Below are 72,089 nucleotides of genomic sequence, written 5' to 3'. Positions count from 1 at the left end.
TGAACACTGGAGCCCCCAAGGGCTGCGTGCTCAGTCCACTGCTGTTCACATTGCTGACCCATGACTGTGCAGCGATGCACAGCTCAAATCATATCATCAAGTTCGCTGATGATACGACTGTGGTGGGTCTCATCAGTAAGAACGACGAGTCAGCATACAGAGAGGAGGTGCAGCGGCTAACTGACTGGTGTGAAGTCAACAACCTGTCTCTGAACGTGGACAAAACCAAAGAGATGGTTGTAGACTTCAGAAAAACAAGGGGTGAGCACTCGCCGCTGAACATCGACAACTCTGCTGTGGAGATTGTCAGGAATACCAAATTCCTTGGTGTTCACCTAGCGGATGATCTCACCTGGTCCACTAACACCAGTAACATCAAAAAGAAAGCACAGCAACGCCTCTACTTCCTGCGAAGGCTGAAGAAGGCTCATCTCCCCCCTCCAATTCTCACCACTTTCTACAGAGGAGTCATCGAGAGCATCATGACCAGCTGCATCACTGTCTGGTTTGGAAACTGCACTGGGGCAGATCGCAAGTCCCTCCAGCGGATCGTGAGGACAGCTGAGAAGATTATCGGTGTCTCTTCCCTCCATCACAGACATCTACACCACTCGCTGCACCCGCAAAGCACTCAGCATTGTGGGAGATCACACACACCCTTCAACCTACTGCCGCCTGGAAAAAGGTATCGAAGCATTCGAGCCCTCACATCCAGACTCCGTAACAGCTTCTTCCCACATGCTATCAGACTCCTAAACACCTAGAGACTGAGAGTGGACTGAAAGAAGCACACACACACACAGGTCTGTTGGACTGTAAATGAGCGTACTGTTTTCACATATCCGGTTTACATCATGTTTACATCCAGTTACCGTTTACAGCACAAATACACTTTAAATTGCAGTGTCTCTCTCCCTCACCCCCTCCGTACTTATGGTTTTTGCCTTGTCTTGTATTACATTGTATTGTATTGTACTGTAGGGAAATTGTTTTGTATTTTTCTTAGCCATATCTTTTGCACTTTAATGTGTATGCACTGTTTTATGTTGCACTAGATTTGTACTAGTTGCACTTTAATGTTGTGTATTGTTTTGTGTTCTATGTCCTTTGCACTTTAATGCGTGTGCACTGTTTCATGTTGCACTAGCTTTACACTAGTCGCACTTTAATGTTGTGTATTGTCTTATGTAGCACCTTGGTCCTGGAGGAACGCTATTTCGTTTCACTGTGTACTGTAAACACTGTATACTGCTGAAATGACAATAAACTTCTTGAACTTGAAGAATTCATCTTTAAGAATGTGTTTTGTGATTCAGAACTAACCACCCAACTGATCTAAAGAATGTTGTATTAGCTAAATGCAATCTCAATTTACTGCAGTGGAAAAGGCACAGATTCACTGCTAATCTTCTTGATTTCAGAAGCAACCTTCCCCAGAACACCTTATACAAGATTTTGATTGCTTGCATTCAGCCACAAGAACATCATTGAGGTCAGGTACTGATGCTGGATGAGTTGCTCTGGATCACAAATACATCTGCAATTCATTCCAAATTTATTGCATGATGCTCCAACATCTGTGTTCTAAAATTGTGCTTCACACTAATGGACTTGGTCAACTATTGGCTAGAAGTTGTGTGTGTCCCACAATTGTGTAAAAACCTTCCCAGAAGAGGGGCACAACCTCCCTATTAATTTTCTTAATTTCAGGAGAAACATTGGGCAAGGTCTAGCCTCTCCTCAATTTTGCCTTGTATAAAATGCTTCTGAGAAGACTGTGTGGCTTAACACCCACCCCTAACAGTTCACTGGAGGCACATTTGGCTCACACATGTTTCCCCCCCAGGGTTGAGAACAGCAGCAGAATCAACAGGACCACAAATCCACAACAACACACCACTGAAGAACAGCCTTACTCTGCAGATTATAGGCCTGTGCCTCTAAGCTTATGCTAACCTTCAGGAAGACTTCCCTGGTACCACACTGTTCCTATGTCTCATTGACGTTCACATTTATAAGATTTGACAGATGGCTCTTTTCCAGAGAGCTGTTTTTTTTTTTGTTTTTTTTTTTTGTTTTTTAAAAACAGAGGTAGGCTGATATAGCATTAGGTGTTTTGCCCAAAAACTGTCATAGCATGTTGTTCCTGACTTAGCTGGAAGTCAAACCCAGGTTGTGCTGTTATCCATTATGCTACGCCAAACCGTGTCTCCACTGAGACAGGCAAGCATCAGAGGTGAGAAAATTGCAATAAACTTATAGAATAAAAACATTGGTAATTACTGGTTAAATGAAGTTAAAATAATGGCCAGTAAAATAAAGGTATTTAATATAAATAAGTACTGGGTAACTTCATTTTTAATGGCCCTATGACTGTGCAATATTCCGTGACACTTGGATGGCCAGAGACTAGAATTCCTAGTAGTTGAATTGCAAAAGGGTGGTATGATGGTAATACTGTACATTGCATACAATAATCTGACAATTTACTGTCATGGGAGCTCAAGCAGGGTGCTTACTCCTTTCTCTGTGAGCTCCTGGAGCTACAGCCAAGCACAAACACGTTCAGTTTTACCATATACCTTTTTTTTTCCAAGTATTGCTTGAAAACCGATGAAATTTAACTTCGTCTATCCCTGTTATAATACAGTCCCCAGGTAGATTGTCTTCTAATAAAGAATTACAGTTTATATGACCGTTATGCATCACTGTTCCAAAATAATGGGACCAAGGCAGTGTTATAAATGGAACAAACTACATGTACTTAAGTAAATGTAATGTCCTACCTCATGAGCATCAAGTTACAGGAACTTAGCCTCAACCCGTTCATCCGAATACAAAATGCCAAATGGTGCCTCTGCTGCTAATCACAGAGACCTTCCTACTGACTTCCTCTGTAAACACAGGCTACTCAGCCACAAATTACAAACTTATAAAGACGCTTTTCTTAGCGGCAATTACAAGTCAACCAACCAATAGCTACATTTTGTACAATACGAAGATCATTATCCAGGAGTTTTATAGATGCATATGTCCTCTTTGAATATAATGCATAACTGGGCCTTGCATGACTCAGTTGGAAAAGGAATTTTTGTAGAACATGTGAGTTTTGACCCGTCTTTGCTAACCACAGCCTTGCTAAGTGAAATTTCCAACAGGTGATTAAAGTGTGTTATTGTTACAAAATACCATCTCAGCTTTCTCTAATTTCCTGCAAACTGGTGAGTCAGCCTGGTATTTCAGTGGTATATAATGACTTACAATTTTGATCTAGCACACAACCTGTAATGTATAGCTTAATTAGTGGTGAATTCAGGGGGAAATGGATCTCATTGAATACACTTTATGGCCAAATATTGGACACCTGCTTCTTCTTAGGGTGCTTGTCCAACTTTGCTGTAGTAACAGATTCCAGTCTTCAAGAAAGTCCTAAGACAAAATTTTGGAACATTGGTGGATGTGATTGAATTCAGTTAAGAACATTAAACAAGGTCAGGTTGGATGAAATGTGCTGGATCACAATTAAAGCTTCAATTTATTCTACATTTAATCATATATTGATCCATCAACATCTGTCCTCCAAAATAATTCCACTGTTTTCCAACATTTATGTGGTGTGGGGATATTTAGCCAATATTTGATACTGAGCATGGTAAGCTTAGGACATGCAGCTGCAGAAAGTTAGTCAGAATTTTTTCTAGAAAATTAAGTATTTCTGCCAGAAAACATTTTACATTATATAAAATATAATGTAATATAATATAATATAAAATATAATATAAAACATTATACACGTTTATTTCCTTTGTGTGTACTGGAACAACACAAAAAAAAGACGAATTTCTGACAAAACTTACAAAATTGCCACCCTCAACTTAATACATATTCCAAAGTATGTGCAAACAAATAAGTGAAATCAATCACTTCCTATAACCATCAACATGCTTACACCCCTCAACTGGAACTTTGGATCACTCTTCTTGCAAACTGCTCATATTTGAAGGGTGCCTTCTCCCAGCAACAATTTTAAGATCTCTCCACAGGTGTTCAATAGGATTTAGATCCAGACTGCTGGCTACTTCAGAACTCTCCAACACTTGTTTCCATCCATGTCCCGGTGTTTGTTGAAGTATGTTTGGGGTCATTGTCCTGCTGGAAGAGCCATGACCTAAGATATAGCTTTCTGACACTGGGCCCCACATTGCGACTGACAGTCCTTTGGTAATATTCAGATTTCATGATGCCTTGCACACAGTAAGCCTTATTCATTCATTTGTAAATCACATTTTTTTTTTGTAAATATCTGGATTCATCAAAATGTTTGTAGTCTCACTGTTCATAGGTACGAATGAAATTTCCACCTGTTCCTGAAAACGCGTAGTGTGCGCATAATGTCTGAAAGACGCTGAAAATATCATTTGCCCTGGCTGAACTTTAAATAAAGGTTAATAAAATGCACAAATATATAAACAATAAGTTAATTCATCAAACGTCATTTCACAACACAGTCCTCTTCCTAATGCAGCATGTTATTCAGAGCAACTTCCAGTGGATAAAAGGGCAAATATGTGTAGTCAGACAGTCACTTAATGTGGATCATTGTAATATAAAAGAGTTCAGGCTCTGTAACCTGTGTAATTGGTGGGTGTTGCGCTGCTGCTGGATTTAACAGACAGCTCTGCACAAAGAACTTTAACGTCTTTGGAGATGATACAGGTTTATGGTTTTTGTGTGCACCTGAGTGTGCACCTCTGATGTTATATAACCTCATAAAAATTAACACATTAAAAAGAACTCTTGCAAATTAGGGACAAATCCACAGGCATTTATCCATCTATGAGAGACTACAGAGAGAGGCAGATGGGGTATAACTCAAGGAGCTTGTGTCAAGAATAAAGCGCCTTTACCTTCCGTGCAGCCCCCCACCACCTTCAGCAGAACCGAGCAGGGCAAACTTAAGTAAATGTGCAGTAGTGTTCAAATGTCTTAGGCCCTTAAAATGATATTCATTTAAAATAATGTATCTTCTAAATAAGAGTGGTGCTTGTATAAAATAATATATAATGAAATACATAAGATATTCTTTTCTAAAATAATGTTGTTAGAGACTGTGAAGAAAAAAAGTTTCCAGATGATTTTCTAGGTTGTATGAATTAGTGAAATAAACAACACACTTTATTTTGCATAATGATAATCTCAAATAAAACTGCACTGCCACAAGGAGGGAAGTTAAATGTTAAACCAATACACTGACACACACAATATTACTATTCACTTGCATATATTTATATCTGTTGTAGCACTACCAGTATTACTACCTCTGCCTTTTTCCCAACAATGTGAATAATCATGTGCAATAACTTAATCCCCTGATCTCTGTATGTTTTTGTGTATGTATGTTTTTAAGTCTTTTCTCTATTGGTTTATTGTTTTACTGTTTTTCCCCATTACTTGTCCAATGCTCAAGATTGTGTGCTGCTGTAACAAGTGAATTTCCCCGATGTGGGATCAATAAAGTCAAGTAAACTAAATGCCTTGCTATACTTTCCCAAAAATAAGCGAACAAAAATATACATAGAACCAAACTAAAAAGTACAGAACATTTGTTTTCCTGTGGAGATTAAGATTCAGTCTGAGCGCTTCCTTATAAGGCCGTCATTTGAAATTCATGAGCGGAGATAATGGTAATAAGTTAATTGCAAAGAAATGTGCACGTCCTCCCAACTTGCTAACATTTGGTATTTACTAACATACACATGTTCTAATAAAAAAATCTGGGGTTTATGCAGCATTCATGAGTCTGGCGGAAAGTTTTCAGGAATGTCCATTACTTTATGCAATACGAACTCATGTTTTTTCAAAGGTTTCATGTATGTGGCCCAGTCAGTGCACCCAGTGCCAGAGGCAGCAAAACAACTCCACCATATTTGACTGTAAACAGTAGAATGATGCGCTTTGCTTAAAATCTCTATCTTGGTCTCCACAAGACGTTTCCCTGAAGGACTTTGGCAGTCTAGCTTTTAATTGTGTCTCTGTGACAGTGGAGTCTTCCTGTGTCTCATGCCATAGTGTTTCATTTCATTCAAATGTTGCCGGATAGTTTGCACTGACACTGATGTACCCAGAGCACTATCCTGTGCTGCAACCTTTCATAATGATTTTTATATTGCCCACACCTGTTACTTGCCACAGGTGAGTTTAAAGGAGCATCACATGCTTGGAACAATGTTATTTTTTCCCCTTATTTTTTACCCCTTTCCTTTCTGCCCCTTTCCTTTATAAAGCTACCGTTATAACCTTTATAAAAATCAATGACTGAAGTTTAACTTGTCTGTTGTCACGCCCTCATCTCGTTTAGTCTGTTTTCCTTTCTTAGCACATGGCTTTGTTTTGTTTACTTTCATGCCCCGCCTTTGTTCCGCCTCCTCGTCTCTTCCCTTGTTATCCGTTTCAGGTGTTTCTTGTTTGTTATTGTATTTAAGTCCCCTTCCCTCACTTCCTGGTGTCGTTCATTGTACCTTGTTACTTGTTTCGTTCGCGTTGTTCGTCTCTCTTGCTCGTCTCTCGTGTTCGTTTCTCTGGCTCGTCTCACGCCCGTTTCATGCTCGCTTCCTGTTCTAGTTCGTTTGTGTTTGTTTTGTTCAATAAAGTCTGTGTTCTTAGCGTTTGCGTCCGCCCTCCGTCAGTCTCATCCCCGCGCCCCTTACAGAATGAACGACCCTTATCAGGGCGCAGCTAACACGGACAAAACACCGGATAAAGCCATGAAGGTGGCAGAAGATTTACTAGCCGCAAGGGTGGGTGATCAACCTGCTATCTTGCAGTCATATCTGGGCGTCCCAGCAGAATTTGAAGGAGGTGCCAGCTACAAAGGTTTTATATTCCAATGTAAAAACTATTTTGAATATTTAACCTGTCCTCCTCCTCCTGACTTTATAAAGATAATGTTCATGAAATCTCTTCTTAGAGGAGAGGCGTTACGGTGGGCTGAAGCCGTAATTAAGGAGAGAACCCAGGACATCAATGTAGAGAAATTTTTTGAACTGTTTACTAAGAGATTCTCCAGTTCTGTTCCCGAGGATTACCCCCTCAGGTCCGGGGAAACTTTTGGGGGGGGTTGGGGGTTGGGGCTGTTAGCCTCAAATCACTGGACATGGGAGATGAGGCTAACAGGGGCGCATCTCCGGGGAAACTACGGTCAAAGAAGTCCCTCGAGAGTGCGCCCATCAGTACCACGAAACCCGCTAAATCTACAACTCGTGCTCGGCGAGCAGGACGAGCCCCTGCCTCGGTGGAAGTCTCAGCTCCTGTATTCATAAGTGCAACGCCCGCCTCTTCTGCCTCTGTGGACGACGTCGCAGATTCCTCTGCCTCCGTGAATGTCGTCGCACATCCTTCTGCCTCCGTGGACGACGTTGCAACTTCTTCTGCCTCCGTGGACGTCGTCGCAGTTCCGCCTGCCTCCGTGGACGGCGTCGCTGCAGGGCCCCCTGCCTCCGTGGACGGCGTCGCTGCAGGGCCCCCTGCCTCCGTGGACGGCGTCGCTGCAGGGCCCCCTGCCTCCGTGGACGTCGTCGCTGCAAAGGTTCCAGCTCCCAAGCATCTCTCTGCACTCCCTCCTGACCTCCAAGAGAGGCTTACAAGCCTCATGGCGCGTCTGGAGGTCTCCGTGAGCACGGCTCCCTCGGCCGCCCCTCTGCTCGTGAAACGGCGCAGCCAGCCGCCCCTCTGCTCGTGAAAGCGGCGCAGCCAGCCGCCCCTCTGCTCGTGAAAGCGGCGCAGCCAGCCGCCCCTCTGCTCGTGAAAGTGGTGCAGCCAGCCGCCCCTCTGCTCGTGAAAGCGGTGCAGCCAGCCGCCCCTCTGCTCGTGAAAGCGGCGCAGCCAGCCGCTCCAGCCCCAGAGAAGGCGGCTTCTACGGCCGTTTCTGCCCCGAGACTGTGGCTACGGCCATTTCTGCCCCCGAGACTGTGGGTAGGGCTGCTCCCGGTCATACCCGTAGGACAGCCCCAAGGACTTCGGGGCCGATCCCCAGAACTGTGCCCAGGCTGGTTCCTCGGACTGCCCCACAGACATTCGCCAGTCCTGGGCACCCCCCATGTTATTTTGGTTCCCCTGTCTGTCCCTGTCCTAGTTCCTGTCTCTGTGCTTGTCCCTGTACCCTTGTCTGCATCGGTTTTGATTCCTGTCCCTGTCACGGTGTTCGTCTCTGTCCCTGTAAACGTTCTGGTCCCTCTTCCCCTGCCAAGTCCTGTCCAATCTCCTGTCTCTGGTTCTGTCCTGTCCCCAGTTATGTCCCCTGTTTCGTCACCAGTCTTTGCTCCTGTCCGTTCCCAGCACCCAACCCCAGTCCAATCTTCTGTCTCGGGTTCTGTCCAGTCCCCAGCTATGTCCCCTGTTTCGTCACCAGTCTTTGATCCTGTCCATTCCCAGCACTCAGTCCAGTCTATGTTTCAGTCCCATGTCTCTGCTCCTGTTCTGTCTCTGTCCCCGTTTCAACCCTCTGTCCTGCCTCATGTCCTGTCTCATATCCCGTCCTTGTTCCCTTCCAGTGTTAAGCACCCCGTCCAGTCTCATGTAAACACTCCCCTTCAGTGTAGTCCTTTCCAGTCCCAGGTCCCATCCCCTGTTAATTCAGTCTTCTGTCCCCAGTCTGTTCTCTTCGTTTCAGTGCTTTGCCACCCGTCTTTAGTTCTTTCGTGTCTCTGTTTCTAGGTTCTTCACGGGTTTCTCCCCTTTGTCAGTCTTCTGTTTTGTCCATAGTCTAGTTTCTTGTCTCCTGCCCCATGGTTCCTTGTCTTAGTCTCTTGTTCTCCGTGCTCCCTCCTGCGCCAGCTTCTGGGGGGTCTAGTTTACGCGCCCCGGGAGTTGCGCGTTCAGGAGGGGGCATCTGTCACGCCCTCATCTCGTTTAGTCTGTTTTCCTTTCTTAGCACATGGCTTTGTTTTGTTTACTTTCATGCCCCGCCTTTGTTCCGCCTCCTCGTCTCTTCCCTTGTTATCCGTTTCAGGTGTTTCTTGTTTGTTATTGTATTTAAGTCCCCTTCCCTCACTTCCTGGTGTCGTTCATTGTACCTTGTTACTTGTTTCGTTCGCGTTGTTCGTCTCTCTTGCTCGTCTCTCGTGTTCGTTTCTCTGGCTCGTCTCACGCCTGTTTCATGCTCGCTTCCTGTTCTAGTTCGTTTGTGTTTGTTTTTTTCAATAAAGTCTGTGTTCTTAGCGTTTGCGTCCGCCCTCCGTCAGTCTCATCCCCGCGCCCCTTACATCTGTAAGCTTTTATTTATGGTTTGAATTATCACAACCTGTAAATTTGTAAATGGACTTGTTAAATCTTGCAGAACTTTGGGTAACGTAGATAGCCGAATTTCTAACCGCCTTAAATTTTAAAAGCTGTTTAATCCAAAACAGCAAAAAAGTCAATTACCCACCTTTGGATCAAAAATAAATAAATTTCTCACCTCAGTTCATGCTTTTCAAAATTGAGGCCTCTTCAAAAAATTTAAACATAGTATTCCTTTAATGTGTGGGTGTTTTGAAGTTATCAGATAGTTTGTTGCCATTTTCAAGAGCATTATTCAGCAGCATTCACGAATAAAGGCACTGGAACATATACGGATAGAACACCTAACATGTCGTGGCCATCAGAAGCATACCCTGTTTATAATTAATCATGACTTGCATAAGCAACTGATAACATATATTTTAAAGCAAGGGTTAAGTCACTATGAAGTTAGCCTTTAAGTGCAATGCTGCTGTATTAATGAATAAAAAGCATAACAGGTAATAATAACTCTTCTGCATGTTGCAATATGGTAGATAACGATAACTACAGAAGCAACTGAATATAGAAAAATGTATGCTCTAGTTATAAATATTATTGAAAGGAGATGACTCTGACAAACAGCTCTAAGCATTCTTCGGAAATCAAAAACATGTTGAGCACAAGTTTTCAGATGCAGCTGTGGTGAAACAAGAATGTTTTAGTACAGTCACAGAATGTGTTTAATATCAGCTCTACAAAATGAAACAGGTTGGGCCTAACATTGCTGCCAAAATTGAATGAACAACAGTGTTACCATTTCTGTTCACAAGCCCAATAGCTGGCTCAACTAAACTGATCTCAACAGACTCATTGCATGGTAATAGGAGCAATAACGTTCAATCACAATTGTCTTTTAAATTGAACTGTTCCCAGTCCTATTCACAAACAATTACTGTATCTCACTGCTGGCAGACTGAGTGATTTGAGTCCAGTGATTTGGAACCAGAGAAGGACTGACACTGAAATGAGGTCAAGAAATATTAAAAAAAAAATGCTTTGTTTACAAACTTGGATCATTAGTTCATTTTCTAGCAGGCCTCCCTTGTAAAACAAATCAATTTCATTCTGAATTTAAAGTTATTAGCATTTGGGGATGAATCATTTCTAAAAAGCTTATGCTTAAAACAAAATGCAGTTTAGACATGCGACTTGGCTGTTTTTTTTAATAACAAGTTATCACTTGAGAATTGAGAACTGAAGTGGCAAACAATTTTGTGTGCCCTTTTTTTTTCAGATTTGCATACAGATTTCTGGCAACATGCACATACATTCACTAGCCATTAACCAGTTCCTCAATCATGAGGCATTAGCACAATGACTCAGATATTTATTTCCAAAACAGGTCCAGTAAATAAGTTTAGTAAGATATCCATCAACTAAATGGTAAAAGTCAACCCTGACTAATCCTAGTACTGTGTTTCCATCCACTGCACTTAAAAAAAAATTAATAAAATAAAACGTCACATTATGATATAGGCTCCCATGATCAGGGATAGCATCAAAATGAGGGAGACAGATTTAAGTGGATTATATTAATATATATAAGAGAGAGAGAGAGACTGTAAAAATGACAAACAATCAAAAATTGGTTGAATTGATTGTGATGTGTGGAGTAATAGACAAATGGAATAGAAGACAAAGAGAATAGACAAAGACTCTGTAGTACATCAAAAGTGCCATATGCACAGTAGGTATTCATTCATTATCTGTAACCGCTTATCCAAGTCAGGGTCGCGGTGGGTCCAGAGCCTACCTGGAATCATTGGGCGCAAGGCGGGAATACACCCTGGAGGGGGCGCCAGTCCTTCACAGGGCAACACAGACACACACACACATTCACACCTACGGACACTTTGGAGTCGCCAATCCACCTACCAACATGTGTTTTTGGACTGTGGAGCACCCGGAGGAAACCCACACGGACACGGGGAGAACACATCAACTCCTCACAGACAGTCACCCGGAGCGGGAATCGAACCCACAACCTCCAGGTTCCTGTAGCTGTGTGACTGCGACACTACCGTGCCGCCCCACAGTAGGTATGAACCAGCTTAAATGTCATCATTTACTTGAAAAAAACCTTTTCCAATAACTTTTTTGTGCATTTGCACAAAAACCACTATAGTTTAAGTACAGTTTTCAACGGCTGAACGATTCACAAAACAACCAGGTATGTTTTGTCCACACTAGTAGCCTAAATGCATGTTATGAATATGTGTGGAATACTCAAAAAACACCTGTTTGGAACATTCAACAGGTGGATAGTTTCATTGGAAACAGGTGAGTGTCATGATTAGGTTTAAAGGGAGCATCCCTGATGAGCAAATCATCCAACAGTTTAAGAGCAATGTTTCTCAATGTATAATTGCAAGGAATTTATGTATTTCTTCATCTACAGTCCATAATATCATCAAAAGTTTCAGAGAATCTGGAGAAATCGCTGCGAGTAAGTGGCAAGGCCAAAAACCAACATTGACTGCCTGTGACCTTCCATCCCTCAGGTAACAGATATTGGGCTCAGGAACACTTCAGAAAACCATTGTCAGTGAACACAGTTCATCACTCCATCTACAAGGGCAAGTTAAAATTCTACCATGCACGAAAGCCATGTCAACAACACCCAGAAACGCTGCCGGCTTCTCTGGGCCTGAGTTCATCTGAGATGGACTAATGCAAAGTGGAAAAGTGTCCTGTGGTCTGACAAGTCCACATTTCAAATTGTTTTGGGAAATCATATCGTGTCCACTGGGCCAAAGAGGAAAAGGATTGTCTGAATTGTTATCAGCGCAAAGTTCAACAGCCAGCACTTCTGATGGTATGGTAATTTGCATATCTGTGAAGGCATCGTTAATTCTGAAAGGTACATACAGGTTTTGCAGCAACATATGCTGCAATCCAAGCAACTTCTTTTTCAGGGAAGTCCATGCTTACTTTAGCAAGACAATGCCAAGCCACATTGTGCATGTGTTACAACTATGTAGCTTCGTAGTAAAAGAGTGTGGGTACTAGACTGACCTGTCTCCCATTGAATAAGTGTGGTGCACTTTGAAGCGCAAAATACAACAATGGACACCCCGGACTGTTGAGCAACTAAAGTTGAACATCAAGCAAGACTGGGAAAGAATTCCACCTACAAAGCTTAAGCAATTAGTGTCCTCAGTTCCCAAACTCGAGTGTTGTTAAAAAGGAAGGTAATGTAACACAGTCGTAAACATGCTCCTATCCCAACTTTTTTTGGAACATGTTGTAGGCCTCTTTTTTTTTTTTTAATTGAGGTATACTTGGTGCAAAACCCCTGAGCACATGTGACAGTGAGATTTGTAGGTGTGGGAAATAGTCACACGTGTATAAATAAATTTGAAGTCACAGAGGAACTTTTCAAGCATGCAAGTGTTTTAGAAATGAGGCCCCAGGTGCTGTTCATGATTTCCACCCCAGTCATTTATAAGTAGTCACACTTTGAGGCCTCCATGGAGACCCTGTCCTAAAAATGGTAGGAGTTTTTTGAAAATATCACCTAGGAAAAACAGTGCTGTCCTGAAGCAGTGGCTTCAAAGCCAAGCACAAAATATAGTTAATATGTTCTTAATAAGAATGACGTAATTTGTGTTCTTGTACATAATTTTTAATACAAGAACACTGAGGCATGTTTCAGTATGAAGCAATTGTACGCCCTTTAAGCATACTCATGGTCCTCCAAACAAAACACATATCTCTGCAGCAGAGTATTGCTCAGTGTCACCCAAATGCTCTTGCTTATTATTGCACTTTGAATTGTGGTCACAGCTTGCCCTCAGACCATGTGTTGTACAAAATGTGTTTGCACTGGGGGCTTGATGGAGGAGATGGTGTGTAGAATTATAGCAAAGAAAAAAAGCCAAGCTGTCAGAAAATACTTGCAAAGGAGCACAGTACAGCTCATCTTTTTCCACTCAGTTGACAGCCTCAGCTGGGTCTTGTGTGGTCCTGCTTGATAAGGGAATTCTTTTTCTGCATGGAATGGACTTGCAAGATATAAGTTCAGCAATTTGTGGTTCATGTGAGCCCATAAAACATCACACCATATTATCTGCATGTAACTTTAACAGGAACAGGTACGAACACACACACACACACACACACACTCAACAAATTCTTTCTATATAGGTTTTTTGGTTTTACCCAAACAATAAACATTTGGTTAAAGTGCACACTGAGATTTTTAAAAGTGTGTTTTTCACACTTTAAAAGTTACAACACATTTTATACAAGGCCATCCCCCATTCCTAGGGACCATAATGTTTAGGGCCTAGGGCTTAACAGATGTTTGTGATTACTTTATAAAGACAGCTTTCTGTCTTAAAGGGCTTGTGGACTGAGGAGAACAAGATTAACTGTGATGGCAAGAGCAAATTGTGGAGTCAAAAAGACTCTGCCTAGAAAGGGGGGAGGGGGGGGGAGAAGAAGAAGAGAAGAAAAAAAGAAAAAAAAACCTCCTCCTCTGTAAAACAGTATTGGGGGTGTTATGGGCAGTGCTACTTGCCATAACAAAATGGAGAAACTGCCAACTTAGGATGTCAATAAGAAATGCTTAGAGCTCTATGCTTAGAAACTGTTAAGTGCTACTTTATGAATGACTCATCATTTTAGAGTCAAATGTAGGACCAATAGACACAAACATGTTACTGTCTGTAAGTGCTTATCCAGTTCAGGGTCGCGGTGGGTCCGGAACCTACCCGAAATCACTGGGCACAAGGCGGGAACACACCCTGGAGAGGGCACCAGTCCTTCATAGGGCGACATACTATCACATATTCGCACATTCTCACACCTACGGACACTTGAGTCGCCAATCCACCTACTAATGTGTGTTTTTGGACTGCGGGAGGAAACCTGAGCACCCGGAGGAAACCCACGTGGATACGGGGAGAATACACCAAACTCCTCAGACTGTCATGCGGAGCAGGACTTAAAGCCACAACCTCTAGGTCCCTGGAGCTGTGTGACTGCTACGTTACCTGGACATGGACACCCAAATTATTTGGTACCTTGGGTCATCCACATTGCTGGAGATTTCTCTGTTGCAGCCTGTGTAAACATCTGTAAAAGAGAGAATGACCTGAAAAGCTGAAATTCCCAAACCATGTATTAATGCCGCTGCTCTGGAGGCCCCAATTCCCTCTGCATAGTTGAGGATGGTACGTGTGTTGTGAGCTTTCCTCAGCTCCCACAGGATTTGGAGACTTTGCTGGGCTTTCTTGGCTACAGTTCTGTTCTTAAGGATCCGGGTGAGTCTCTGCTGAATGCACCAAGCTTCCTGCAATCTCTAAACAGGAGCCACTAATGTCCACATTCAATAGACAGGTTATTGGCTTTGCACCAATCACAAGTTTTACTGGGTCTTTAAGACCCAAGTCTCCTTGTGCCTCAGGAGATGTACTGGTTTTCCTTCTTGATGGATTTCCTCTCGTCTTTCCAATAGTTGACCTTTTTGTTTTAGGGATGCCCTCTTCAACCCCTATAATCCTCCATTCTTCAAAACTCTTTAAAATACCCGTCATGCCTCTTCTGTGGAATTCTGAAGCCTGTGCAAATCTGCACGTCACCCACACAGACACAAACACGCCCACAAGTAACTACACGTACGCAAACACATGGTGCTCAGGCCAGATTACGGCTTGAACTGTAGGTGTTTTTCAACTATCTATATGTAACATTGACCTAAATTATGCAATATGTACGTCCTTGAATGTACTGTGAACTTAATTTACATTACTCAATTACTTGCACTTTATTTCTAAAATATTGTAGTGACCTCGTAATTATCTATTTAAAGGACCACCCATGATATGAATACACAGCTTGGTGGGGAGGACTATGGAATATTAACCAAAATGAAACAACTAGAACAGCAGCACACAAGCTTAAGGTCACCATTCTCAATGTCAAATAACTATTTCATGGAAATAAAGCCCTTGGACTGTGGCGCAAAGGAACTGTGTTCTACAGAGTAATAAAGAAAGCAGAAAAATGTAAGGAGGTGCAAGGTATATGCAAAAATGTTGCAAAACTGCTGCAAGGTATATGCAAAAATGTTAAGACCTGTTTTCCCTGCTATACTTAACACTCAATAAATAAAATCTGACATAAATTCTGCACAAGCAATGGCATATTTCATATTTCCCAAAAATGGGAGGTGGTTAAAGGTTTCTTCAACTCTCAGGGCTTTCAAATGTCTTTACACGCTCAGCATGTCCCAGAATTAGCATGCATGTGCTCATATCTGTATATTTTTACCCCTCTGCATGGTCATTAATTGTGGTGGGACGCAAAGGGGTCCCAGGTGGGAGATGCAAGTGTGTGGTGACAGTTCTGGAAAAAGCCTATTTTGTTACCATTTACTACCTCCTTCCTGACCCCCGCCACTCCCTGTGGACAGAAGCGTCAGCTGAAACGACCCTGCACATCTCCCTCTGCCCCGACACGCCATCATTAACTACAACAACATCCCCAACCTCCCATTTATTGGCCCTGTGGTGAATGTAGGTCAAATTCTCACTTTATGGGCTGAGCCAGTCCTGTGTGTACATATGGATGTGTGTGTGTGTGAGTGTGTTTTGTCAAGGTATACATCACGTTGTGGGAACCAAAGCCTATTTGCACACATGAAAACTTGATCTTATGTGGACAAAAATAATGCCCCAATGATATAGATCCTTGCATTTTAAGGTGAAGATGTGTTAATGTTAGGGTTAGGGTTATGGCAATGGTAATAGTTATGCTATATCTCCAAAAAATGAAGGAAATAAGACTGTGTGTAGGAGTGTATACTGCTTACATCAAGTTAAATTAGTTTTACAAAATGCAGAGACAAGTGCAACATCACTCCCACCATCATACTACCAACAAAATAAAGTTTATTAAAAATTAAATTATCACACTAGCAACAACACCATCTTCACAATACACACTTTAACAACACTCAACCATCACACACACCAACAACTCGCCATCATTACACTAGCAACACCACAATGACTGTAGCAAAAACTACATCACACCATCACCATACCAGCAACAACAGGTCCTCACCAAAATAACTAACACCCCTAAATTTATACTAGCAACAAAACCCCCTTGTCACTTTAGCAACACCACCACAATCACACTAGCAACAACACCTGCACCATCACCACACCATCATACTAACAACAACACTGCCACTGTGACAACACCCGCATCATCACATTAGCAACAGCAATGACACCCACACTAGCAACAAAACCTGCACCATCACAACAACGCCACACCATCAACAACACTGCCACCATGACAATAGCAATAACATATATTCATCACCCCCACATCAGCAACAACACTCGCAACAACCACACCGTCACACCAGCAACAACACTGCCAACATGGCAATAGCAATAATATATACCCACAATCACACCAGCAACAACACCACTACATCGTCACATCAGCAACAGCACCTGTACCATCACACTAGCAGCAACATCCCCACGTCATCACACCAGCAATAAGCACTGCCACCGTGATAATAGCTATAACATATGCCCACCATCACGCTAGCAACATCATCCGCACCATCATACACATCTGCACCATCACCCCACACTAGCAACAACACCCCCACGTCATCACATCAGCCAAAATTCCAGTACCATCACACTAGCAGCAACACCCCCACATCATCACATCAGCAAAAATTCCAGTACCATCACACTAGCAGCAACACCCCCACGTCATCACATCAGCAATTGCAACAACATTGCCACTGTAACGATAGCAAAAACATACTCACCATCACACTAGCAAAAACACCCAAGTCATCACATACGCAACACCCGCACCATCACACCCCACATCACATTAGCAAAAACACCTGCACCATCACATCAGCAACAATACCCACACCATCACCATTCGACATGACCTTAACAACAACACCCTCTCCTTCAAGCTACCATCAAGACCCCCATCATAATTACCATCATAATACACCGCCACCATCACCTAGGGGGGAGAAAAAACAAAACAAAAAAAACCTACCATCAAACTTGCAACATGCCAAAATTACACTTGCAACAATCTCTCCACCATCATACGAGCAACAACACCTGTACATCTGTAGCCAACCTGTACTCTACTGTACATTGGGGTACCGGTGTATCATACATGTACGATGTCCGCTGTACCCTTACTGTATTCAGCTGCATCCTACTGTACTCGTGTACCCTACCTATACTCTACTGTAAGTTGATGTACCTTCCCTGTAGTCTACCATGCTGTACCTATTGTGGTGTACACTACCTTTGATTTACTGTACACTGATGTACCATTCTACAACTATACTGCACTTTGGGGTACCCAACCTGTATTCTACCTGTACTGTACTCTGTTGTACTCTACCTGTTCCTTACTGTACACTACCTGTACTCGTGTATGCAACTTGTCTTCTAATCTATCGTAACCTGTACTCTGCTGTACCCTACTGTAATGTAAGTGTACTCTATTGTACCCTGGTATACCCTTCCTTTGCTCTACTTTGCGGTAGCCAACCTGTTTTCCACTGCACTCATGCTACCTGTGCTCTAATGTACTCGTGTACCTCACCTGTACTGTAATTTTGAAGCATGGATCTATATTTGTCCCCAAGGGCCTGGTCTCTGCTGTACCTGTACTCTACTGTACTGTAACTGTACTCTAACCCAACTTTTTATTCTTCTGTACTGTGCACCCCATCTGTACTCTGGTGTACCCCACCAGCACACTACTGTATCCTGATGTACTTTACCTGTACATTGTGCTACCCTGCCTATATTCTATTGAGCATCTGTACTCTGGTGTAACCTACCTGTACTATACTGTAGACCACATAGGGATGCAAAGCTAGTTAGGGAAGGGGTGGTTCTAGGATGCCGTTCCTCATTGTTGAGACTTCCAGGGGCTTCATGGGTTTAATTCAGTGAAACACTGACAAGGGGGTGTGTAATGAGCCTGGTGTTGTTGATTGTACCACAACAAGATGTTGGTGTAAGATAGTATTGCATTTAAATATTCAGCAATAGAAATGTTGCAGTTGCTGGTAGGACGAGAATGAGCTGGGCCCTATGCAAAGCTCTAAGAGACTAACAATAGGATATTTTACATCTTATCCTGTATATAATTAAAATTGGATACACTACATGATGAAACCGTGGCCTTGCCAAGACGTACACATCTTCAAAATTGTAGTATATTTATGTAGATTTCATCTCCTCCTCTAAAAACTTGTTTGACTCCCCATGTATTACACAATTGTCTGTTTGTAAATGTCATATTATAAACAGGCATTTAACTGTGCAGAAGCCTTCTCAGAATAGTAGAGGCCCTTACTGCCACAAAGAATGAAAATTTGTTACTACTTTTGATTTCAGAAGAAATGCTCATTTTATCCTCATTCAGAGAAAACCAGAGAAGCACACTTTGCACAGTACACACGTCTTAGCTGACAGGCTACACTTGAAGTAAGATGTTTTGCTGACCTGTTTTTCTACCAGCACTTTCACTGGCGCACAACTATGAAAAATACATTCTGTACACCCTGTACACCTGTACACTAGCCCCTCCTGTGATTTGTCCTGATCACAGATGCACTTTGAAGTCCACTGGTATCAAGATACATCCTCAATGCGGTTTCCTAATACCAGTTTGTGCCAGCCACTCAAAGCTATCCCACAAATCTATTATCCTCAGTTTGGCTCAATGTTGCACAGAGTGGTCAGGACTGAACATCCTGCACACAATCAGCTCTTTTTCATCATGGTGACACATAGCACTACTTTCTTGCAAACTAGCTCTACTATGCCCCTAATTCACATGATTCAGCCTCTAAATGTTACGCCCATAAACGTGTCTCTAACTTGTCCACAGGGGATGATACAGGAAAGCACAGGTTTGCTGCTCTTACTCAAAACTAAAGTTACTTAAAGTTAAAGTAAAAAAAAACTTACTAAAGATAAAGTTATTGGGTTCTCCAACAAACAGGTTTCTATATATAGATATGTCCTCAAACACAGACTGAAGACTCACCTCTTCCTAGACTACTTATGCATACGTTGGACATAATTGTTTTTGTATTTATTAACCTCCTTTCTAGGTAAGAACACATAGGTATGGCACTAATGCTGTGTAAAGTCTCTTTTACTTTCTAGGTGTCAGCACTGGCCCAGTTCAAGCAATGGCTGACCTCAAGGGTCTATTAGACTCTAACCTGATGTACCAGCTGGAATACAAACACCACCCGTACACCAATAACATTTTGTATGTTGCTCTGCATAAGACAGAGCACTGCATAATGTCATAACAATGTCATGTTACAGATAAAGTACTGAAGAGTAGTGAGACTTACACTGCGATGGAAGTGTGGTGATCCCTGGTCTTTAACATTGAAGTCAGAAGTATTTTTTTGGTATAATTCTAAACTTGGATGTTATGTGAAAATTTCAGCAAAGTTTAAATAAAAAACACAAAACAGAAATATAAATCTCTCATCAAAAATTACCAGTACTGCTGTCCTCTCGATGTAGATTGGGCAGTTCTAAAAGTGGGTAATGCTTATGTCACCATGACCCTGACCAATCACAAGGCTGCCATAGCCACACCTCCTCTCTGAGTCGAAGAAACTGGTCAGCTAAAGCTTAGGAACCATTATGAACCTCTGTTTTTAAGGTAATGCAAAATGTTTGTACATAGCTGAGGTTTAAATTTATCTGCAAGTCTGAATTACCACAGTAACTCATTCGTTACTGGTATTGTATCATTTCATTGTGTGTCCCGAATTTTGGAGATAGTTCCACTTTAAGTAATCACTAAGTAATGCCACCCCCCTATGGAACTGGTACAAAGCAATATCCTTATCTCAGTTCACACTTTTCAATATTTGGAGGTCTCTTTGCCATGAGCAGAGAGAAAGTGAGAGAGAGAGAGATAGAGAGCACGCAAGAGCATAACAGACTGAGGCTAAATCATGAACATCCTCTTAAGGGGCAAGCTGAAGAAACCCATGTCCTCTTTGTGTTTTGAGTCAATAAGATGTCTGCTCTTTTCTAAGCACAGGGAAGAGTGTTTAAATTAATGGCACAGATGCAACAGGAGAATGCTGGATTTTACCACTTACTGAAACATTCTACAGGGAATCAAATATTTTTAAAACTCTCCAGGAACCTTTATTTTTAAGCAGTGTAAAGGTTCATGGGAAATACTGTGAATCCTAAAAAGCCCTGGACTCTAAATGGACATGTTGCCAAGCCCTTCCAAGACTTCCATTACAAAGAAAATAAAAGGTAAATAGAGCAAAATTTTATTCTGTGGAGTCAGCTGGATGCTTCTGGGGTCCCCATCATCCCACCCTTCACCTAATCACCCACCCACTTGCTTGCTCAGTTGATGGCTTTTTGGAGTCTGGAAAGTGTTACCATTGTCTTTTTTGTGGATTACAGCCAGATCACTGTTTCAATTAGCCAGTCTGGGATACCTCAGGTGATAAACTCAGTACTCCACAAGGGTATCTGACTCTCACACCACTCATCTCACTTAATACAATAAATAAATTAAATACTGTACACTCTTCAGAAACAAGGAAATCTAAAAGATTTTTAGCTTGATAGGAACGTTTTAGTTGTTACTCATCTTTATTTCCATAGCTCCATAGAACCCTCCTGGTAAATGTATATACTATGTACAATATATGTATACAAAAATGTGGATAGCATCTAATCCAATAAAATCCTCAGACTTTAGAGTGTTAAAAAATGTACTCCCTTTTTGTTGCAGTAACCCCTCTTACTACTTTAGCAATGTTTTGCTTGGTTCTCTTCTACATTCGCATTTTCAATGTTATTGCTCAATACTTTTTTGCTCCATTCAACCTAATTTTTGCACTCACACAAATGCAGGCCCAGTGCTGTTGTTGGAGATTACCCAGTGGGGTACAATTTAAAAGGGTCTCTGCAGCCCAAAAATTGTGTTTGCTTGTCTGTGGGTTGGCAGGCCCCATAGGTAATCAATTGTTTGATTTTTTTTTCCTTCATAACAATTCCCATTTAAAGTAGCTGTGCTCAATAATTAAAAGACGTATCTACATTTGGACATATACTCTATGCCAGTTTTGAAAATACCAGCCATCTTCCATCAAGTGTCTTTCACATTAACATGGAGCGGTTAGGAGTGCACAGAAGTTTTTTGTGCAGATTTTTTTTAATTAGTAGCATTACAGTATGTACACCTTGGTTTTGAAGGTGTGGAAATTAAGGGTAAAGAAATGTAATAATATTACCATATCATACACGCTTCAAAGATTTTAAACTTCAGAAAACAGTAGGGCCATCAAAATATCTTTCATATGGCTCAATGCTGCCCTCTCCTGTTTAATGCAATATATTTCCATTATTTCTCAAAATCAGACTTTTGAAGCTGTTTAGGTATATGCACAATATTTCCAAAAGTTTGCTTACACTCCTCAGAAATTCGGATTAATATCCCTACCATTAATGCCATGCATTGACTCTTGTGGTGTAAAGTCCCCAGCATTGTCTGTAGTGATGAATCTCCACTGAATAATTTTGAGAGGAGTTTGTGATCAAGATCTTCTGACCCAGACCTTGGTAAAGCTCTCATGGCTAAACACCATCATACCTCACAAGAACCCCCCCCCCCCCCCACACACACACACACACACACCCCCCGAAGTCTTCCCTGAAGATTAGAAGCTGCTGCAGTTGGAGGACAACACACTTAATACCTTTTATTTAAGAAGAAATGTTGAGTGAGCCAAATTTCTATAAAATATTTGGCAACATTCTGCACCTTTGGCAGATATACCCTCAAAGCTGCCTCGATTTTGGCATTTGTGGCCCTCTGGAAACCCAGAAACGTCCCAAGTTAAAAATAAGTTTGTTTGCCTTATCGCCCTAGCTAACAAAAAATAAATTACACAATTTTACACACTTGCTTTTGTGTCCCTCTTGTTACTATAATTTGGTCTGAGGGACTGTTAAATGAGTAAAACAGCAAACTGGGGTTTCTAACTAAAACCATCTGGCATGGCTTCCCCTATCCCAGACCAAATCAAGGAAGTCAAATTAAAGAAACTGGATTAATAATGCTTTCTCTGGCAATGTAACTGCCATATTTGCCAAAATGGTACAAGGCTTGAAAAATGTATTTATTTTTATTATATATATAAAAAAATCTGTATTTTTCTCGTAATTCTCCTAATATTTCTCAATCATAGGTTTCTTTATAATCCACCGGGATGTAAAGATGTCCTGTCCTGGGTGTATTCTTGTCTGAAGCCAAATGATTTCGCATAGGTCTGGGCCTAACATGACATTTATAGAACAAGTGTATTGTCAAACTAATTAGCCATATTTATGGCGTAGGAAGTCATTAGCAATAGTAAACCAATGGGATGCTATGTCAAATTTATGAGATGGCAGTATGCCACCTGTCCTGGAAGTAGTCACACTTCCCATGATGTCACCAACACCCATTATCAGAGTAAAGTCAGTGAAAACTGCAAAGGACACATTACTTTTTATGCTTGAGCAGCATTGACGGCACCAAAACTGGAGAAATATGAGCAAAGTGAGAGGATTCTGCACCAAGACAAACTCAGCAAGGACACCAGGGTCTGTCAACTTGACAGTATTGCTCCCTACGACCAGACAATACAGTTGGAGAGCTGAACTTGCATTGCTGCTACCAACCTCAAATTACCTAGCTCCTAACAGTTGTAACTATAATTCCCCAGCTGCAAGATTTGTTTACATTTCACCTGAAGGATTGCAAAGCAAAGAAAAGCTGGCTGTAATCTAGAGTCCATTTTGTTTTCTCTCATTAATGCAGGTGTGTCCAATCTTATCCACAAAGGGCAGGCTATGGAGGCCAGTTTTTGTTGCAGCATGCAGTGAGCTGTTAAAAGACAGGCCAACTGGTTAAATGAGTGGAATCAGATATACTTGTTTGGAATTAAATACTGTACCAACATTGCCCCTTTTGGGATAAGTTTGGACAACTAGCAGCATTAAAGAAATTTCTTATGAATATTTTACAAATGTAGCATGTGCTGATGAAGATGGTGATATAGTGTATATTAGCAGAGCTTGACCTAGTCTTAACCACAGCCACTGCCTACATTAAAACACAACTTCCAAGGCAGGATCACACCAGTCCATGACCGTGCCACACATTCTAAACTGGATGAAAGTCTTGAACTACACTTCCCATAAGGCAGTTCGCGATTAAACGGAAGTGTGACGGCGCTCGGACTCGTGAATTTTCAAAACAGTGCATCCTAAAAGGTATGAATGTCTCTGTTTATCAGGTCTTTATTTCAAATTCTCTTAATATACAGACATGTTATTATCATCTACATATTTTATGTACTCTTTAGCATTTTTGTGAATGGGTCTTGTTCATTTTGCCGGCGTGGATTTGGTAAAACAACCAGTAGCTCATTCAGTTTTTTTTTGGTCAGATTCATTAGTGTCTCGTTGTCTGGGTATTAGTCTGTACTCTCAATGCCTCAGGCAGTTAAATTAAGCCATACTCACGTAAACTTCATTCAGTGTAACTAAAATGCGAAGTGGGCTTAAGATGGACAGTCCCAGAGATGTTTATAGTAAGTTTAAGACATTTTAAATCTCGCAAACCTCGCCCAGACGTCAGAGAAGCGAGTCTTGTTAATTCTCTTATTTTTGCATAACAACTTACACACTCTTGGGACTTTTCAAGCCACAGGCACTGTTGCTTGCCAAACCCCAGAAAATAAAACTATTAAACTATAAAACTAAAGAGAAATCCATTCACTTCGCGTGCTCTGCACCACATTTACAGTCATGTTGTTGAAGGACCTTGGGGACCTTGTTTTTTGTGTGTGTGTGTTTTAGCCTTTTCTTTTAACAGCCATTTGGTCTCTATTAGCGTGATAAAGTTACGTTTTGACATGCACAAGTTCAAATATCTCAAAATCGATGCGGTCAGATATCTATCCTACCCATATTGTACACAAGTGTCCACTAATTCCATACTGTGAGTTTCACGCAACATCAATTTCTTGAAAGATAACAGTAATACACGTTTGTGTGCTTTTTTTTTTTTTTTACACCCCCTGTTCCTTAGGAGTGTTTCACGCATTCCTTATCTGACATGTTGTTCTGATGTACCCAACACCTTTGTACTCCCATGCTGGTCGTGGGCCTTTCTCTGAAGTGTACGAGCCTGCAGAAGACTCTTTCCTTTTAATTGATGCCTTAGAGAAGGATGCTGATTTGCTGAAACAGAGCAGGTGGGTGGTGTTTAAAAAAAGTGATCTATTGCTGATGACTTGATTGAAATGAGGGCTTGTCTTATACAGGTATTTCTCAGCCTACTCCTGATAGGCCATTGTCATGTAGTAGCTTTCTCCTTACTCTGTTAAACCTACTTCAATTTAAGAAGGTGTTGTTAAGGAGTTCATTAGTTGCAGCAGGTGTGTTGGGAATAGAGGAATCTCTACAATGTGCAGGGTTAGGGTTACTAGAGTTTAGAGCCTGGGTCACCTGTAGCTGCAGGTTTTCATCCCAGTTAAGTAGTGCACACCTGATCCTTCTTGTTTAATCACCTAGTCTCCTCTGTAAACAGTTAAACCGTGTATGCTTCTGTTTGGTTGGGAAAAAAAAAAACCTGCAGCCACACCAGCCCTTTGTGGATAAGATTGGTGACCCCTGGTTTAGAACCTCTGACTTACACCGAGCAACCATAGCATTATGACCACCTCCTTGTTTCTACACTCACTGTTCATTCTCTCAGCTCCACTGTCCAAAGGAGCATTTTGTAGTTTTATAATTAGAGATTTTAGTCCATTGGTTGTTTGGTATACTTCATTGTCCCCCTTTCACCCTATTCTTCAATGGTCAGAACACCCACAGGACCACCAAACAATGTATACAGAGCAACAGATGGATTGTAGAAGTACACAGTGTTTCAGTATGGACAGTGGAGTGGAGAGAATGGATTCTGAGAATGATTCCTCACTGTTTGCTGCTGTCCAGACTGCATGCGCAAAACCGGTCTAATGTGTTTATAAAGCCCCACTGTCACTAAATAGGTTAAAAAACTATTGTCTTGTTCTGGTATGCTAGGCTTTCTCTCCATCTGCTCATGGCAGAGCAAGGAGATCTGGAATTTTAGACAGGGCTAAAAAAAAAAAATGGTTGAAAGGTCGAAAAGCATGATTCAAAATGAGGATATTACTTCGTTCCTGCTCAGTACGTGGGTAATATGGACTTATTTTTGTGGTAGATGGAACTGACTCTAATTTCAGGAAACTGCTAACTGAATGAAAGTAAACACAGACCGAAAGCACTACAGAACTAAACAACTCTATTTACAAATGTGTTTCTGTGGTAATTCATACAGTGAAAAAAAAAAAAAAGACAGACACGTTAAACTTTAGCCATGTACAAACAGCAGTCATTTTTCTACTCAAACATACCATTGCCCCGAAGCAGAGCTTCTGAACGTAAACACACCAGAGAGAACTGCGTATCCCCACAATCATATATGACCCCTTAATACAGGGTGTGCTCCTGCTTGGATGGAAGAAATCCTGCAGCCTCACCAACACTTTATGGATAAGATTGTTGACCCTTGCTTTACCGGGACATCAAATACAAGAGCTGAATAATCCATAAAACATACAAGCACATTTCTGTTAGTAAAATTTGTAATGTAAATAAGTGTTTGCACTTTAAGACACCAAACTTACATTTAAAATCAGTTCTTAATCAGTTGACTAAAAAAGTCAAAGATGGAAATGAGATATTTAGCCTATATTCTATATCGGCTATAATATTTTGGTGTGATGTTGCTTTTTTGTCAAAAATTTGGGGGAGATTCACAAGGAGTGGACTGCTGCTGGAGTCAGTGCTTCAAGAGCCACACAGATGTATTCAGGACATGGGCCACAACTGTCACATTTCTTGTGTCAAGCCACTCATGACCCAGAGACAATGCCAGAAGGACCTGGGCCAAGAAGAAAAAGGACTGGACTGTTGCTCAGTGGTCCAAAGTTTTGTTTTCAGATGAAATTTAAATTTTGCATTTCATTTGGAAATCAAGGTCCCAGAGTCTGGAGGAAAAGTGCAGAGGCACACAATCCAAGCTGCTTAAAGTCTAGTGTGAAGTTTCCACTATCAGTAATGGTTTGGGGAGTCATGTCATCTGCTGGTGTTGGTCCACTATTATATCAAATCCAAAGTCAGCTATCTTCCAGGATGTTTTAGAGCACTCCATGTTTCCCTGTGATGACAAGCTTTATGGAGATGCGGATTTCATTTTCTAGCCGGACTTGGCACCTGTCCACACTGCCAAAAGTACCAATACCTTGTTTAATAACCACAGTATCACTGTGTTTCATTGGCCAGCAAACTCACATGACCTAAACCCCATAGGGACTCTATGGGGTATTGTCAAGAGGAAGATGAGACACAACAGACCCAACAATACAGACAAGCTGAAGGCCGCTATCAAAGAAACCTGGGCTTCCATAACACCTCAACAGTGCCACAGGCTGGTCACCTATATGCCACGCTGCATTGATGTAGTAATTCATGCGAAAGGAGCCCCAACCAAGTATTGCATGCATGTACTGTACATACTTTTCAGTAGGCCAACATTTCTGTATTAAAAATGATTTTTTAAATTGGTCTTATATAATATTCAAATTTTCTGAGATTACGACTTTTGGGTTTTCATTGGGTGTAAGCCATAAACATCAACATTAAAAGAAATATAGGCTTGAAATAGATTACTCTGTTTGTAATGAATCTATATAGTTGCACTATTTGACTTGAATTACTGAAACTTTTTGATGATTTTCAAATTTTTTTGAGATGCACATATAACTCAAACAAGACCTTTAACACGATTTTACTTTGATGTCTCTGTGTTCAGACCTGCTGTTTGTCTGGAGGTGGGCAGTGGTTCAGGTGTGGTCTCCGCCTTCCTTGCATCCATTACTGGGCCTGACGCATTGTATCTGTGAGTATAAGAGTGGCTTGTGTGACATGCTACACATTATTAATTAACAACCTTACATTAGCATGGCTAACTTACATTGAATATACAGATAGACAGCAATCATACATTTTAGGGGCAGCACTGTGGCAGCGGGTAGTCACACAGCTCCAGGCACCTGGATGTTGTAGGTTCAAGTCCCACTCCAGGTGACTGACTGTGAGGAGTTTGGTGTGTTCTCCCCGTGTCCACGTGGGCTTCCTCCAGGTGCTCCGGTTTCCTCCCATGGTCCAAAAACACACATTGTTTGTGCACCAGTTTTCTGGTGACAGTTCTATACAGCTATTAACATTCCTAAAGCATTTAAGGGTTAATATTAAAATATAATTTCCACAAATGTACAGAGGTTTCTAATATGCAACAAAAACAATTTTTTTGCTTGAATTATTTATTAAACTGATAAAAGTACTATATATTTGCAATGTTTTCACTGACCAACTTGGTTGCATGTTTACCACAGTTACATCAACTTTCCCTTTAATCATTTAGGAACTGAGGATAAACAGTTGCCAAGACGGAGGTTTAGAACCACCACAGCATTGAAAAAGAAAAAGATTAGATTCACTCAGAATAAATTCAGAATTATTCTGAGAATAACGTTGGAAAATTTTGATAATTAAAGATCAGAATGTTTCTCAAAATTTGCAGAACAGAACACAAAACAATTTGAGGTGAAAATGAGGATGGTTGTAAAATGTTGAAGTTATACTATGTTATAGGCTTCATGAATTAAGAAAGGAAACAGAACTATGCCATTTGCATTTGACTTTATTCTCTGAAGTTTTCCAACTTTATAATCAGAATCTTTTTTTTTTTTTTTTTTTTTTAAATGTAGTGGGCATAAAAGGTTTTTAAAGTTCTTTTTCTCCCATTATGCAGGCCAGTCAAGCACATGCGCTGTGCCTGAGAAGCCTCATTGTTGTAGCATGTGCAGAATCAGGCCTGTCACTGTCTTGCTGAAATAAGCATAGACTTCCCAGGACAATCATTGCCTTAATAGCAGCACATGCCTCCCTAAAATCCCAATATCCTTCACTACCCATTCATGCCATGAACACTGATGCCCCAGACCATCACAGGTGTTGGATTTCGCTAATAGCACTGTGTGGTTCTTTTTGTCTTCCGAAAACACATTTTTCAAGAAATTGAAATATGTATACAGTTGAACAGAGCACACTTTGTGCAGTCTGAGACAAATCTAGGCCCAGAGGTCTCCTCAGTGTTTCTCCGTAGAAGTTATGTACAACTTTCTACTTGTAAAACCACATTTCAGCTAGCATTTGTTGTTTTAGTGAGGGACTCTGCTAAGTGACAATAGTTTTCCAAAGGGCTTACAAGCTCCTGTGGTTGTATTTATCATAGTAGCATAACGGTTTCTTATGCAGTGCTGTCTGAGAACTGGAAGGTCTCACACATTCTACTGTGGTGTCAAACCTTGCCCTCAAGTCCATGAATATTTATGTTGATGGGGAAAAACTAGATTTTTTCCAGTTCTGAAAAATGTTCTGTGTTCTGGTAAAAGTGTACTTTACACCCTCTGAAGACTTCAAATAGAAACAAGGGTTTTGATTAAAGAGGTGTACACGTACCTGAATCATCAAGGAGTAGAGTTGCAGACCATTCTGCTCTGTTGTAGATACTGTAAAGGTCAAGGATTAGGGGGACATGCTAAACATAAACTGTAAGGGGAAAAAGTTGCATTAACTGAAAAAGCCATGTAAAAATATGCATAGTGTTAAAGATAAAAGAATAAAACCTCTCTATAAACTAAACTATGATTGTAACCAGTGAAGGAAATATCATGTGTGTAAAAAATCTGTATACTTACCTGCCAGTGGTTTAGTATGAGAGAGGGGCTAAAGGTTTAAAGAACACTAGGGTCAAACAGAGGGATGAAATACAGAAAGGAGTAGAGAACCCCTTATAAGAGGTCAGTGTGGCTTTGCAACCAAAGGCCTGTGTCTGGCTGATGTTAGCCTGTGGAACTTTTGTGAATGAAAAATATTGACCGTCAGGTCAACTGAGTCACTTGGCAAGCGATAGATTTTTTTTAAATTGTAAATATATTTTCTTCTGTGGAACATTTTAATAAATGGGAACTTAACAGAGGCTTCAGCATGAGTTCCAGTGCTAAGTCCATAGGTGTGAGTGAATGTGTCAGTGTGTGTTGCCCTGTGTTCCAGCCTTGTACCCAGTTATTCCGGGTAGGCTCCGGACCCACCGCTACATTTATATTTCAAATGCTATCAAATTGGTCAGTGAAAATATAGGAAATATTTTTTGTTTGTAACTTTTAAAAAAAAGCTTCAAGAGAATTAATTAAAAATAAATAAATAAATAAAAATCTTGGTTTTATTACATTTTACACAAGTGTCCCAACTTTTTGGATATGGGTTTGTACTGTAATGTAGCCGAACTGTATGAATGCAATTCAGTCTGCACTGTTAGAACACAGTCATATTTCCATAATGGTAATCTACAAGAGAAGAATAAATATACCTGAACTGAAAATGAAGTGAAAGTAACCAGGCTTTAAAATACAAAAACACAGTGAAAAGGGAACTGGATGTTTTATATTATGACAGAAATGGGGATATACCATTTTACCACTTTATGATGGTTTTACCAGGGAGTCTTAAATGTATGTTGTTGATTGTGTATGTGTTTTGTGTGTTTGTTTGTTGAAGGTGTACTGATTTGAACCCTGCAGCTGCTCAATGCACTGCTGAGACGTCTCACTGCAACAGGCTCCATCTTCAGCCAGTCATTACAGACTTGGTAAGGCACACTCAGCTCTCTCTGCTTTCCCACACTTAGGTTAGTAGATGTTAAGCGTTTTAGCAATATCTTTGTAGTCTTCCACCTAGTTGTGTGTCCCCATTTCTAGTATTCTGTTACTTTTTTTTGTTCAAGCATACATTCCTAATGCTTATGTATTATTAAAGCATTATTTATGATGTATTTTTATTCTTCAGACTCAGTGTTTTCTGCCCAGACTGAACGGATTGGTGGATATCCTTCTTTTTAACCCTCCATATGTTGTTACACCGTCTGAGGAGGTACTTACTTAATTGAGTGGAATTCAGTCCATTTTTAGTCTTCCAATTCATCTCTGATGCGATCAGAAACCTTCCCATGTTTTTAAATGCTTCATTTTTTTCTGACATAACATGTTGGCAAGTTCGGTTATGTGAGATGGTCAGCGATTTTAAATTATTTAAACAGCCAATGAGAGGGCTAGAGCTGCATTAGCACATTATTTTGGGGATCTGGACCATGTACCAACACAGAAGTTCAAATGAAGTTCAAATGTCTGAAAACATGCGACAAAACGGGTTGTTCTGATTTTGTGCTGCTCTTCACCTAGATATAACACAATTCATAGTTGCTCCGCCTCCTGGTCGGAGTCTCTCCAATCACAGCACTGGCCCGGGTTTCAAAGATGAGTTTAAATCGGAGCAAAGCAAGGACAAGGGGTGTTGAGAAAAACACACACATTCTAAAATGAAATAAAAACAGTTTGAGAGCGAGATTATGATCAGTGCCCACAGAGTTCCTCCCTCTGTGCTCATGAGTTTCACATTTGCACTCACCAGAGGGCCATTTCCACATGTGAAACTTTAAAACTTGCAGATTTCTTTTTCCATCGTTTTTGCGCCTTCTACTTTTGACAGTGATGTGACGCCATAGAAAAAGAAAGGAAAAAATAAAAACTGATATTTGTCTATGGTTTGGAGCAAACAGTGGCTCATCACAATTTAAAGGAACAAACGCTGAAAATGGTTGTTCTGAACACGGCTGTTTAGACAGGGGGAGGACAACGCTGTTTTGCTAGATCTATGTGGTATTTTGGGGGGAGAAAAAAGTCATAGATGTTTCATAAAGACCCCAGAGAAAAAGGGTAAATCTCCACTAACATCAATTGCCGATACAACAAATTTCTTACAGGTCATCTAGTGTTCATGTATTTTCAGAACTTGAATAGCCCTCTGAAGACCAATACCAAATATAAATTATGAAATAAATAAACAAACCAACCACACTAACAGTGTTCAGGTATCTTTCCACAACGCACCTGATCCAACCTAATGTGAGAAGTTTGTGTTTATGCCATCGTCTGTGCCTTTTGTACTTTTGCACATCTGCAGATATATTCTTGTTTAAGATATGCACACAATTTTTATATGTATATTGCATAACAATACTGCAGAATGGAAGGAGTAAGAATTTCAGTTTTAAATTGACATGTTACAAAGCTGATTTGATAATGACTTTATCTGCTGGATCAGGTCTGTTGGAGTGGATTTAAGTGTGCAGAGCAGTGGCTTTTTGGACATAGTCCATATACCACCCTGTGTTAGTGGGTTTCTTGCCTGATATTGTTGAACATTTTTCATGCAGGTGGGCAGTCATGGCATTGAGGCATCCTGGGCAGGAGGGAAGAGAGGCAGGGAAGTGATGGACAGATTCTTCCCCATAATTCCACAGCTACTTTCCAATCAGGGGATGTTCTACCTCGTAACAGTGTCAGATAACAACCCAGGTAGGATAATTCACAAGGTGTTCATCATTAATTTTAGCCACATATTTGTATAAAAGATGCCATAGCATGGCACGTTATTTTTTTTCTTCCCGAATTCATGTTTTTCTGTAGTTTCAAGCATTGTTTTACAACTAAATCAGAATTAGTAACATGCTGTGGCACATTCATTTCTTTCCTGTCTCTGTGTAGATGAAATTATTGCTCTTCTGAAGGATTCTGGGCTGAGAGGGACGGTGCGTCTTTCTCGTCAGGCTGGGATGGAGAGGCTATCCATCCTACGCTTTAGCAAGAATGACACAACTGGAGAGTGAATACTGACTTCAGCACCATTTTGTATACTGACTGAAATCCTTTCACTGAAAAAGAGATGGAAAGCTTTACAGGACAAAAAGTCTGAGATGATTTACTTCCAAGGTGGCCCGCTCTCTAACCAGTTACTTCCCAAAATATTCTTTACTTCTTGCATTTTGCTAAAATTGTTACTCTGTGAAATTCTGGATGGATTGTATAGTGGATAAAAGGTATAAACTACAAGGTAAAATGTATTAATATTTGTATTCTTTAATCTGTGGAAAACTGCTGTTTTCTATTTCATTTCCGAGGGCAGATTTTCCAAATATCAAGTGGATATGGCGAATTTCTTAATTGGAATGTCAGGGGAGCCTCTCTAACCTGGAGTTCAAAATCCAAGATGGCTGTTGCACATCCAGAGAGTGTAAATGCAGTAGTATGTTAGTTTATTCATGCTTTTATCCATTTGTGGCTCATTAAACCAGCCTCACACACATTTTTCAACCGATGTGTTTCCATGGTGTTTGAAAGATATTATGTGCTATAATCAACAAGTATTGGTAGCAATGCAAAATGAGCACATGCTAACAATGAAAACATATGGCATAGGGATTTCTGAATATTTAACTGGAATACACTCATCTCAAGTAAGGTCTCATTCCCAGGTCTAATAGTCAAATTATGAGGTAAATGGAACATAGCCTACATATGGCTTTAGGTTTAAAACAAATGTTATTTTGAATGGGACATCTATGATATAGGAAAATGCTGTTCTCTCTGGTTTGTGTATATTCAGAAGCTCCATGTCTTTTAAGCTGTAATGGTATGATTGTGAAGGGGAAAAAAACATCATGGCTGAAGGTTTTATTCACTGTCTATATGATCACAAACTCATTTGTAACTTGAGTTGTTTTGTTTTATATTTATTAATGCAGTTAGTCACCTCCCGAGTTAAGACATTTCCACCTTAAGTATTCTGAAACTATCCGTTGTCTGAAATCCTCCAGATGCAGTTTCTGCCACCAGCAGACAGAGAGAAAAAGCCTAACATACCAGACTGAGACATTCATTCATTATCTGTAACCGCTTATCCAGTTCAGGGTCGCGGTGGGTCCAGAGCCTACCTGGAATCATTGGGCGCAAGGCGGGAATACACCCTGGAGGGGGCGCCAGTCCTTCACAGGGCAACACAGACACACTTACAGACACTTTTGAGTCACCAATCCACCGTGTGTTTTTGGACTGTGGGAGGAAATCGGAGCACCCGGAGGAAACCCAGGCAGACACGGGAGAACACACAAACTCCTCACAGACAGTCACCCGGAGCGGGAATCGAACCCACAACCTCCAGGCCCCTGGAGCTGTGTGAATGCGACACTACCTGCTGCGCCACCGTGCCGCCCAGACTGACCCTGGAGCTTCATAAACACATTAGACCGGTTTCAAGTACGCAGACAGACTGGAAAACAGCAAATGGAGAGGAAACATCCTCGGAATTTTATAAAAAATGTTTTTTGATTAACATCTTGAACATACCTTTAAGGATATAGATTCATACTCATTGTTTAAGTGGGATTAACAGTTGCATATCTCAAGCAGTGAAATGTAAGGTTTCATTAATTGGGTGGAATTTCAGATATGCACATAACCCAGAAATTTCCTTAATGTTACTCGGAGGAGCCACAAGTGTGAATGCAAATGTCCATAAGAGTTGTACAGGACATTACTTGGACGTTATCTAGTACACGTTCAGGTTAATGTCAACGCAGGTGTGAATAGAGGTGGTGATAATATTTAGAATTCACAATGAATTCATGTCCATGTGCTACATAGGCACTGACCAGTGAAAACATGTCTTCATATGGATAATCATCTGTACACTACATGCGTGAAGGGCAACTCTAGAAAATATGTTTGGACCTAATTTTCATTATATCATCTGGAGTTCATACTTAAACAGGCTGAATATTATGATTGACCTTCATTAAATGTAAATAAGTGACAAATTCCTCACCCTTTTGAAAATGAATTCCAGTGTGTTAATCAGTGTTCTACTTTCAGGAGCGTAATTATTAAAATTAACAAATAAATTAAACCAAAGACCAAAGTTTTACAGTAGTACAAGTTCAGTATCGAGATTTAATACCATCAATGTCAAGCAAATTTCAGTGTCTAACATTACATGCAGAGGGACCCTTTCAACTGTAAAAATTCTACACCAGTTCACTAGCAGGCATTAATTGATTGTTTCTACTACTAACAACTGAGCATCTCTCATGCAGTTCATTTTCTATACTGAAATATTTAAAGAATATTTAAGTAATGTAAAATTACCTACCACAAAACTACACTATAACACTGCACCATTAAAACTGACAAGTCAATTGAATGGAGTTCTTTTGGTCCTACATGGAATGTTCAGAAGTACATAGAAACCTATATCTTAACAACCATCCTCCACATAAAGCTAGAGAAGAACATTCTAGTGTAACTACAAAAATGGACATGAAATGGAAAGTCATTTGACTTAAATCAGATCTGTGTTCTCAGTAATGTAAACAAGTTTTATTCAAAATTCCAAAGCAGTAGGGACCATTAATACTGGGTATGATCGTGTATGTTCTGATCAAGTAAGATCTATAAGATTTAGTGTTTTGCTGAACACACCTTAGTTTTTTGCCGTTAATTCCTATGCTGTCTGGTTCCACACAATGCGTCCATCCTCTCCTAACTTTACAGTGCCACTAGCAACGAGTTCTAAAGCGGTGGGGAAAGCCTGATGCTCAGCCTCCCTGATGCGCTCAGATAGGCTCTCCTCCGTGTCATTCATCAGCACAGGAACAGGCTCTTGGACAATGATTGCTCCTGCATCCACCTCCTCCTGTGGATTAAAAAAATAATAACATACAAGATATAATTTACAAGGTTAAGCTCATCATGGTTGGAGGACTACAACCATGACCCAGCTAACATCAGCACTAGCTAACATTTTTTAGGAATGGGGAAAGGGGGGCTATCCTTCAGCCAAAGCATGGGGCTCCTTGCTACAGGTAGTAGAGGACTGTGGATCACATTTCTATCTCCCATTGGTGGAACGTACACTTCAAATTTTGTGCCACTCAGTAGCCTGTAAACTAGATTTTTAATGCATTATTCTTTTCTTTTTTTTATATCAGAATCTATTCTGAAGGTTTACCTTAACATGTTTTACCCTGATATTGTAGTACTTGTGTAAGACTTGTGTAAGTATGAACCCAATGATTAGAAAATTATCATTCATAACATTTCAAATGTACATGTTTATGTTTTCCCACAAAGTATAGCAAATATATCCACATGTATTAGTTACAGATAGGAGACTTCCTAGATGCCCTAAAGGACATTAACTTACAGCCACATAGTGTACGGTGCAGCCAGTGACTCTAGCCCCAGCAAGCAGGGCCTGCTTCTGTGCATTCACACCTTTAAAGGAAGGCAGCAGCGATGGATGGATGTTAAGTAGCTTGCCTGTGACAAACAAAAAAGCCACACATTTCAATCATTTCACAAGTTTCAGAAAAGACACTCTCCAAAAGGTTCACTGTATCTCCAGATTCTTTGTGCAGTTCTTCCACTAAGCCCAGTTTCCATCTACAATATGGGGCTGTAAGTCCATTCCCAAGCTAATGCTAGCGAAGATAGTTGATTAATATCATAAAATACCATAAGTTGTAAGTGTAGATGAGCTGAGTACAAAACTGAGGACAAAAGCAAATCTAAGGAAGCAAGTTAAAATTACTCTACAGAGGTATGCCATCAGCTTTAAGAGTGCTGCCAATGGATTCCTACAGGTATGGAGCTTGGTAGCAGAAGTATTACCCACTACACTGTTCAATTATGTTTCTGGTGCCACAGTAATAAACAAACTAACCCTAACTTAGCCATTGCAGGCACAACCAGTTTCCTCAGTCCACAAACTCTTGTATCTCTCGTGTTGTAATATTGAATGGTATAGTGTCTCTGACTATGGTACAGAAGAGGGGAAAAAAAGCATTCTCAGTTTTTAATATAAGACATTTCAGACCATTTCACACAGCCCAATAATCAAGAAAAAGTGTCACACACACAAAAACCGATTGTTCCTCAACAATATCAACATTGCCCACACAGAGTTTAATAAGTTTGGTTGCATACCATTCCATTTTTTGACAAACAGTCCAGTGAGGATTCTCATAAAGCCAGCTAGACACACCACCTCCACTCCAAACTCCTCCAGGACATGGTCTATAGTGCTGTCAAACTCAGCACGGCTCCCATACAGCTTATGGTCCACTACCTGATGGAGCGGTGTAAGCACATTACACATTATCTACAATCACTGCTGTACAGATATTTCAGTGCAAGTTACTGTTATATTACTTGACACATTGAGCAGCAGATATATGGATCTCGGGACTAGAATTTAAATTGAATAGAAATTTAACAGAATTTACCCGTGTCTGGATTCCTGCCATAGAGGCTCTCTTCAGGCCCAGAACACCTGGACGATTTGAAATGACCACTACAATCTCAGCAGAGCTAGATGGCTTCTTGGTTTGCTCTATCAGGGCCTGCAGATTGGTCCCTACCACACACACACAAACCTCAAAGTATGACTTCATTTATTTTATTAGTCGGATATTTTTCCTCATATACTTATTATAACATGACTTGTGAAGCTTGAAACCTGAATAAAAACTAATCATTGAAGCAGGACTGCTGACACTTACCAGTCCCTGAGATGAGCACAGCCACCTTAGTCCTCTTGCGGGAACTGGAATCTGTGTGAGATGCTCCGTTCTGCAAGATGCTGGTGTCAGGACAAGGATTGGGACCTGCCCTCAAAATGTGTTCCAGATTTCTGACTACCACTGCCTCTCCACCTTTTAATAAAAACGTAGAACAAAGAAAACTATTGAATGGACTTTAACTAGGACACAACCAGCATTAAGAGAATGCCACAGTGTCATTAGTCTCAGCCTGATTCTGTCAGTGAATTAAACTGGCCTCACTGTCACGCCAGCTGCATTCTGATAGACTATCTGCTTCCTCTTACATGCATTCACTTATTGTTTGTAACTGCTTCTTATCCAGTCCAGGGTTGTGGTGGGTCCAGAGCCTAATCGGAATCACTGGGCAAAGCAGGAATACACCTGCTGGGCCACCGTGCAGCCCCTACTTCTTCATGTCATGCCAAAATAACAGACTTGCAATTGGTCACTTTATGTTTAAAATTTTTTGGAGATTCTTCACAAAAAATTAAATTTGTATATCTTTATGTTTGAAGCCTGAAACGTGGCAAAAGGTTGAAAAGTTCAAGGGGGTGAATACTTTCGCAAGGCACTGTAACTAATGCAAGAAATGTGTGGAGACATGAAATGTGTTAACTGGTGAACAATTTTGTTTAAAAGTCTTCAAACCAGGTGTATGTAAAAGCTTCTCCTCAACTCCTAACTCTCGTAACTCATCTGCCGCTAAATAGTGCAAAACCAATATTAATACAATAAATGTATTGTGTATTATTTTCCAGCAGCTTGCTCACCGGGCATTTTATGTGTAAGTGAGCCCACAATCCAAGCCTCCTCTTGAGCCTGCACCTGTCTGAGGACCCTCTGAGCGTCCTGTTTGCCCACCACCAGCACGGATCCTAGCCCACAGTTAAATGTTCGGGCCATTTCCTCCTCTGAGAGGGAGCCCACCTTATGGAGCCAGGAAAACACAGGAGGAATCCTCCATCGTGTGGCATCTGAAAACAGAAATGATTTTAATATAGCCGTCTATAGAGATGATAGTCAAAGGGTAAAGGATTTCTGGCTTAGTAAATCATTGTTTATTAATTCTTCAAAAATAAACAAATAAATAAAGTTTGGCACAGCTTCCAACAAATATTTGTATAGTAGAAATGGGGAATTGTGCTCTCCAGGTTGGAGCTTTGATTAAATAGCTTGCTCTTACTCTATTTGAGAGCTTACATTTCACAACAAGTAGAAACCACATTTACCAAAGCTACGGAGCCATTTGTATCCAACTTACCCAGGTCAACAGCTAGTTCTTTTGGCAGGACTCGAGGAATGTTCTCCAAGAGGCCACCCCCTGTAATGTGGGCATAAGCTTTCACGGCTCCACTGTGCAGGATTGGCTGGAGAAGGCGGCTGTAGATTTTAGTGGGTGTAAGCAATGCTTCGCCTTTGGGGGAAAAAAAAAGGGGATACGAATGAATGGTCAGCAACTTAAGTAGATATATTTTAAATATTAAAGATTGTTGCCCTGAAAAAAAAAAATTCATAGTTCATAGTCATACCTATAGTTTGCCCGGGTTGTCCAAAAGGAGCAGGCGAGCTGTACTGGAGGCCACTACAATCTAAGACTTTACGCACTAGACTAAAACCATTGCTGTGCACTCCTGAGGAGGCCACTCCAATCAGCAGATCTCCCTCCTGAATGTCTCCAAGCTTGGGTAGAAGAGACCCCCGCTCTATTGCCCCCACACAGAACCCAGCAAGGTCATATTCTCCTGGACCATACACACCAGGCATCTCAGCAGTTTCACCACCTGAACATATACAAAATACATTTCTTAACCCCATGAACCCCAAAAAATAAAAAGCTACTCCTTTAAAGGAACCCTAGGTAAGATTTAATTTTGTTTTGCTCCTGGGCTCCCAATACACTTGCAAAGTGCAATTCATTTTCACAGCATGGTCCTAAAATAAAGGCAGAATGTGGATGAAGGGGAGTAGTTTCCTACCCTCCTCCAAAAGTTATATAGTGCAGTTTCTGCAGTGGTGAACCGGAAAATCTAAAACAAGGGCCCTGTTCTCTCTATTAAAGGTTAGCGAAGCATCACAATGATTTTAAGCGCTAATTTTAAGGTAAATGATGCTGGTCAATGTTAACAACAAACAAATTTTATCATTTTCAGTTAGTGTCATAATATATTCCAAAACTATATAAACAATGTATGAGGCTTGTTGTATTGTTGGATGCATGATTGTTCATCCTATTCCCATAATGCCTAAATTAAGTGGTGGTTTCCTAGCTCCCCCAAAAAATAAGTAAATAAACAAATAAAAATAAGACCTCATGTTTAAAAGCGATTTAAAGCAAACTACATATTTTTTTCTTAAATCACAGCTTCAAAATCATTCTTCACTATGTAACTTATGGAACAGAATAGCAAAAAAAAATAAATAAATAAATAAAATAAATAAAAAATACGAATGTAACCGAATGCCCATAATTATATAGAGGAAAAAGAATGAGTTGAAAAAGTGTGTCTCACTCACCCAATAAAGCACATCCTGCCATCTTACATGCCTCTGCAATCCCTTCAATCACAGATGAAGCCACACCCACATCCAGGTGACCACAGGAGAAATAGTCCAAGAAGAAAAGAGGTTCTGCCCCTTGGGCCAGAACATCATTGACACACATTGCCACCAGATCTTGGCCGAGCGTGTTGTGGATGTTGCAAGCTTGTGCAATCTAAATGGAGGTGGTAGGCAAAGGATGATTTCTCAACATGTTGGTAGATACTGAAAACAGCAGAATATAATGATTTTTGGATAAAACTGTACCTTAAGTTTGGTGCCAACGCCATCAGTTCCAGCTACAAGGATGGGGTCAGTGAAACCAGCAGCTTTTAGATCAAAAAGTCCAGCAAAGCCTCCAAGCTCAGCACTGCAACCTGAGCAAAATATTGATATGTATAGATTAGAAATAAATATATATTTGGGGGTTTTATTTGGAAAATTAAAACGAGTGAATCATGTTAAACCATTTTAATCCCTCTTCACCCACAGACAGTTTAAAACAGAAACACTGTCTTTTACATTGTTGTTTCCTTACTATTTTTTTTCTTTCTTTTGAGCCACCCTGTATTTCAAAATCAGTGCAGTTATCGATTGCATTTTATTAGATAATTAAACCAACATAAAATTCCTGGCTTTTTTTAATAACAAAGCAATAAAGAGTGTGACAGATCCAGTCTCACTGCCCCAAAATAATTAAATGTAATAAAAATAATGTGTGACATTATGATGCAGTGAATCAGTTTTAAAGATGTAGTGGTAATTGCTGTGCGCTTAGAAATATTGACCCAAAACTCACTTAAATTTGAGATTTGTAAAACATACTTAAAAGTTTGTGTTTCTTTGTGAGGGTTTTAACTTGTTTTACTTAGGAAAAGAAAAAAGACTACTGAAAGAGCAACTCAGGCAGTTCCATCACTAACTGGCCTCCCTCTGGGTTGATTGGATAGGACTGACTTCCCACGATACCCGACCCCTTCACTTAGTACAGTGCTAGCCAATGTGAGCACTTGTTAATCAGCTAAGAGTTAGGGCAGGTAGTGTTCTCCTCCAAGTGTGTTCTGCTGTACAATGGCATCATGTTAGCAAGAGTTCAAAAAGAAACGATGGGTGGCTCTTTGTCTTCTACCTTGTGGGTAGAGGTTTAACTAGTGGGCAGAAGTTGGTAATGAATAAAAAGGGCTTAAGTAAGTGTTTCTAAGCTCTTGATTGGCTTTTTAAGTACTGTGGCAAATTGTAGGAAATTGAACCCTAACCTGTCAAATTGCAACACCAGGTTCATGATGTTATTTTATATAAAAAAAGAATTGAATATAATGTTATATTTCCTGACCAAAGTGAAGTACCTGTGCGAGAAGTGGCCTTGGCCAGAGGCTTTATTATTTCCACCAGCTTGTTCCCTGCAGTTATGTCCACTCCACTGTCCTTATATGTCAGTCCACTGTGAAATGGGCACAAGGGGAGAATAGTCAGTTCACGTTTATGTTCCATTTGATATTTACAGTAGTGAGACTGTAGTTTCAATCATTTCACAGATCCTATGCTTCAATCTTGCAAAATGACAAAGGAACAAAACACATCTTTACTAAATGTTGAGCTTATTCATTGGAAAACGTAAAAAAAAAATGCATACAATGTGCATCCTGTGGAAGCTGATATTTTCTTTACGGTTAACTTAACATCATGTGAAAGCCAATGTGACATTATTAATTAAGATTACAATGTGAATGGAGACTAATGGTCCGCACTTCACACACACACCTGGTGCGGGTGAGGTAAGCGATGGCTCTATGGCCGATATCTCGGCGGAACACTGCGTTGGGGAAGCCCACCGTAACCACGCCCTGATTGGCGCTATGCAAGGCATTCTCAAGAGTGGGCTGAACTGCCGTTATGGTCAGCACACGCCCACCACTGCTCACAACTCCGCCCCCTTCCTTTAAAGTAGTACCAGCATGGAACACTTGAAGTCCCATCTCTGTGACCTGAGACAGACCTGCAGAATAATATAATAACAATAATAAAAATATCTAGAATTTAATACAGTATTGTACAGAAGTAACTAAGATAATCATATAAATTTAAACTAATGCTAATGCTCTATAAAAGGTATATATAATCACAGTAAATACAAATACAAATATATATATATATATATATATATATATATATATATATATATATAGAACCTCTACTAACGAACTTTCCAAGATACGAACCGGGCATTTGAATATATTTTGCCTCCACCAACGAACCATGACTCTAGAAACGAACCCGAGCCTTCGCCGAGTCGGCGGCTGGAAATGGCCATTGACCCCAATAGGCGAGTATCCCAGCGCGCCCAGACTTGAGTGACCTTTTAAGATTAGCAAATTGTAGTTTTGGCAATTTAGCATTCGTGTAAATAGCAGACATCGAAATTCATGCTACGTTAAGCCGTATCTATGCTTCGTCTCCCCACATTCACCACATACTCTCCGTTATTCCACCCACCCCCCACCTCCCACCTCCCGTCATACAGCCAGTGTTACTCCTCCAGACAGTCGTCACGTCTTCAATGTAGCGATATGTAACCACTTAAAACTTTTTTATTACTGTTACCACTGTATTTATTTTATTTTTAGTAATGCTACATGTATGTTTTTTTTTTTACCAAATTGAGAGTTATGTAAACATATATCAGTGCAAAAAGGGTGACTTTCAGGGTGGGCTGGAACACATTAATTGCTTTTCCATTATTTTAAACGGGGTAAAATTGACTCGAGAAATGAACTTTTCCCACTTACGAACCGGGTCACGGAACGGATCAAGTTCGTAGGTAGAGGTTCCACTGTATATATAAAAAACAAATAAGAAATGTAAGATTTTTTTTTTCTATAAAGTAGTAGGTGTGCATGAGTCTGAAGAACAGTGTTTTGTTTAGATTAGATTATCTTTGGGTGCATGAGTTTGTTAAATCAATAGCACATATTATTTAAAATCATTATTTACTAACTGGCAACTTAATAATACACACTAGTGCTGGGCGATATGAGCACAAATCAATATCATGATTAATTTTAAATTTTACCGATAATGAAATATTATTTTGTTTTTGTATTTCTGACCCACATAGTTCAGTGACAAGCCTTGTACTGCAAAAATGCGGCAGTATTAAAGCTAGGATATTTTTTATATATGTTGCTGTGATCTTGTTGCCCTTTTGTTTTCTGAGCACTGTTTATATTTGGTATGTGATTGTGCTTTGGTCGCTGAAACAGTGTTTGTTCAGTGTCGTCTTAATTATAGTCAAAATACAGCACATCCAAACCACAGACGCTGTGTTTTTCTTTGTTATGAGCTGCTCAAATTGCTTGGTCGGCTTCTGAGTTCAGGTTGCTTCTATGTGGCAGATAGGGGCAGAATCACGTGACTGCAGCTTGGTAGCGTGGTTTAAAAGTGACAGTACATGAACACACAGTGGGGACATAAAAGATAAAAAAAAATCAATATAATCGACATATACAAGAGTAGGTCGATTAGTAGTTCTGAATTTCGATATCGATTAATTTTCGATTAATTGCCCAGCCCTAATACACACTTTGATGCCTTTTATTGCACATGCTTTATAAAGTCAACCTTATCATGTATATAATCCTGTCTCATTTTCATACTGTTACCTTATTTTTTATTTTCCAGAATAGGAATCTCAATTTTCAGTGTAACTGAGGTTTACTGCGTACAAGAAAATAAAACCACTGAATTTTCAACAAAACAAAACAAACAACTCATTGATATGAGAGGTTAAAAACTGCTCAGACCCACCAGTCAACAGTTAGTTATCCAAATTAATAGATTTGTTTGAATGGGGAAAAATGCATAACTGCAGGACACTAGCCACCTAGGTTTGTGGATTGCAATGACAAAATTACCTGAACCATTCACATATATATATATATTTTTTTTTTGGTCAAGTAAATTCAACTTGTTCTTATTCTAGAACACTGGCATAGGTCTGGGTGAATAAATGTTAAAATAATTGTTAAATAATTAAGAACAATTAAAAGTTATAGATATCAAATGTTGCATTTCTAAAGATGAGATCCATTTTACATGTTGAAAGTATAAGCTTTGTAAAACTGCATTTCACTCACTCAATCAATATGTCTCAGCTGTTTATATTCATTATTAAATATGTAGCTGATGTAAACAGATAAACATTAACTACACAGAGCTTACACTTCACTTTCTTCAGATCTAATAACTCGACACTCAAAAATATATATTTAGGAATACATGATGGTATTTTTTAATAATTTATTGAAATTTTTGATCTCATCTTCCAACTCAACATTCATACTAATAAATGTACCTGTGATCTCAACGCCTTTCTTATATGCTCCCGGATAGCCTTCACTGGCCATGACCACGGTGACAGCAGCACTGTTGTCCAGCCACACAGGAGGATCAGAGGCCAGTTTAGCTTGCATTGTGTTCTTCAAAACCTCATACAGATCACTTTTCAACAGGGGCAACAGCACCTGAGTATTAAAAAAAAAAAAAAAAAAGTGATGACAAAAAACACAGAAACATTTTAATGAATAATAATTAAAATAATAATGAAAAAAGTTTAAAATGATGGTCTAGTCAATTAAATCAGCTGCCTGTTGGGAGAATATACTAAGAAACAACCAAGGCTATCTGTAATCAATAAAAACACTCAAGACTTGTGATAAAACACTAAATATCGACCTGACACTCAGGGTCGCCGAAGCGGCAGTTGAACTCCAGCACCTTTGGCCCCTGCTTAGTCAACATTAGCCCTGCGTACAGCACGCCTGGAGGGGGACAGGGGTTCATAGGTTACTCAACAACTGCTAAAACATACATTATTAAATTTCTTCTATCTTAACATTGCTTACATACCCACATATGGTACACCCTCTTCCTTCATGCCATCTATAGTCTTCTGCAGAACTGTAGTTTTGATCTGTTGAAGTAACTCCTCAGATACCTACATAAACACACACAACAGTTTTAATTAATGGAAGTTATTAGTATTTAGAATGTAAGTATTTAGAAGTATTAAAATATATATTAGCAGAACTATAAGATTTGGAACTGAATCATTAGTGGCACCATGTGACACTAACTTTTACAAATACAGTAAAATTACAGTAAATTTGGTAGTGTTCATTTTAATTATATAAGAGTTTATTTGGAATTTATCCATATGATTTTTTTTACTGAAGCCTTTTTGTTCATACAGCATATATATTTAAAATATTTAAAATTAATGTTTTTTTTATATGTGCCCTAATTTTGGCCATAGGTTTTGCTTGGTGGTCAGAGTGGACACCGCAAATGCTTTTATCTGTCTACCCCGATTCAAACGTTAATTAAGATTAATCTAATAAGAATATTTAAAAAAATAAATGCCCAATTGCCTGAGGGGTGGGGCAATAGGCCCCCATTCCTCCTGTATTTGGCCCCTGGTCTCCATCCAGTAGCCTCTTATGATCCTGTGCAGGGGGCATAGGAGCCACTGTAGAGCCATCACTGAAACACAAGCACTAAGAGGAAGAAGAAATAGTTAAGGCACTTGACACATACACATACTGTTATGTGATGTATGTGCAAGAAAAGACACACTCACTGAAACTTCCTCTCCCTCAAGCAGTTCTTCCACCACCACAGTATCACCTGCAGTGCCAAATGCTTTGTCCTAGAAAACAGGACAGGGTTAAATGCAATTAAGACTATGAGATAGATGTCACAATACCAAAATTATGAATTTCAATACAACACCTGCCTAAATATCTCGACACAGATACTGAAACGATACCATAGCAAAAACTTAAAACGTCAGGAAAAGTAATGTACTTTCTCTACAAGCAGTGGGCGGTCAGCAAAATCGCTGGTATCTGCTTGTTAAGTGTGACGCCACGTGTCATTTTGCCATTTCTGGGTCCAGTTACGCCATCTGTGTCATACATTCATAAGACGTGTTTACTGTTTGAATAAAGTTGAATGCCTCAATCAATTATGGGATCTCACTTCAGCAGTTCAAAAAAGGAATAAACACAACATAAAAGACAGCAAGCGTGTCTTTGGCAGCACTCTTTGCTCATTCTAATCTGTGTGACCTGTCTCTGGAACAGGGAAGCTGTGGAGAGGGAGATGTCTCTCCCGCTAATGGTCAGTCCCGGTGTTCTAACGAGCTGTGCTACCTGTGATTCTCTTCTATATGAAATAGCTAAGGTTCGTACAGTAGGTCGCTGGTGCCAGTCGGGTTTTTGTTTTTAAAATAACTCACTAGAAGGTCTGAAAAGTCGCTAAAACTAGCGGCAAAATCATTAAGAGAGGGAGAGGAGGCAAACCGCTGTGGACAGACACTGCCCCCTGTGGCACTTATTGGAAATGCCTCTCTTAGCATAATATACTTAAAGTACAGGTGTTATACCGCATTCTGTGAATGGCGAGTTCCGTGACCCTAGAGGGCACTAATTCATGTCCAGCATAGGGGTTGCAGTTTCCGTCAGCTGCCTTAAGAATTTGTGATCCCACAGAATATTAATTACATTAATCTAGGGTCACAGAATTCAATCGTCACAGAATTTGGTGTAACAGGTAATTATATGGGCTTATTATTTTTGTACCAATTTTAATGTATCTATATACCGTGCAACACTTTTCTAGTATCATATACCATACAACACTGCTATGAGATGACACATCCTGCAGTGAGAGCAAATAAATATTGTACAGAATGTTCAGAAATAGAACCGTATGTTATAGTCACTGACCTTCATGATGTCCAGCACCGCCTGGCAGGCCTCGTCCTTATCATTTGCTACGATTACTCCCTTCCCTGCAGCCAGACCACTGGCCTTCACCACCAGAGCTGGGAAATCTGCTCTGTAGGGAAGTGTGAGGTGATATATATGTATACACACTCACACACATATGTATGTATGTATGTGTATAATCCATCCAAGTTTCTTTGGATTATTTTGCATGAAATGTCAAATTCTGTTGCCAAACAATTTAAAAGAAGCTGTATTTGCTTCATTTTAACTTCCTTATCATTAAGCATGATTTTTCATGTAATGTATATGCAAATTGTAAGGAGTTTTAAATAAGTAAAATCACATTATATTGAGAAAGTTACTTCCTTTTCTTAGAAACATTCAAAAAGTAGATAAAGGGATATATTTCCCTTAAACACACTAATGTGTATTAAACACACTTTCTAAAAGCACTGACAAATATTAGATATTAAAAGCATAAAAATGCTGGTGTGAAGGTTTGTGTAAAATTCATTCATTCATTCATTGTCTGCAACCGTTTTTCCAGTTCAGGGTCACGGCGGGTTCAGAGTCTACACGGAATCACTGGACGCAAGGCAGGAACACACCTTGGAGGGGGCGCCAGTCCTTCACAGGGCAAGACACAGTCACACATTCACTCACACACTCACCCCTATGGATACCTTTTGAGTCACCAATTCACCTACCAACGTGTGTTTTTGGACTGTGGGAGGAAACAGGAGCATCCGGAGGAAACATGGACATGAGGAGAACACACCAAACTCCTCACAGACCCAGAGCGTCCCTGGAGTTGTGTGACTGTAACACTACCTTGTGTAAAGTTGAAATTTGCATATTTAATTGAATATTGTCTTCTAAAGCAGAATCAGTGATATTCAATTTTTTTTATTACAGTGTTCAGCTTGAATATGGTTGAAATTTGAGATTTAAAGATCTACTGTGTCATTTTCCTGAAAAAAATAATCAAACTGAAATGCTCCAAAAATTAAATACAAATATCAACTTTGTTAAATAATCAGTTAAGTGTATTCCATGACACTGGCATTCACATGGAATTCAATTCTTTATAATTATTATTAAACTCACAAAAGCATTCCAAACCTCACCCCCATCCTCCCTGTGCACTTACCCTCGGATGTAGCTGCAGGCTTCCTGAGGGTCAGTGAAGGAACCCCAGTGGGCAGTGGGGATGCTGTGGCGGTCCATGAAGCTCTTAGAGAAACTTTTACTGGCCTCTAGCTGGGCAGCCTTCGCCATGGGTCCAAAACATGGCACACCTGCTGCTGTCAGGTCATCCACGATACCTATGACAGAAAACCAGTGTAGACCAGTGAAGGCCTTTAGCAAAACTCTGTGCGAAATCAGTCCCATCATATATCCAAGTGTTCGTACATCAGATGCCACAAACGTGGAGTGTAAAAGAGCTGTGGAGTGTAGCATACAGCAGAATATACAGCAGAGATGTGCTCCTAAAGCATGTGAACTGGAGAACCCTACAGTCAGAAAAAGGCCAAAGAACATGTTTTCCATATTGGTCATAAGTATTTCAAACCCAATTTTCTGCTAAATTAGCAAAGATTGCCTCAAATCTCACACAATACCATCAAGCTTGAAAAGTAAAGTTTAACACATGCTTCCTGTGAGACTTGTGAATTTAATTCCTCCTTTATTTGAACTGCTCCAAACACGATATCATTTGACAGCAAATTTTATTTAGAATCACATTAAGTCCTTAGCTATTAGAACATGTATTCCTTACCTGCTGCTAAGGGAACTTCAGGCCCAACAACGACCAATCCCACATTATGATCTTTGCAGTACTGAGCAAGGATGGTGTGATTACTCACACTCACAGCTGTGAGAGAGAGAGAGTGAGAGAGAGAGTGAGAGAATATATATACATATATACATATATATATATATACATACATACATACATACATACATACATATATATATATAAAATAAATATAATATTTATTTATTTATAAATATAAATATATAAAAAATAAACACCCATAAAAAAATAAAGTGTGATCCAGTTTAAGACAAACTGAAGGGTGGATGCTGTTAGGCCATGTTTTCCCCCTTCCATCACAGCTTGTGGACTGCAATGATTACCATCTATTTACACGGTAGTTTCCTTACCTTTTTGTTTCCTAACTTCTGAGACACCCTGTAAATTTCTGTTGTTCAGAATGACATTTGTCCCTTTTACAATACTCATTTATGTACAAAACCTGGAATTACCACATTAAGGATTTTACTACTAATTTATATGTAATTGTTTGAATAAATGGCAGATTTAGAGGGGATACATTATGAAATCACTTTGTAATGCACTTGTATTCATTTTAGCACATAAGTACAAGCCAAAAAAATGTTTGTTTGGATCGTTGGACTTGGATAAGAAATACAATGAGAGTTATCAACTGAAGCATTTCATTAATTCATTCAGGTTTGCTGTGTCTAAAACTTGGTGCAATTATAAATGTAATATTTTAGAAGGCTATAAAACTGTAAGCATATGGGTAGATCAATAAATGACATCAAAGAGTGATGACAATGAAGAATGGGTGCATGTAGGAATGTTTACACTAAATCACTCACCTGAGTTTGTGATCTTTCCACTGTTGGCCGTGCCAGCATTGCCAGGGGCAACTAGGACTTGCTGGACATGAGGTGACTGTGCCAGCTTCCAAGCCAGTGCATGCTCCCTCCCACCACTGCCAATCACGAGCACGCGCTCTGCCATGGCCGTCTGTCGGTAAGGTGTATAGTAACCAATCAGGGACCTGCTTTTGTCAGTAACAAAATACAGTGTTCAAAACCTATGGATACATTAGTTTTCAAGGCAGTGCATTGCAGTTAGCGTCAGATAAGTGAACTCTATCACAAGATGCATTACTGATGTCAGAAGTTAAAAAACATTTCACGTACATTTTTGTTCAGAAGTGTAACCTATGTTTCAATATTTCTGAATTTTCTACTGATTAAATACCTTTAATATATAAATACAGCTTGTCTTACAGTATGTAACATCTCAAACCCTTCTAAATATTGAATGAAACAAGACAACTCTGAATGTTAGCTTAGAAGGCTTATATTTACACTGTTGTTATTATAGAGAACAACAATAATTCTTAATATAATACAGGGGGAAAAAAATTAAATTTAGTCCAAGGAATGGAGTAAAAAGATAATTATATTCAGTGATATTTGTACTTAAATATTATATTATAGATATTTGTACTTAAATAGTGTACACTGATATAACTGTTAGATTGTTGCAGTTTCTCAGTTGTCAAAGTTCAAAATTCATAACATTTTAAATAATAAGCGAATATAAATAACATTACCGATTAGGGCATACATTATAATGGAACATGGAAATACTAAACATGTTTTTATTAGTTTTTGTCAAGCTGCAGGCGATAAAAATACAATATGTAAGAGCTACTGAATAGAAATCACTAAAATTAATATTCATTAAATATTAGGACAATTTGTGTTTCTATAGCACACATTGACAAATTACGTTTTTTTTTTTTAAATAAAAATAAAAATCACCAGGATAGTTTTCCTAGCTACTGAAAATTGACTAACCCAAGTTGCACTGTTTTTTTTTTTTTTTTAAACAACTGAGCAGCTCTTAACTCTGTTCTGCATTCCGACAGAGAGACAATAGGGCAATGCCTTCAAAGACAAAAAAGTGGCACAGCAAATGTGCAGAGCAACCATGCAGCACAAAATTACTTTATGCAATATTGATAAGCCGCATGTTTAATTGCATGTAAAATTGACCTCTCGGTTATCAACATGAGATGGGAATCCACATTTAAATGGCTGAACATAACCAGTGACCTTTTCTGAAGCCTTAAGGTCCTGAATCCATTTACAGTACAAACATTAAGCAGAAGCGAAAAGAAACGAAGTTATAAATCCAAATCAAGCAGCGGCCTATACATGTAGCTTACAAAGTCGTGAGAGCATAGGACAACTGCAGTTTACAGGTATTGAATATGAACAGGTCTTTGGATTACCTTAAAAGAGAATTCTGCAAATTTTTCCAAACTTAATTAATTAGTGAGATGTAATCAAAGTATCTCACTCATTAAGAGTGAGCTGATGTGAAAGTGTATTACTGTAGAGACCCAAATGTCTTTACAGTGATACTGACAGTAACCAGGAACTCATGCTGTAGAGATTTTATATATCGTCACTGTCCGAAGAAAAACATTTATCCCCAAAATGATAACTTTACAGGAGAAGGAAATACCTTCTTCACTTTCAGTGAAAGTAAATGTACAAAGATTTTATTCCAAAGTATTAAGCATTTCTATTGGTCCATTGCTGATTATTGTTAAAAGCAACACATCTATAATACATATATATGTCATGATTTGGATGATTATTCCACAATAGAATACTAAATCTACTGTCTCCCTGTCCCCGTTAAACCTCTCCAACATTCAACTGCAGCTGAAAAAACTCGCTCCACACATTGAGAGGTTTGGCTCTTTAGACTGAATATAAGATATGACATAACAAATCCCATCTGTCTAAATTCGCCCATTAGAGTCTTTGAAAAACTGCTAAATGGAAATGCTCAGCAGTGATTTTGACTGATTATTTTTACTTCTGATATTCCTTTTAGAGTTTAAACATACCACATGAACCACTTTGCAATGTAATAGTTTTCTTGATCAAATCAATGACCTCACCTGACCTACAGCACCAAAACCCACTGATACACATCCCAAAGGTTGCGAAATCGTACAAAGGACACCTCTGTCGATTTCAGCTCGAAGAAAATGTTACAAAAAAAGAACAAGCCAAAAAAAAATTGCTACTGACTTACACAACTGAAAATATGGACTGATGTAAATCACGAGGTAGTTGTTAAGCATGTTAACATCAATTCATTCTACTTCAGAAAGTTAACCATAGTTAAAAATATCTAAACGCCACATTATCTATTTAAAAATATATCTCACTGGAAGTATCTCCAGTTTTGTGCCTTAAAATCCTGCATGCAGTTATACACACACACACACACAAAGAAACTGAAAACATTAAAATAGGTAACGTTGACGAAAACTGTGGAAAGATATGTGATCTGTAACCTTCTTAAATTAGCAAGTCACTGTGAAAATCTCAGAGTTTAAGCTGTGTCTCACCTTGGTGACAAAGTATCCCGTGAGACGTCCAGCTGCGGTCAGTTTCAGTGAGAAAGACTGGTGAGCAGGCTTGGAATCCGAAAATCTACAAGTAGTAAAGGAATCGTTTCGATTTGGACTGACTCTTTTTAATTACTCGGTTGAATCGGTTTACAAGTCCAAATGAATCCATTTGACTCCTTAGCTATATAATAACAGCAATTTACAACTGAATTTAATCACTAATTATAAACCATACTATTTGTGTTCCCTGTCGTTTCCACAGTAGTGATCAGGCACTAATTTCAGTAAACTGAATCACAGTGTGGAGAATTTCAGTTGGAAATCATTGAATCCAGTCCTTGGAACGGAACAGCAGATAGAATCGGTTCACTGAACTCGAGCATTTCAAAAAATGACTCTGCAGCTGAAGTTTAGCGCGGAGAGCAAACACATCAATAAACACGTGGATGCAGTTAAAGCGTGCTAACTCAAGAAATGGAAAACGCCCCCAACTTTGCATGTGACCGTCAAACGCATGACTACAATGTAGCTTTGAAAAGCGTGTTTATCATAAACATAGCTCCAAGTTTTCTCAAGTTTACAATGTGTTCCGTTTAGTTTTTCCACACTTCCGCGATGTAATTTAAGCAATCATGGGTAATGTAGTTCAGTTGAAGGATTGAGCCTGTTGCATAAACAATTGACAGAGAATGTCTATTTCAAAACGTTTACACTGTTCCCAAAAATCTCTTAAATCCCCTTAAAACTTTATTCTTGCATTATTCTTTTTACACCTTCTTCTACACTGTTACATGGATTGAGTATACTTAGCGGCTACTTCAACAGATACCCCTGCTTTCTTTGTATACTCCTTTTTATCAGCTACACTTACCATATAGATGCATACTGTAGTTATAAAATTAAAACTTCTCCTAAAATTAAACTTCTCCAGGTTTCTTTGAAGGATACCTTCTTTGAACCGCAGTTGTGAAATCTCTCCACAGGTTTTCTGTGAGATTTAGACTCATTGTTTCTGTGTGCTTTTTTAAATATGTCTCAGTTTCCCCCCTTTACTCCCATTTCATTTAGATGGTAACAGAGTGTGCGAGCTGACAGTGTTACACCCTTTGTCTGAAGGTCAGCTTGATGTTGTTTAGAAGGTGATTTAATTTCGTTAGCTACCATTCAAACAATCGTTCATTAGTATCTGCAATGCCATGAGTTGTAAATGTTTTAAGGAACATTTGTATCTTTGGAGGTATATTATAGCCTTCTAAAAAGCCTTTAAAGAACATGGAGGAGGTTTCAGGGATTTAATCAAGGTCCGAATGGGGCATTTAGTGCACGTCTATCATTTTCCAACCATCTCCTCACTTTTATTGACATAAATAATCAGATTTTGCACACTTTAAAAATATTTAGTTCTTCAAGTACCCTTGGAGCAAACCTAAGTGCAACCTGCTGCATCTTGCAAAGGAGTTTATGAGTTACATTAATTTGCAGTATGTACAATAATGTTCCAATGTTTTCCAACAAAGAAACATAAGTGTTAATGACAATACCAAAAGCTTTTGGACAGCTTAAAATACTGATTAAATATTATATTTAATTTGCACAACACATTAACGAGTAATGTGGGGTAAGTCCAGTTCTAACACATGTACACTTCAGTATCACAACAATGGCAGTTCAGGGGCACTGAGGAGTTCCTGTCCAACTGAAGAATCTCTGAGAGCAAAGAGTGTGATTCCAGAGCTATAAGCTGCAGGGATTGTTATGTGTGTTGTCTTTGGATGTCCTTGATCACTGTTCTCTTCTTCATTAATCATCTGTCTCACCTGACCTAAAATAAATAAGAATATAGTTAATGCTACAAAATACAGACAAATCCATATTGCAATTATATGCCCAAAAGATTTGTACATTCTGAAGTATTTTTAAATTAGAAATTAGTTCCACACATGTTTATTAATGAGTAAATAATGTAATATTTTAAAGAGATAAATAGAACTGAAGATCCACTGCAGTTTTATACTGTACTTGTTTTTTTGACTTGCTGTATTTGCACTTCCATGTAACAACACTTTTACATGAGTATGGGTTTAGGATACTCCACCCACCTCTAAAAACTGAAATTGCAATGTACTGAAAACACAATAATGAACTATTAGGTCAGTGACTAAGGTTAGTCCTGAACTATACTTTCATTGCAGTGAATCGCTATTCAGAATAAAATAACCCTTGACTTCACTAGGTTAAGCATAGAATGGACCAAGATTTGTGTGTGATACAATTATAATCAACATTTATTATGAAAATATTTTGTGCTAACTATTAATATATCAGCAGCATTTAGGGCCAAAGTTAGTCTGAATGCTTCCTAGCATTTAATGTAACATTCATTTATTAATTAGAGGCTCATCTGCATATCACAGTCTTTGGCAGTAGTTTGCCAAAGCTTGGTGTGATATCCATTAAAGAATTATACTTTGTCTGTAGCTAAACATAAACTGAAATCCACTCACTATATTGCTGCAATTTGACACAATTAATAATAGTACAGTCTAATAAAAAAAAATTGAGCAAGAAAAAAATGAACAGCTCTGACACCTACATAAAGCACATTTATTTTACCTTCCACTTTAAGTGTTTTCCAGCGGGGGTCAGTCTGCTGGTATGAGATCAGTGAGAGTGCAAAGTCTGGTGTAAGTCTCTTTAGGACATCTTCGCGACGGATGAGCAGCACTGATTCACTGCACAGGCGCACATGAACCTCCTCCTCACCAACTGCAGATACACCACAAGGCCAGATTAAATATAAAGGGCCAACAGAAGTCATTAGCATCAACTAAAAAACAAAGAATCATACTTTTGATAAGTGATTCGAATAAGTCAGTCCCAGAGATCTAGGGGTATCTCCTTAAAAACAGCTTCCACTCTTTGTGAAGGTTTTAAAGGAACACTATGTAAGATTTGTGTTTTACGCCCCCGGGGTGCTCCCTAGTATAATTCATATATACAGCAGTGTACTGAAATCAACGAGGAGGGGGAGGAAGGGAGGTTTCCTACCTTCCTCCAAAAGTTACATAGTGCAGTTTCTGCAATAGGCTCTTTTCTCTTTATTACAGGTCAGGGAGGCATCACAATGATTTCAAAGCTGTAATTTTACAGTAAAAATATTACGTAGTGTTCCTTTAAATAAGATGGTGGAACATTTCTATGAGGATTTGATGGAATAAGAACATTCCGGAGGTTTGAAGATTAGTTCCTCACTCCAGTTCCTCCCAAAGGTGTCGAAAGGTGTCTCATTACATTTCATGATTTTATTTTAGTTTATATATGAAGTGTTTGCACAACTGAATGTTAAGGGTGAGTACAGCTAAAAGTGACTGAATTTTTGATTATTTTGAATATATATCTATATATCTGAAAATTGTTGATTATTTTTGTTTAAAATATTTAATTCAAAGAACTTCCCTGGCTTAATATTATTCCGTTAAAACACACCCAAACACCCACAACACACACACACACACTTTGGGATACACTGACATAGCCTGACAGATTTATCGTCATAACAATAACCAGCATGGACTGATTTACCATTCATGTAGGTTGTATAAGTTAATACACACATACGTGATATCTATAATAAACATTTGTAGTTTTTCCTCCCATGTTCATGATTATTTTATTAAAAATGCATATTCTAAACTTTAAAGCAGAAACTCTCACTCTTGAGGCTACTGTGGCACCTCTGTAGAAAGTTAGTAAATATATTTACAAGCGATTTAGTGATGGTTACATTTTACTTTTGGCTAGAGTATCCCTTTTACAACTGTGAAACCTTTCTCAGCTATGAATATCATAAGCCTGTAATATCACCACATACCTACATCCAGAGGATTAGTCATGAATACAGCATTGGGCCCTACTCCAAAGATCAGCTGGTGATGCCAGGCATCAGGGATTTCTTCACCCTTTGCCACCCCCCGCTGCATATTCATGGTGGCTACAGGCACAGCTCCACGCTGAATCCATCGTGCCAGCCAAGGCACCAGTTTTACCCGCCTCGCTGGGTGGAAACCAAAGAACCTGCCCAGCACTTGACCACTGCTGGCCTTCTCTGTTCCTTCTATCAGCTGATGGTGGGTCGCACCTGATGGAATAGACAGACACCATGACATAGATTAAGCTATACACTACAGACAAGGTTGCTAAATTGCTGATGAGTAAATGTGAATGTATAGAACCATTGCTACTTTGTTTGGAGGACACTCATGATATTTACAAAATTTAGCCAGCTTCTATACACAAGTAATCACATTTATAACATCGAAGAACAGCAAATGACAGGTGCATTAAAGAACCTAATGCTTCACTCCCAAGGACATATAGAGTTCCTTTGTTTTTAAGAATGTACTCCATCTACAACTAATTTATTCTACTGCAGAAAATCCTTTAAATAAGACCCCATCCACACAGATTCTGATATTGGTGTGGTCTGTCATCCACATGAAAACAGAGTTCTTGGGCTCTGAAAACTGAGGCTTTTGAAAATGCTCTCCAAGGTGGGGATTTTTGATAACTCTGTTCTCATGTGGATAAGGAAAACTGAGCTTTTCAGAACTGCTGACATCACACAGTATGTCTTTCTCTGACTAGTTTCTCACTCCCTATATAGTCAATTATACAAGTCACTAAACTAAAATGTATACATTCAGATAGCACTAGATTCAGGTTCCCACACATGAATAAAGCGTGTTATATTAGAAATATATCATACATTACTAAGATCTAAATTCAGTAATTTCATGACTTGCATAGTGCACTACATAGGAGATACAGAGAAATTTAGGATTAAACCCCCATGTTTCTCTCATGCTTCATGGTGTTTTGGTGTATCAAAGAGGTACTGTGGCCACTCTTTTCATATTTGTCTGGACGGAGATGTTTTTAAAACCAAACAGGCGAAAATCTCTGTTTTTATAAATATTCCGATCCTGAATATGATGATGCCCCTCAGTATTTCTGCTACTCACTGGGTGTAATCACAGTGACTCTTGCCAGCTGTGATGTCATGTGCATAAACACTACCCATGTAGCCACCATATTGGGGACCTACTCATTACACAGACCCCAAATATATATATATATATATATATATATAAAAAGTATGACTTTTTATGGTTTTATTGTATTTGTTAACATTTTGGTCCTCATTTAGATGTTAAAATTATTAAGAAAACATATGTTTCCCTAACCCATTTATCTGTGTCATATTTGTAAAAAGAGCCCTGTTTTTTGGTATTAGTCAGTAGATTAGCTTGGGTCACGTCCCATTGTGGCACCATAATCCCTATATAGTGCACATTACAGATAATTAAACTAATAACACTGCACCAAGACAGTAATTACATGCTTATTTGACAGGAAATTATACCTGACTAAAAATATCTGACATACAACCCATTACAGAAAACACCATTTTATGACATACACTGTGCCCTACAGTGGGTGTATGGAGAGATTCGGCGTCTGCTTCACTGCAGCATGAAACCATCTCTCACAGATTATTCACATTTTCAGACAAAGAGAAGTATTTTATTAAACTATAAGCCAAATCAGAGAAATAATTCAGGAAGACACTCATGATAAATCTATATCTTCCAAAATCTGTTCCACTCTCAGAGTGAAAGAAAAAGTGAGATTAGATTATTTACCCTGTAAACAGGGAAAAAGAATGAAGCAAAAGAATAAGTGGCTTGTCTGTATTCTCTTACACGCTAAAACCAAACATGAGCGAATTAACACAATTACTGGAGATTGTATATGATCCGTATTGTATTGTATATGAAGATAAAGAGATTCAGACAGAAAAGCAGAGAAATGCATTGGAATCTAATGTACTAATAGTTTTCCATTAGACTTTATGATGAAAATGCTAATGTGTCTAACAGATTTGAACTGCCTTTTTCTCCTTAATATGCTACACTGGATCCTTTACCCCCCTGATGCAAAGTGGTGGGTTTCTGTGCTTCTACATGTTGAGAGACTCTCCAGTGCAGGGAGAGTAGCTGTGTATGAGAAAAATGTATCTGTTTTTCCCATTTGTTTAAATTAGCGCCGCACACTAAAACCAGACAATCACTCCCAATATGACACCCATGCCATGTAGTCACATGACTGCAACCCGTGGATACACAACATAAATTAGGTGATCAGCATTCTAAAGTACATTTAATGGCATTTTGCAGATGGCAATGTACCAGCTTGGCTGCGTGAGTGAAGGTAATCAGGTAATGGGGAATCATTCCTTCTTAACTTAGTCCGTACACAGTGGTCAGCTGTTTCTGGAGCCACTGTAATCCCCAGAGCCTGGAGTACGTCCACCACAGCTGTTGCACCACACGCTGAGACTCCGATCTGAAGAGTCTGCCTCTCCACAGCCTCCTGAATGGACCACAGCATGGCTGTGTGCACTTCTTCTTCTTCCTGCTCAGTGTCCGCTATGCTGCCTGCAGCATCTTTTCTCTCAGTACTGGGAGGAACCACCTCCATTTCAATACTCCAGTGACTGGCAAAGGTGTTAATTATAGGCCACCACTTGGATTTCTAGAAAAAAAATTTGAGGAAGACAGACCAAAGAAAATCAATGTAAAATGGCACCAAAAGATTCTTAGGCTTCTTTTGCACTTCTTATGTTCACTCTTAAGTTTTCACCTCTGACACAAGCTAGAGACTTATATGAACTTGTTGGACAGAATCATTCATTCATTCCCAGATTGTGTGTGTTTACATATATATATATATATATATATATATATATATATATATATATATATATATATATATATGTGTGTGTGTGTGTCATGTAACATGTTCTATCTTCTGGAAATATTTTACACAATATTTTGGAGTATGCTTTTGGGTGATTAGAGGTACCCATTCTATCATTCATTCATTCATTATCTGTAACCACTTATCCAATTCAGGGTCGCGGTGGGTCCAGAGCCTATATATATATATATATATATATATATATATATAGCGCAACATCATGGCTGAGCATTTGTGTTTTCAACCTTTCAATTGTGTTTCAAAGACATTCATAAACAGGCAAATTCAGACAGCCAGAGATTTGTACATCACAAACCTAAGTGACCATTCTGGGCAACTTGTGGGGCAGGTTTGGAAGGGTAAATGAAGATAGCTGCAGTCATATTGATAGATCCACACATACCGAATGAAAACAAAAGTGCACAGTTACATCTAAGCCACTTTGAAGACAATAGGGGACATTTTTTTTTCTTGGAAGCAACTTCTAAATATGTGATAGTCCATCCATCCATCCATCCATTATCTGTAACCGCTTATCCAATTTAGGGTCGCGGGGGGTCCAGAGCCTACCTGGAATCATTGGGCGCAAGGCGGGAATACACCCTGGAGGGGACGCCAGTCCTTCACAGGGCATATGTGATAGTCATTAACAAAAATATTTTGTATGGGTTTAGTCAATACTGTCATATGATTTCAGACATCTCTAGAATTCACGATTTTATGTCAAACAACTTTGGACGAATTTGTGTATATGTGATGCTTGGTTTATGCAAAATGTTTTTAAAAAATTGGTGTAATTTTCATGTAATTATCACTTCTGACATTGACTTCCAGCGTGGGGATATTGTATACAACGTACCATCATAGTTAAAACTGCCATGCTGTATGTTTATAGTAGGTAATAGTATCCTGTGTTCATTACAGTGAACTATATGCAGCCAGGGGTTTCAAACGATAGCCATATAACACAGACACCCGCGTAGTAAACTATGTTAATGTAACAGAGTTTGATTTTTCACCCCATAACACTATTCATTTTGTAATGCTCTTGACAAAACAAACCACCGGTTAGCATTAGCTATTGGTGGATTTATGGCATTTATTTAACGTCAGACAAGGATTTAAAGGTGTTATGATGAGTGGAACAGGATACCAACTCACTTTTCGCAGGATAATGTTGAAACTCCAGCTATGGAAATTCGCTATGTGTAAAAGAGCATTTTTTACACCCCTTCGTGCTGCTAGCTAGCTGTGTTTTGATTCTGTGCTAGAGGTCCGATTCATTAGCGAACCGACTCTTTGCATTAAACGTGTGTGTGTGTGTGTGTGTGGGGGGGGGGGGGGGGGGGGGGGGGGGTATGGGGCCGGCTCGGCTCAAGAATCATTCTAATAAATGTCTGAAAAACTTATCAGCTAATATATAAATATTTTAGGCTGATCATTTTAATGGACCTACATTCATAATCCATTTTACCAGCTCAAATTATGTGGGGTCTGTAGTTCTACAAACTGTAGCCCTTGTTCTGCATACTTGGTTAGATTCATGTTTTTCAGTGTTCTGGACCGAGGACCGCCACCCAACACTCCTGCTGGAATTATTCTGCAACTGCTGGATTGAGAAGTCTTCCAACCAAAAAAGTTCAGTCTGTGGACAGCATCTTGTGACTTTACTACAAGATGTACCATTCAGAATAGGTCTGTCTAATAAAGTGGACAGTGAGTGGCAGTGTTAAAAATCCAGCAGCACTGCTGTATCTGATCCACTTATATCAAAGTAACCACCATCTAAACCAGACTGCTCTGAATATTGAACAAAAGGGTAAAAGGGGGCTGAAAAACTAGACGGCTATTTTTTAAAGTGTAAAATTACTAAATGCACCTATGGTCAGTGGAGTTGATAACATGTATAAGGATAATTTTAGTGTATATTGGTTTATTTTGTATTATTTTACTTTAACCATTAAATAAAGAACATTCAGCCAATTTAAATATGCTGTTCTGCGAAGAAGTACAGAACCAAGAGGACATCAAATAAAGCACATGATATTCCCCTGTCCGTTATTAAATATTTTAAAGTAAACATCTTAATATTTAAGGATCGAATTTTCACTTGATGAGCATTGTAAATAATCAGTTCGAAACAGCCGTTAAAATGAATCGAACTTCCGGTCTCTCTCGATACAGTAATGTTCCACAGTGGATTGATTAGTCGCGGTTTAGAGTCGGTAGTCACAGATTTAAGAGAGCCGCTGTCCTTCAGGCAAAACCGACTGCACTTGAACATACAGCACTTGGGCCGCACGAGGGCGGTAAAAGTATATGTATTTATTTATATATTTTAAGGTTCACAGCGATGCAAACCACACGTTTCAAGTTTCGTCACTACTTGGCTTTATCACAAAACGCCTGACTGAGAGTAACATTTTTCAGTGCCACTGAAAATCACAAAAATGAAAGAAAACATGAAAACAAACAAATAACAAATTCCTCACGGAACGTTGGACATACCGTTCAAAACCGTTTAATGCAATTGTGGCATTTCCAAAGAAGAAGCAGAGGGAGACATCCCCCATCACGGTTTTTCCCATTGCCCTTGCTCTTTTAATTAATTCTAATATTATACTGTTGTCACTAAAGCATTTATAAGATTTAAAAATTGGAAGATATCTTAGAATTGCTGTGTTCAGTAGAAAGCATGCAGCAGAAAATCTGAATTTAATCCCATGTTTCAGGTGTGTATTCTTTAGTAAACTAAAAAAATAAACAGATATACAATCAGCTTACTTGGCATACTGACACAATATACATGCCATATACATTTAGCTCGTATTTTGGGGTGGAACACGACAGAGAACCTGGCTGGAACACACAGAAACAGATGATAGAGAATTATTCTTCCAATGTTTGGGCAACATGAACAATACCTAATGTTACTTTATATGTGTTAAAATGTATGATTAGGTTTTAAGCACCTTTTAAGGCTGATTTTTCATTTAGTGTTGCCAGATATTCACCATAAACATTCTACAAACATTGAGTATTAGTATTTTAGTAAGATTTGTATATTTTGTCCATAATAGAAGGTTGGGTTTGGGTGTAATGTAACAGGATTACTTCATATTATAATCCATTATTTGGCACATTATTCCCAAATATTACTGAAATAGTACATATATGCTGGTGCATTTACGTAAGTTTGCCTACTAAATAAAATATATTTGGGAATTATACTTAAACTTTACTTAAAGGCAAAGTTCACGATTGCAATCAAAAAAACATTTTGTAATCAAAAAATGAGTAAAAAAAATCTTGGTCAGATTGGTCTCTCTCTCTCTCTCTCTCTCTCTCTCTGCTTATGGCAGAGGAATCTGGAGTTTTTTAGACAACATAGAGAACTCCAAATGTTGAAAAAATAACTCTGACAAGTTAAACTTCAGCAGTTAAAAAATAAGTGTCTTTTTGAAAAGTAAAAACTAAAATAAATACAGCTATATTTGGAGGTATACTTACAGCAGCTGCCTAATGGTAAAAACGTCTTCAAAAATAGGGCTACTGTACTTTGAAGAGTGTAAATACTTACTTAAATAAGTATTGTAATTTATTTAAATTGCATGAACAATTAATAAAAGAAGAATTAATTTACAGAAGGACTGGCGCCCCCTCCAGGGTGTCTTCCCTCCTTGCGCCCAATGATTCTGGGTAGGCTCCGGACCCACAGAACTGGATAAGCAGTTACAGACAATGAATGAATAAGTTACAGTGTCCATTCATTCTTTATCTGTAACCACTTATCCAGTTCAGGGTCGCGGTGGGTCCAGAGCCTACCTGGAATCATTGGGCACAAGGTAGGAATACACCCTGGAGGGGGCACCAGTCCTTCACAGGGCAACACATACACACACACATTCACTCACACCTATGGACACTTTTGAGTCGCCAATCCACCTACCAACGTGTGTTTTTGGACTGTGGGAGGAAACCGGAGCACCCGGAGGAAACCCACGCAGACACAGGGAGAACACACCAACTCCTCACTGACAGTCACCCGGAGCGGGAATAGAACCCACAACCTCCAGGTTCCTGGAGCTGTGTGACTCTGACACTACCTGCTGCGCCACCGTGCCGCCCAAGTTACAGTGTATTACTTAAAAATAAAAAAAATATATAAATTCCTGCCCACAAAATTCTTTGACTTAAACTTATCAAAACTTTCTGAGGCATAATTTTAAAATTCAAATATAGCACTATAAAAAAAGCACATGTTGTACATGAAACTGAAAAATTTGTTATGGCAAGTAATTATAAACCTAAAAGTAATAATGTAAATAACTATATTAAGAAATATTTTAAATAAAATAACATGAGGAGTTAATGATGTGGGGAGATTTTTTATTTATTTTTTATTTGCCTTTAAATGCACTTGAAGCACATATGTTTCATATCAGACTGTTGCATGTTTCATATTTCTGCCTCAGCTCAGAACACTCTTGACTCTGCACTGTGAAATAAGATCTGTTTTTGAAAAGCTCAAGTCAGATTTAGCAAATTTGTGTGAGTGTCCAATTGTGTCCAAACTCATGAGTGTCCAATTGTCAGTTTGGCACAATGTAGGTGGACACGTGTTTCCACCAATTAGGTGACAGAATCTTTGAATCTGATGTTTACAGAGCCAAGCCAGATAATAGCAGAAGAAAAACAATCTGATCCTTCATGAAATGCACTATACAGAAAACAAGAACACAAAATGACAATGGCACAATAGCACCTTCTTGTAGAGGAGTCTATAAATGTGAGTGAGCATGTTTCAGAAATCTCAGCACTATTTCCAAACTGTGAATGATTATGTGTATATTTGAGTGAATAAAACTTTAAAAACAAAAAAATAAATAACCAATATATTTGGTATATATACTATTATATATATATATAATAGTATATTATATATATATATATATTACATTACATTTGGTGGTCTGCCAGGTGTTAGGAATCCTATATCTCTTTATCTTATCTATGTTTTTCACTTTTTTTCTTATGAGTTCCACTTTCCTCAGGCATGAAAATGATCTTGCATCTAATCTCTTGATATAACTCTTGAAAAAATATATACGGGTATTTAAGTGTTTTGCGGCATGGTGGTGCAGCAGGTAGTGTCGCAGTCACACAACTCCAGGGACCTCCACCTACCAATTGGTGACTTAAAAGTGTCCATGGGTGTGTGTGAGTGAGTGAATGTGTTTTGCCCTGTGAAGGACTGGCACCCCCTCCAGAGTGTGTTCCCACCTTGTGCCCAGTGATTCCGGGTAGGCTCCGGACCTACCGCCACCCTAAACTGGATAAGCGGTTACAGATAATGAATGAATGAATGAATGAATGAATGAATTAATTAATTAATTAATTAATTAATTTAAAGGTTGTTTTGAAAGGTAACTTAAAAATGACGAGTAGATCCTGGCTTTTGAAACAAAAAATTCTATTATAAAAAAAGACATTGAGTGATAACAATAAAAATGTATTACATAAATGAATCTATGCTTTCATTTATTTTCTGTAACCACTGTGTCTATGTCCAGGTTAAGCCTCACCATCAGTCTCAGGGCAGGCACACACACTGGACACAGCACCTGTCTATCACAGGGCCTCACACACTCACTCACACTGATCTGACATCTATAAGGTAGACCATTCAAGGTTGGTGTGTCTAAGAGGGTGAGCGGTAAGTGTCAGTATTACAAACTCCAACACAACTGCTGTGTCTGATTCACTTGTACCTTCAAAACACACACCAACACCATGTCTGCAGTGCTGAGAATGATCCACCACCCAAATAATTCCTGTTCTGTGATGATTTTTGGGAAATCTTAACATTATCTGTTTAGATAATACCCTCAGAATGACCTTAAAGAAATATAGCACCTCTATCAATGTCTAACAATAATAGGATTAGACAAAAAAAAATTAAAATTAAAAAATAACAGCTTGTTCCATGGTCTGTAACCAAACATATATGTTTCAACTAACAGTATGAAAATTAGGGAGTAAATGGTGGCTGAAGTAACTATAAGTTGTCTCTCTTACTGAAAGTCCAGCCTAGAAGGGCATTTACTAAAGTATGCTTGAAGTATCTGACCTCAATGAGAATAACAAAAGTCATCCTTGAATGTTGTTCAGTATGGCCTTATAATTTATAGTGAATCAGGGGGTAATGAAACCCAAATACTAGCTATCTAATTATTTCTTAAATAATAAAATCTAAATTCCAGTCAGAATTGGGAATGGGGATTTCATTATGTACAACACATAATATAATTTAAAATAGCAGAGAATCTGGAGTATTTGCTGGCTGTGGTCTTTAGGCCCTCAGACGGCACTGAATTAAAAACAGACATGTTTCTGCATGGTCTCGGAAAAGTGGCTTCCCCAAATCACTGTCTGTGAACTCAGTTCATCAATGCATCCATACATACAAGTTAAAACCGAAGAGGAAATCAGATATAAGCCAGAATTAATTACATAATTTCATCCATTTAGTTGTATCTAATATGGCAGTGGCATTTGAGCCCTCCATTTCTGTAGTGGAAATCACTGCATGGTCTCATACTCTTCCCCATAATGCTCTCCCACTGCATCAATAAACGCAAGTTAAATCTCACAAATGCAAATACGAAATCAGATATAGAGAGGATACAGAAACGTTGCCCCAAAAGTGTTCTGTGGTCTGACAAATTAAAATGTTACATTCTTTGGGAACTCTGGGTATGCCTGTGCATCTCCCAGGAGGAGCTGTTGGGAGTAGCAGGGGGCAAAGAGATAACTGGGTATCTTTTTTCACACTTTTCCCACAACAACTTTGAAATGGTTTAAGCAGAAAAGATTACAGTGAATACTTTGTTCATTTCAGCAAGACGAGGCCAGTCCACATTCTGTATGGATTACAACACCATGGCTTCTTAGTAAGAGTCCAGAAGCTAAACTAATCCCAGTCTGTCATCTGTCTTTATTTGCTTTTTGTAGCATTTTGCTGGATGTTTTTTAGAAAGGCTAGAAACATTCCACTTTAGCAGCTAGAATTGGAAAACATGGTCTTTTTGTCAAATTCCTGCAAACTTAAAACAATTACAGCATTTTTTATTACAATATTTTAACAATAGTAAAATCTTCACATAACCAAAGCTATTCAAATATCAGTTATTAAACCTTTGCTCAAGAAACCAAATATTGATCCTAATGAACTGTCACATTAAAATACTCACAGTAGTCCATAAATCCAAAGAGAACTAATGCCATTTATTTATTCTCAAGCGAGAGACTGCTGTACTGCTTGACACTAATGGAAGGCTGACAGTCTAGATCTTCTGCTCACCTGCTTTGAGACCAGTTAGCTGCCCTCCATTCCTGTCATCTGCTGCACTCCACTGATTCAGTGCACCGACCTTTACTAAAGGTCTCTTCTAATTTTACCAACTCTCACTATAGAATTTAAATCTCTATTGTTTATCATTTGTTTGAGCAGAGAAGGATGTGTCACATTTGTGAATCTTAGTTCTTTTCAAGATTTCTTCTTCAAACTTAATGAAGTTTTTTTTTCTCTAATGACTATAAAGCTGCATTGTTACAACCTCAATTTGTACAAAAAATAAAACGCTCGTCACTGTAAAAAAATCGTAAAATATACGGTAAAAAAAGGACAGCTTTGGTTGCTAAAATTTCACCATAAAATATACAGACAAAATGTATATGACAGTACAGTATTATTTTTGGCAATCATAAATTTTTACACCAAGAACTTTTGTTTTGTTTACAGTACTTTTCAGTTAAAAAAAGAACATAGTATCACATAAACAAAACCAGCTCTCTGGTCTTCTACTAACACACATTCTCCCTGTCTCTCTCTGACAGACAAACACACACACCCATACACACACACACACACAGAGGGACATTAACATCAGTGGTGAACAGCCTGACAGGCTTCAGCTGATTTTAAGTCAGGGGAATGTGTTTAATCAAATAAAAATATGTTGATTACATAATAAAGCCCATATATCACTCATAAAATACACTGGGCCGTGTTATTACAGCCATAAAATGTAACCTTCTTCTCTCTTTATCCTCTTTGCACTCTCTGCCATAATGTCAATACCAGGTATACAGAGTTAGTTTCTTCTTTTGATACGATACTTGCCTAAATATCTCGATACCGATACTGAAATGATACCGTGGCAAAAACCTAAAAACATCAGAAAAATTAATGTACTTTCTCTACAACGGAGGTATTCAAACTTTTTCCTCCCGCGGCACCATTAGCACCTTTTTGAAAATCTATAACTTGTGTGTCAATATGCACACAACTACAGTATAAATATAAAAATAACAAGTCATCCCATTAGTCCAAAACTTTTATATATATATAACAATAATAAATGAAATATAAAGCAGCACATATATTCTCCTCTATTTAGCACAGAATAACACAGCTATTTCACTCCCAATCCAGTCCACACACACACACACACTCTCTTTCTCTCTCTCACTCTCAGTGAATTGGATTGTGGAATTATATTAAAACATCACAAAATAAAAAATGTTTTGTAGAGTCATTTAAATATATATTTTTTGCATTTTTTTTCTCCTCTCACCTGCACCTGAGGGCAGTCGGCAAAATCCCTGGTATCTGCTTAAGTGTGACACCACTATCAATTATGTGATCTCAGTTCAGAAGTTTAGAATGTGCACTTTTTGCACATTCGTGGCTCATTCTGATCTGTGTGCTCCGTCCCTGGAGCCGAGACGCCACGGAGAGGGAGCTGTCTCTCCCGCTCACGTTCTAACGAGTTGAACTAAAGTCACTAAAAGTAGCAGCAAAATCATTAAGGGAGGGAGAGTAGGCAAAGCGCTGTGAGCTATGGGGGAAAATTGTGAAAGAAATAAAAAAAGAGTCTCTGAGTTGGCATCAAATGAAAAAACAATTTTATTTGGAGGGATATTGATACTCCTTTCCTCTCAAATAACAGCTTAACAAACAAAAACTTTTATACCTGTGGCCCTCTACCCTCATTACCATAGCTCTCATTCTTTACCTTATATGGCTACAAGCCAAGTTACCATTTGTTTACTCTCTTTCCATATCAAACATATTCCAATGCATTCTATTCTCAGTCTCCCCACTCAGACCGGTTTCAGCCGGTTTCGGTTATATCCCCTCTATGTATGTAAACTATGTTTTCAATGCCTTTGTAGCATTTCCAAAGAAGACACAGAGGGAGGGAAAGAGGAATCCAATGATCAGTTTATGCTCTCTGTAAAACTGCTTAAGAACTTCTCAGACTATAGAATTAACCCTTAATTCCCATTGGTTTAAAACAGTTTGAAGTTTCATATGGGTACGAAATTAATGGGTGTGAAATTAATTCCATTCAGACAATCAAAATTAGTGGAATGAATTTACATGTGTTTAAAATCACCTTTTTATATGAACTTATGTAGGAACCAAGGTACTCTGTGTGTTATTTGGTTAGGAATTGTGTTAAACATGGTTTTGTCTGAATGATTACTTTGTGTAAAAGTAATTTACACAAATCTTTTATATTGCAAAAGCATGATTCAGAATTATTGGATATTCACTCGACAGGAATCTTCCTTAAGCTTTTGTCTTGTCAAGTGTCATAAATTGGGTACAGGAAACTATTTTTTAAATCCAGCAAAGCTTAATATCATTCCCAGAGCATCAAAGAGTCCTCAGATCTCTGACCCTCAAAGTGGTGACAAGAGCTTCAGGACCAGTGACGAAGAAGAAGGCCACATGCTGCCTCAGAATGATCTTCTGAGCAAAGGCCCAGGAGAGACCTGCATGGAAGTGTCTCTCACAAGGAGGCAGATCAGTGATGATGGAGAATCCCCATAGACACCTTCAGAACGCCACCAGCTCAGGCGGAGTGGTCGCCATATCTAAGACCGTGTCTCTGACCAAAGCCAAATGAGAGAAGAGGAACGGCTGCTGCTGCAATGCTAGAAGGCCTGTGTCTACATTGCTTCAGAAAGCCCCCACATCCTGCAAGCAATCTCCACTCCTCTCCAGGGATATTTAAGATCACATTGTTTCATTTCTTTCACAGCTCAGGAGACTGGTGCTGAATGCTTTGCTGGGAAAAACTATAGCCTTTTTAGAATTTAGGCTAATTGTCATAGAGAAATTCCCTCATACATTAATCTTCCTTAGGATATACTAACTGATATAAACTTTTAATTCAACTGCAAATTCATTACAAGAAACATACTTTGCTCAGATATAGTGAATATTACATTTGATACAAAACTTGACTTGTTTTAAAAAAATAATATTTCTCTCCAGTCTTACACATCAGCTGTTTTGGTTTTTATGTCATGTTACTCTAGTAAGCATAAATAAAAGTTCAAATTTAAACAACCATGATTTCCACTGTGTTACTTTTGTTCCAACCAACAGCACACCTAATAAGGTATAAAACATCCATAAAACATTATCAGGGGGGCACTCAGTATTGTAGAACGTAAAATGAAGGTGGGTGTGGTTTGGGACACAGCAGTAATCTCAGTGCAGTGCACTCAGCCAGTTCAGCCATGTAAGCGGAAATCAAAATTGTGAATAAGAAGCTGTATACGCTCACTACGCACCCTGCAAAGAGCCCCTCAAAATAACAAAGCCCCCCTCTCGTCGAGATATGGAGAGTTAATGTAACATCGGAAGATCTAGCGAAATTATACTTTAGGACATGAAAAGAGAAAAAAGACTCCAGGAGAGCTACAGAAACTACAAAAGAGTTTTAGGGCCACGGCGTTGAAAAAAAAAAAAATAAGATTCCGAGAATAAAGTCAGAATTCTGAGAAAAATATCGGAATAATTCTGAGAATATAGTCAGACTATTTAGAGGAACACTGTTTTGAGTTATTATTGTCTATAATATGTAGACAGACAGACAGACTCACCGTCTGTACGCCATGAGTAAGTTGTGAAAGAAGCAGTCAGTAAGTGAGCAGAATTATTTTACGCATCCACACGACATGATGACTAAAACCCATCAGTGCATGCTCTCAGCTGAAATGCAATCCCTGCTTTGCATTTTGCTTTGGGACGTTCACAGCGCCAAACACTGGAATATAATATCAAATCACATTTATTGACACATTTTTTTTTGGTAAGGGACAGAGCGACATAAAACATTATAATGGATATTTATTTTAATTTATGACACGTTTTCCGCACGTCTGTGTTTAAAAGTAATCTCACGTGAAATGCATATCAATTAGACATTTATTTTTGAAGTATCTCACGAAGTAAAGCAATACAGTTGTGTACGGATTATATTTTGACGTGACTATTAAATTTTGACACTATTCCGCATAATTTTTAAAATGCAAATTGTCGTGTATTGATTTTCATTAACGAGGTCAAGCAACGTGAAAACAATGTAATAGCGGATTTGCTTTTAATTTTGGGACGTATTCTTCATGTTAGTTTGGAAAAGCAATGACGTGTGTCAATTGCATTTCACATTGTCCATTTGCAGTGATTGCTTTTCAATTTCGCACTAATTCCTCTCCACACAGCTGCACTCCGCGACCTTAAAAGCCTTGCAGCGCCACAGTGTGGCGAACCAAACTTTTATGCAGAACAGTGAAAATGAACATATACTCCCAGACAGCGAGCATACATCGGGGCCACTCAGATTACTGTCCTGTACAGGATATAACTAATTTTTAATCTCCTCAAACAGATTTTAAATTCACAGAGACTTCTTTTATGGAAAACAAACCAATACAAATATTACCAACAACTATGAGATATATAATAATGAGTATAAGCCTGATATAATATGATTATGCTAAAAATGTTGACTCTGTGTTGGATTAAAATTATTTACTAATCTTATTTATAAAAGATAACAAAAGAACCTAATGAAGAAACTTGTAACTGTGAATGGAAAATTGGACTGTGAATGGAAAAGTGCTAAAATGTGGCATTAATTCATTCATTCATTCATTCATTATCTGTAACTGCTTATTCAATTCAGGGTCGCGGGGGGTCCAGAGCCTACCTGGAATCATTGGGCACAAGGCGGGAATACACCCTGGAGGGGGCGCCAGTCCTTCACAGGGCAACACAGACACACACACATTCACTCACACACTCACACCTACGGACACTTTTGAGTCACCAATCAGCCTACCAACATGTGTTTTTGGACTGTGGGAGGAAACCCACGCGGACACGGGGAGAACACACCAAGTCCTCACAGACAGTCACCCGGAGCGGGAATCAAACCCTATCTGCTGCGCCACCGTGCCGCCCCTAAAATGTGGCATTTTGTCTAAGATTCTGTTTAATCACCAGTGGTCCGCCCAGAAAACGCTGTGCAAAACATTAGTGGACCTCCAACTTTGCCCTCAGTGGGCCAACAGTGGTCTGCCATCTACTTGCTATCAGTGCTTATGTTTTTATACTGTCTGGAACTTGTTTAAACTTCCCCAAACACACCAGTACATTATTTTCCATCCTACTTTTTCTTCTATTCTACCATACGTGCTGCAGATGTAAAAGAATTAGCAAAAAAAAAAAAAAAAAAAAAAGGAGGGAGAATCAGGTGAAGAGGGTGAAGAGTCGGGTGCAACTGTCAAAAAAAATGGTCACATTTTGCCTTACAGAGTTCAGGTAGGAGGGACCCCTTAAAATTTAATCCCCTTTAAATTACAGCCCGCTAATTATGGGGTAAGTGCAGAGTGAGTACCTGTTAAGTAAGCCGTAATATAAAATAAGTACTAGGTATTATACTAGAAATATTTGGTTATTACTGGGTACCTTACAAACATTTTACAAATAAGTAAGAAGAGAAACACCCATTTAATCATTAGTCAGCTATGTACATATAATGTCTTAATACGTGTTGGCAAAACAGCGTACAATGGCAGAAGTATGTGATGATGATTATTGTGGTAAATCACATGTTCTGAACCTAATGTGTACAAAGCACCATGAAACTCTGCTAGTGACTGTAATGAAAGTAGCTGACCATGTTCTTCTCTGTATATGCACTGTAAGTAATTATAAAGGATTCATAATTATATTGACAGTTACAGTAAATTCAAAATAGAAGATGCATTCCTTATTTATAACAAAATGACAGTCACAGTCACTTGCATAAACTAGGGTGACCAGATCTGAGATGGTGAAAAAGAGGACACGTCTCTGGGGGTGGAGGGGGTGATGGGGTGCTGCTGTTGTATGCTTAGCTGAACCTACGTGTGCTTTTAGGTTCTTTAAACCTTTATTTGCTACACAAAACATGGGAATTTATTTTTTAATTCATTCGAGAACTTACATTTACGTTTCGGCATAGCTGCTCGAGCCGAGGGTAGGTACATGAGCTGTGCCTGACGTAAACAAGGACTACTGACGTGCAGACTGACCAATTAAATATTTACAGAGAACGTTCTCAACCAATGACGGTAGCTCTACAGTCAGACCATCCAATCTGAAGATTTTAGGCTACTTCACCACGCCCCCTTCTCACTCAAGCGAACCAATCGGTGTAGGGGAGGGTGGGACTAGTTTGTGAACGAAATGCTTCTCGAAATTCTATGTAAGCGCTAGAAAAACAAAATCCCGGACATTTGTGAAATTCCGCCTGGACATTTTTTTAAGTCTAAAAAAGAGGAC

At 39.1% G+C, this 72,089-nt stretch overlaps 3 protein-coding genes across 6 annotated transcripts; 1 reads left to right on the top strand and 2 right to left on the bottom strand.

Annotated features, from left to right (window-relative positions):
- The first annotated feature begins 23,375 nt into the window (after window positions 1–23,375).
- n6amt1 (N-6 adenine-specific DNA methyltransferase 1) lies at window positions 23,376–34,306 on the top strand. Of its 2 annotated transcripts, none has more exons than XM_066660088.1 (7): window positions 23,376–23,666; window positions 24,487–24,652; window positions 27,301–27,387; window positions 30,111–30,201; window positions 30,399–30,482; window positions 31,825–31,966; window positions 32,156–34,306. In XM_066660088.1, the coding sequence occupies exons 2-7, from the start codon at window positions 24,525–24,527 to the stop codon at window positions 32,275–32,277; spliced, it is 654 nt and encodes a 217-aa protein (XP_066516185.1). In that variant the 5' UTR covers window positions 23,376–23,666; window positions 24,487–24,524; the 3' UTR covers window positions 32,278–34,306. The 2 variants fall into 2 exon arrangements, with proteins under 2 accessions (XP_066516185.1, XP_066516186.1); XM_066660089.1 differs by lacking the exon at window positions 23,376–23,666 and adding an exon at window positions 23,966–23,986.
- Window positions 34,307–34,400: 94 nt separating this feature from the next.
- gart (phosphoribosylglycinamide formyltransferase) lies at window positions 34,401–52,095 on the bottom strand. 3 transcript variants are annotated; one of them, XM_066660087.1, is made up of 22 exons: window positions 51,575–52,095; window positions 49,005–49,155; window positions 48,154–48,249; window positions 47,524–47,698; window positions 46,371–46,482; window positions 45,221–45,289; window positions 45,012–45,137; window positions 44,491–44,578; window positions 44,317–44,402; window positions 43,937–44,105; window positions 41,347–41,581; window positions 40,932–41,026; window positions 39,853–39,962; window positions 39,562–39,760; window positions 38,577–38,828; window positions 38,309–38,461; window positions 37,818–38,021; window positions 37,006–37,158; window positions 36,730–36,860; window positions 36,431–36,572; window positions 35,649–35,764; window positions 34,401–35,138 (listed from the first exon to the last, which is right to left on the bottom strand). In XM_066660087.1, the coding sequence occupies exons 2-22, from the start codon at window positions 49,147–49,149 to the stop codon at window positions 34,947–34,949; spliced, it is 3,048 nt and encodes a 1,015-aa protein (XP_066516184.1). In that variant the 5' UTR covers window positions 49,150–49,155; window positions 51,575–52,095; the 3' UTR covers window positions 34,401–34,946. The 3 variants fall into 3 exon arrangements, with proteins under 3 accessions (XP_066516184.1, XP_066516182.1, XP_066516183.1); XM_066660085.1 differs by having other exon boundaries at window positions 34,402–35,138; window positions 49,005–49,192; window positions 51,575–52,094; XM_066660086.1 differs by having other exon boundaries at window positions 34,402–35,138; window positions 49,005–49,189; window positions 51,575–52,094.
- Window positions 52,096–52,905: 810 nt separating this feature from the next.
- Window positions 52,906–59,688, bottom strand: LOC136687122 (uncharacterized). Its single transcript, XM_066661382.1, has 5 exons — window positions 59,558–59,688; window positions 57,826–58,171; window positions 55,449–55,715; window positions 54,191–54,343; window positions 52,906–53,399 (listed from the first exon to the last, which is right to left on the bottom strand). The coding sequence occupies exons 2-5, from the start codon at window positions 58,115–58,117 to the stop codon at window positions 53,230–53,232; spliced, it is 882 nt and encodes a 293-aa protein (XP_066517479.1). The 5' UTR covers window positions 58,118–58,171; window positions 59,558–59,688; the 3' UTR covers window positions 52,906–53,229.
- Window positions 59,689–72,089: the final 12,401 nt, after the last annotated feature.

Source organism: Hoplias malabaricus, chromosome 2 (assembly GCF_029633855.1).
Source record: "Hoplias malabaricus isolate fHopMal1 chromosome 2, fHopMal1.hap1, whole genome shotgun sequence".
Lineage (NCBI taxonomy): Eukaryota > Metazoa > Chordata > Actinopteri > Characiformes > Erythrinidae > Hoplias > Hoplias malabaricus.
Note: the sequence above shows the minus strand (reverse complement) of the source record. Positions and strands in the feature narration are given on the sequence as shown.

What these genes read in the sequence shown, in the direction of transcription:
- LOC136687122 (XM_066661382.1), bottom strand. Translation starts at nt 58,117, where the DNA reads ATGGAGGTGGTTCCTCCCAGTACTGAGAGAAAAGATGCTGCAGGCAGC. An exon ending in GACTAATCCTCTGGATGTAG is followed by an intron (nt 54,344 to 55,448) that starts GTATGTGGTGAT and finishes GTGTATCTGCAG; the next exon opens with TTGGTGAGGAGGAGGTTCAT. An exon ending in GAAAACACTTAAAGTGGAAG is followed by an intron (nt 53,400 to 54,190) that starts GTAAAATAAATG and finishes TATTTATTTTAG; the next exon opens with GTCAGGTGAGACAGATGATT.
- gart (XM_066660087.1), bottom strand. Translation starts at nt 49,149, where the DNA reads ATGGCAGAGCGCGTGCTCGTGATTGGCAGTGGTGGGAGGGAGCATGCA. An exon ending in TCGGCGACCCTGAGTGTCAG is followed by an intron (nt 44,106 to 44,316) that starts GTCGATATTTAG and finishes TTTAATACTCAG; the next exon opens with GTGCTGTTGCCCCTGTTGAA. An exon ending in AGAACTAGCTGTTGACCTGG is followed by an intron (nt 38,022 to 38,308) that starts GTAAGTTGGATA and finishes TTCTGTTTTCAG; the next exon opens with ATGCCACACGATGGAGGATT.
- n6amt1 (XM_066660088.1), top strand. Translation starts at nt 24,525, where the DNA reads ATGTACCCAACACCTTTGTACTCCCATGCTGGTCGTGGGCCTTTCTCT. An exon ending in TTGTTACACCGTCTGAGGAG is followed by an intron (nt 30,483 to 31,824) that starts GTACTTACTTAA and finishes TTTTTCATGCAG; the next exon opens with GTGGGCAGTCATGGCATTGA. An exon ending in AGTGTCAGATAACAACCCAG is followed by an intron (nt 31,967 to 32,155) that starts GTAGGATAATTC and finishes GTCTCTGTGTAG; the next exon opens with ATGAAATTATTGCTCTTCTG.